At 35.8% G+C, this 72,089-nt stretch overlaps 1 protein-coding gene across 16 annotated transcripts; it reads left to right on the top strand.

Moving 5' to 3' along the window:
• Positions 1-22,440: 22,440 nt before the first annotated feature.
• Fmr1 (fragile X messenger ribonucleoprotein 1) lies at positions 22,441-60,944 on the top strand. Of its 16 annotated transcripts, none has more exons than XM_074063769.1 (17): positions 22,447-22,675; positions 33,469-33,521; positions 36,787-36,880; positions 39,363-39,434; positions 40,088-40,236; positions 41,489-41,582; positions 41,682-41,798; positions 43,946-44,116; positions 44,209-44,287; positions 47,500-47,609; positions 48,663-48,797; positions 49,318-49,380; positions 51,588-51,674; positions 54,066-54,261; positions 55,840-55,947; positions 56,433-56,515; positions 58,552-60,944. In XM_074063769.1, the coding sequence occupies exons 1-17, from the start codon at positions 22,625-22,627 to the stop codon at positions 58,660-58,662; spliced, it is 1,773 nt and encodes a 590-aa protein (XP_073919870.1). In that variant the 5' UTR covers positions 22,447-22,624; the 3' UTR covers positions 58,663-60,944. The 16 variants fall into 16 exon arrangements, with proteins under 16 accessions (XP_073919873.1, XP_073919876.1, XP_073919875.1 ...); XM_020185027.2 differs by having other exon boundaries at positions 55,801-55,947; XM_020185023.2 differs by having other exon boundaries at positions 22,449-22,675; positions 55,801-55,947; positions 58,501-60,944.
• Positions 60,945-72,089: the final 11,145 nt, after the last annotated feature.

The raw sequence follows: 72,089 nt of genomic DNA, 5'->3' as shown, positions 1-72,089 counted from the left end.
CTCTTGAAGAAGTAACATTCTGAAGGCCAGCTGCAGAGAAATAATTAGTTAATTGACTGTTGTAGATTTCTCTACTTCACTTTGATGTATAAGTACCTTTGAAGTGAACTGAAGTCTTAAAAAAAACAGGCATCATATACAAAAAATAATAACCAGAGTTTAGCAAACAAGAGATTAAACTCACAGGTCCCTTATAAGGCTAATCTCTTAATCTATACCAAAGAATCCATGAGGCTAAGTACCCAGCAATAGATTCAACAGAGAAAAAACAAATTAGAGTTAGAAAAATATTGCATTGTCATGGAATTATTTTCTCAAATTTAGTCTTGCAGTTTTGGGATAACTGGGAAACACCATGATGACACTGTTTTTTATGCTAGGGTGTGGAGATCTATTGATTATTCTTTAGGTCATTCTTGGAGTTTCTGTTTGGAGGAGTGTTTGAAGGAGAGAGAAGTAATTTGAGGAATTCATTCTAAATTTAAGTTTGTCATCTTTGAATATTAAAGACAGATGGAATTAGACGTAAACATATAGGGGGAATCTTTCTGAGTTGAAAATGACTTGTATATCTGTGTATTTTTTCATTATTATACAGGCCTAGGCTGTCATTTGGCTGTCACCTTAAAGTAATTTCATCTGGGACATACAGAGTATCCAGCCCCAAATTAATCCACCATACAAACAACATGGAATATGGAAAACAGCTTCACTAAACGGGCTGGATTTTGTCTACCCTTGGTAAAAACTGCTTTTGACCAATATACATAAGCCAGTTTCAGCTATACTTTTCTCATACCTCTCCCTCAATAATCTTTGAACTCTATATCAGGCTTGTAGGGTTTCTCATAACACAACAGCATAGAAAATTGGTCTCTGTGCTATCTTTCCATTTGTATGTCATACTTAACTCTTACTTTTTAATTGAACCAGTGTCTTTGTTTCATATTCTTTCCCACCAGCATTTGCAGTTTGTTTGCCAACCAAACATTTATGACCTGTAAACAGGTTCCCATGCCAGGCACAGTGGCTCATGCTTGCAATGCCAGCTACTCAGGAGGCAGAGATTGGGAGGATAGCAGTTCAAGGCTGACCTGGGCAAAAAGTCCGTAAGATCCCATCTCAACTAATAAGGCAGGCATAGTGATTCATGCCAGTCATCCCAGCTACAAAGGAAGCTGTAAGTAGGAGGATCACAATCTTAGGCTATCCCCAGGCAAAAATAGGAGAGATGCTATCTGAAAAAATAGAAAAGGCTAAAATAAAAAAGGGCTGTGGACATGGCTCAAGTGTTAGTGCAATTGCCTAGCAAGCAGGAAGCCCCAGGTTCAAGCCCCAGTATTGCCAAAAATATAAATAAATAAGTAAATAGGTCTTATGATTCTATGTAATATAGCTGCCACCATTACTTACAAATAAATATTTTAATATGAAATAATTTCTTGCATATTTGGCAGAGCTGGCTTGTTTTTAGTATGTTTGGTGGTAGTAGATTAAATGTGTTTCACCTATTCCTTTATGACCTCCTTCTGACTCATTCCCTCCTTGATTTTCAGGTAACACGTCAAACGGGGTTTCATTCCAGCTATTTTAAATTAAAGTGAAACAGTGAAAGAGCAAGAAGAGAATATGGAAGAATACCAATCTTTTCTCAGAATGCACTAGGCTTTCACAAACACAAGAAGAGAATTATTAAAAACCCATAAAATTAAAAATAGATGGACCTAACAAGTAAAAATATAAATGTTTTCTATGTTGAAACAAAATTAAATTGCAAACAAGAAGCTGGGGAAATATGTTTGCCAAACATATGTCACATACATACAAAGGTTAATAAAAAGACAGTGAGTTAGCCATCAGCAGTATGTGATCCCTTGCCTATTTGTCTATTAGAATGTTCAGTTTACTTTGCATTAATTTCCGAAAGTTCTTTTTAAAAGAACAATATTAACGTTTTTGTGTTACTGGAAAATGAAACAATGGGAAGGGTAACAACTATCTGCTAAATAAATTGGGCATTTTTTATTATTTTAATTGTACAAAGTATGAAATAATGTAATACAAGATAGCAACCTTGAAGAGATTATGGTGAATGAACGAAGTCAGTCACAAAAGAACAAATACTGTTTTATTTCACATACATGAACCCCCTAAATTATTCCAATTCATAGAGATAAAAAGAAAATGGCAGTAGCAGGGACTGAGTGGAGAGAGAGAAATGGGGAGACATTGCTTAATGGGTGCAGCATTTCTAACAAGGAAGATGAAAAAGTTCTGGAAATGGAAAATGGTGATGGTTGCACAACAATGTGAATGTACTTAATGCCAATGAACTATGCACTTAAAATGATGAAGATGGATAATTTTATGTTATACATATTTTATTACAATATAAATAAAATCAGAAAAATAGTGTTACAATACTATTTTCAAGTTTAAAACTGACTACATTCTCCTTTCTTTATTAATTTTGTTAATGATGGTTCACAATGTTTCTGGGTGAATCTAAATTAGCCAAGCAACTTTACAGGAAAATACGGTCAATTGTATTCAAAATGTTATAAATATATACATTTTAACACAGCAATTCTACTTCTAGGAATACAGCCAATCAAACAGAAAATGTATACACTGTTTTATGTCCAAAGATGTTTTAAAAAGCATTGTTTCTTTTTTAAAAATGCATAATTTCTTTATTAACAAATTATACCACACAAATCAGTTTACTTTTTCTGATTACAGAGTTAACAGAAATTGTATCTGTACTTACAGCAGCAACATAAAATCCAACTAGGAAAAAATTCTGTATCTAGACAAAGACTGTTGCCTATCGCATTGTTTCTAATATTGAACAGTTTGAAGTAATTTGAAGAAAAGAATTGATTTAAATGCATTGCAGTCCAACCTTTCCATTGAATACTATTGTGATGAACAATTAGTAGCTCTTAAACTTTTCTGCACATTTGAATTACCTAAAGAAATTTTACAATTGCCAGTGCTAGCTATATGTCAGATCTGTTAAATTAGGACTTCTGGAGGTGGGGCTTTGGCATCAGTACTTTTTAAAGCTGCCTCCACCCCCACCACCTACTAATTCCAATGTGCAGCCAAGTTTAAAAACTACTTGTGTATATTTCTATTTATTGACATGAAAAAAATATAAATATTCGCTAGAATCTGATGACAAAAGCAGATTATAGAACAGTTTGTATAGCATGATCTTATTCAAAACTAAGTGTGTGGAACTTTTGAGTAATGATGATGGATTGAACACCCACATTTGCTTTTACTTCCTCCTGAAATACCACTAAATCAACAATATAAAGATTTTTAAAGTGCCAAGGAAATATAACTTAAGGGAAACAGAGCAATGCAATTTTGGAAACTAAAAAGCATTTCAATGTTAACTTACTGGAATGAAGAAGGCTAAACCCTAAACTTATAGTAGAGAAAGCTTCCCAGTTTATGATATAGTACCCCCACCTTAGATGATAAACTGATTAGTGGAAGCAGGTGTCTCTGGAAGGGAGAAAAGATAGTTCACTTGAAGATTTGCTTAGGAAACAGTTAAAACTCAGGTCCCTTCTTTAAACACAGTGAGAGTTGGTGGTTTACATTCTGGGGAGGGTAAATGTAGGATCTCTAGATAGGGAGTCATCAGACACAATTGTGGGCTGAGAGTACTGTACTGAGGGCAGATGGACGCACAGCTAATGATGAAGCTCTCTTTCCTATCATCAGCTGCCTTCTGCTATTCAGTTCCAAGAGCTGCAGCAGCCAGATTTATACCTTGCAAGACGGGGTTTTTCAGGAATTTGTTCAGGCCAAGAAAAGCAAACTTGTTACAGGTTGTGTCCATCCCCTCACCACCCCCCAACACATACCCCACAAAATTCACCAAATTCATGCATTGAAGTCCTATCTCCAATAGTTCACAAAAGAATTTGTATTTGGATATTGGGTCTTTAAAGAAATACTTCAGATAAAATGAAATCATTAGGACAGGCCCTAATCCACTATGGCTAGTGTCTTTATAAAAAGGGTAAATTTGAACACAGACACATTACAGAAGGAAGACCATATGTGTTTATAGAAGTACTATTCACAATAGTCAAAATATGGAACCAGTCTGGAAGCCCATCAACTGATGAATGGATCAAGAAAATGTGGTATATATACATAACGGAGTATTATTCAGCCAAAAAGAAGAATGACATTATGTAATTTCCAAGAAAACTAATGGAACTGGAAATCATCATGTTAAAGCAAAAAAAGTCAGAGTAAGAAAGACAAATATCTCATGTTGTTTCTTACATGCAGAATCTAGTCCTTAACATTGAACGATATGAATGTAAAACAGTTCTGTTTGAGGATGGGTACTAGCTAGAGGGAGGAGGGTGAAGAGAGCATTAAAATAATATCATTTCAATTCTGCATTTCTCTTTCATTCTCTTGGCTCTATCTCTGGCAGCTTCAAGCTTAACTTGTCCCTGGTACTTACAGTCTCAGAAGATTTAACATCCCAGGCTTAACCCCCAAGACTTTGAGAGTGGGGTTCCAAAATTTAATTGGAAGCTCTGAGGGTGTGGGCAGATCTTGTCAACTTAGAATTTTATTGCAGGGTACAATGACTGGGTCATCTTAGGGAGGATTCTGATAAAACAATAAGTTTATGTGAGATTCAGTTTAGTCTGATTTTTTACTTCGGTGGTTTTCTTTTAGAAATTGAGTATATGTAAGCACTTTCCTTTATGGAAGGAAGGAAGGAAAAAATGGAAGGAAGAGAGAAAGGGAAGGAGGAAATCAATACAAACTGGACACAGTGTACCAGTTATTCCAGCTATGTCAGAAGCATACATAGGAAGATCCAAGTCCAGGCTGGCCCAGGAAAAAGTGAGAGACCCTATCTAAAAACAAACTAAAACCAAAAAGACTTGGGTTTGGCTCAAGTCATAGAACACCTACCTAGTAAGCATGAGGCCCTGAGCTTTATCCCTAGTACCACCAGGGAAAAAATAGGAAGGCATCTTAAAGCATATTTTCCCCTGTGCTCTATAGGAGCTACACAATTGTTTTGTCTCAGGTGCTGCCTAAGTGCTTTATGTATTTTACTACTGTCAATTATCACAAAATCTTGTGTGGTAAGCAGTATTATTATTTGTACTTCAAAAAGCAGAAAACAGAGACATAGAATTAAGCAACTTGTCAATGGCCTCATAGCTAATATGCAGAATTACCAGAATCTAACCCTGCAGCCATATGATTCCACAATCTTAACCAACTCTCTCTAGTGCCTACAACTCAGAAAACAGGTTTGAGAGTGCTCTTCTAAAAATAGATGATTATTCAGAAAAAATATTAGTTCATCCTGTCTGACAGCCACACTTATTTAATGTAAACCAACCACCTAACAAAATAACATCTCTTTCTAGTCAGTAAACATCTACTCAGATCAAATTGTTTTTAAGAATAAGAAAACCAAAAACTTGAATGTGCTTGATGTTCTCACTGTATAGGAATGAATACAGTAATCTTAAACTGGCAGGGGCCACTAGGGGACGGGGACTAGGAAATAGTGTAGAGGTCTTGTAGAGATGAACCAATTTGGGTTGTAATATATATATATTACATATGATATATGGAATCAACACAAGGAATCTCCCTGTATAGCTATCTTTATCTCAAACTAGCAAAAATGTCATGTTTCTCTTTTATGTTTTTTCTTCTAAAAAATCAGAGAACAAGAGGGCAAAACAGGTTCTGCCAGGAAGTGGAGTGGGTAGGGGGGAGGTGGCCCAAATAATGTATATACATGTAAGTAAATTTAAAAATGATCAAATAAAATTTTTTAAAAAGAACATAAACTATAATGAAATTTCACTCCTATAAATATCAAATTCATGAAAATAAGAAAAACATATGAGTCTATAAGCAAGTATCTATGAAAATAATTTGGTTTTTTTCATCTTCAAAAAGCAATCACATTTACTCTGTCCACAATCAGCTAAGAGTGAATTGTGGCAATTCAATATATTGGCTTTTCACAACACATAACAAAAAGCAGCTTTCCCTGTCTTTATTCTTATCTTATCAAAGAAATGAGTGTTGATGGTAACAAGCCAGAGGGTACAGAAAATCCTATGACAAAAGGCCACAGACTCTCTCTCATCTCAAATTTCCTCAGCTCTAAGCAAGCTCTTCCAAAGCAATCCATTTTTTGTTTCTCTTTTCAAGTTCTATGGAAATATGGATAATATGATTAGACCTGTATTTCTTGATTTGTATCTGTTAACACCCTCATAGCCCTCATATGAAAGATGAGCACTTAATTCATATGATCCCTCTGGTCCTCTCTCAACTTGCTGATTTTTGATATTCTGTTATTTTTAGTTCTCCTCTAGTTTCCTAGGTAACTTTAAATACTGTACTTAAAGCTATCTTTCTAGTTCTATGAAGTGTTGACAGTATTTCTTGGTCAGAATGTAAATATGAGCAATACTGACAACATAGAAGGGGAATATAAATAGGGATAGCATCTTAGGTGTGTGACCTGGGCAGTGTCAGAGCCCTGAATTTTGGTTGTCATTGTATTGACATCCTTAAGATATTAAAGAAACTTTTAAAAATGAAAAGAGATGCTCTGTAATCCCCAATTCAATGTAATTCCAACTAATTCAAACAGATTTTTAAAGGAAGTCAATAGATTGATTCTTAAATTTATATACTCAAGGATACCCACAGTTTGCCTTTGCTTTGTCAGATTTCAAAAGTTATCATAAAGCAACACTAATATAATATTGGTGTAATGATAAGGGACAGAAAAATGAAACAGAAGAGACTGTGCAAAAATTGACATATGAATATATAAAAATGAGGTATTCCAGGAATGGTAATGTAGAGATGGGATAGATAGTTCAATAAACGTCACAGGGACAGTGAGCAATCCTACCATATGTCTTACTCAAAAATTCGTTGCTGATGAATTAAAACTTTAACACAAAAAATCTTAAAATATTTAAAACACAGAAAGATATATCTTTATAAAATAAGGATGTAATTCTTAAGTAAGACACATAAAGCAATGGTAATAAAAGAGAATACTGGTAAATTCCATTCATTAAAATTAGTAATTTTGTTCATCAAAAAACGAGAAGAAACAACCCATTACTGGAGATAAAATACATGCAAGAAATATTCCTGACAAAATATTAATATCTACAATACATGAATAATTTCTATAATTCAATGAAATATAACTAAATAGACAACTGGGCAAAAGTAATCAACAAATGTCTCACGGAAGAGGAAACATGAATGGCATATACTATGCAGAAAGATGTTCACTTCATTGGTAATCACATAAATAAAAATTAAATCAAAGTTAGATATAATTTTATATCCACTAACTTGTCAAAAATTTATATGTTTGATAACACCAAATGTTTTTGTCAGGACAAAGATCATGGGAACAGGTCATGGAAAGTATGAACAGGTATAAACACTTTTGAAAACAATTTGGCACTAGCAATTCCAATCTAGAGTGCATATGCATATATGTTCTTACATATATACAGCATGCTCTTAGCCACATGGTTCACCGTGGCAAAAAATAAAAATGGAAAAAATCCAACAAGATATGAATGTAAACAAATGGTGACTTAATTCAGGCAATGAAATATTATACAGCAGAGAAAACTAATTCGCTATGGTTACCTGCAATGAACATGGATGAATCTTATAAATAAAATATTGAGTAAAAATGCAAGCCCCAAGACCATTTTGGTATTCCATTTTCATTCACATTGAAAACAAGCAAGCAGAACTGCATGTAACATAAACATTAAAAAGGCAATAATGATAGGTGGTACTTACAGAATATTTACCATTTTCTATGAAATCCTGTTTATTCAAGTCCTCTATGTAGCAGACAGGAATTGTGTTTAGCTGGAAGAAAGACAGCAAGAGAACAGTAGTTTCAACAAAATAGAGTTTTCTTTTCTCTCACACACTAAAGGCAAATCTGGCAATAAAAAAAAAATAGCCCAGGACTGATAAGACAGCTCTATTATATCACTAATACTTTGGGTTCTTTTTATCTTTTTGCTTTACGATTTTGTATTATACTTTCTATCTTCAAAATCACTTCATGGCCACAAGATTGTGGTTGCAATTTTAGCCTTCACCTGTAACATTCCAGGCAGAATAAGTAAGAAAAGTAAGGGACAAAAGGTATTTTCTAGTTGAGTCATTTTTCTTTAAAGAGCTCTCATAAAACCTCCACCCAGTAATTTCTATTTATAAATTACAACTCCAACTTTATGTATTTAGCTGCTATGTTGTTTACTGAATATGGCTTTATGTTTATGTTTATTATAGCCTTATTTTTTAAAATTATATATTTTTGTCTTTTTAGTGCTATTAACTTTAAACTCCTCTTGAATTTTAAATTTTCATTTATCTAATATTTTTGCTCATTATCGTAATGTCAATATTTGTCACTTTATGCACATTTTTAATCTGACTGCCTCTGTATTCTAATGGGAAATAGCACTACATTCAGATATCATGTTAGGTCTGGTGTTTTGCATTTTGCTCTATATCTCCTATTTATTTTGTATTGCTGGTTACTATTTTAGTTTCTTATAATACACATATGTCTTGACTATTTATTTAAAACAAGATATCAAATGTCACCTCCATCAAAATGTTCCATTTCTTCTCTCATTTTCTCCATGTCAGTAAGATGAAACTTTTAAGGTACTTTCATTTCACCCCACCCTTCTATTCCTAGACTTAAAGGCTTTTTTAAAAAGGCTTTATTTCCTTTTTCTCCCATCTTTCAGCTTAACCTCTACATTTGATACTACAACAACTGAATATCTTTTGAAAAAAATTTGAATCTCAACCCATACCTCCAACTATATATAAAAGTTAAATTGAAATATATGATACCCCTAAATTTACCAGCTAAAACTGTCGAACATTTTGAAGGTAACAGGAAAAATGCTTTGTCTCCTGAGGTAAGGAAGGATATACAAATCATAGTCTATAAAAAATAGACTGGACGTCTTCAAAATTAAAAACTATTGATCTTTGAAAGGCACATTTAAAAGTGAAATGGCAAAAAAAGGCTGAAAGAAAAATACTTGCAAAATACGTATCTAGTAAAAAGCAATGCATTCAGCATAATAAGAGAAACAAAAATTTTAAAATATGCAAAAGATTTGGAGGTACTTTATCAAAAAAGTATACAAATGAACAATAAACTCATAAACTCAACATTACTTATCAGGGAAATGCAAATTAAAACCCATATGGGATATCATTGCAGTTTTTTAAATGAAAATATCCAGTCCTGGCAAACATGTCAGGCAACATACATTGCTGGCGAAAATGCAAAATAGAACAGCCATTTTCAAAGATCAGCCAACAATTTCTTATAAAGTGAAACACACACTAACCACATGTCCTAGCAATTCCACTCCTGGATATTTACCCAAGAGAAATGAAAACTTGTATACACAATTATTCTGTGAAAATGTTTATGCTAGGCTTATTAATAATCTCTCCAAACAGGAAATAACCCAATGACCTTTGAATAAGGAAAAACTCTGTTTTATATATATATATATATATATATACACACACACATATATATATACCACTACTTAGCAATGCAAAATAACAAAAACATATGGATGAAGTTCGCATTCATTTTGCTGAAATTTAGCATTTTCTTCAAATACTAACTACATATGCAAAAATTCAGACTCAGTCTTCATATTGCATATTCCATTGATATGGCATTCCAAAAAATACAAAACTTTAGGAAAAGAAGACATTACTGGTTGCCAAGGCCTGGGTTTGAGAAAGAGGGGTTGTAATTGAACAATGTGACAATTTGTCAAAATTCAAAGAGCCATATCATTGTACTTTATGTGATTTTGTAAATTTATTGAGCTTTGCTCAATAAAAAAGACAAAAAGAACCAGTTTTGCTTGGTGGTTGCCTCATGATCACCAGTGATAAAGCATGAAATCCATTCCTTTCAAGTAATCTGGTAAATAGAGTCCATAAAACTCTCAAATACGGAGTATGGTTTTGCCATGATCATAAGAGACCAATCAAAAGTTAAAATTGCTAGTTAGACTTGGATGGGACCAAGGCCAGGAATGTATTCTTCAGGAATTTCACTGCTTCAGATGAACCCTTTTCCTGAGGATGGTAACACTAACAGTTCCATTCCTGTGTGTCCAATCAGCACCTTTTTCTAGATGTAATCTGACTTGTAGGCAAGGTTCAGGCAAGCCTGTCCCTCACAGTTCATTTTCTGCAAAGGTATTTTTTTTTCTAATTCTAACTCTTCCCTGTGCCTGCATTCAGACTCTTCTCCAAGCCCTGGAGCTGTGTGGTGCAGCTACCCTATCTCACATCTGTCAATGTGACTTGTTCTGGCTGTGCGTTGTGACCTGGCAGGGGAGGAAGACAGGGGTTCTTAGATGCCTTGCTGAGTTTCCCTATTTCTCTCCTCTGAGTCTAATGCCAGAACTACTGTTGTATTGATGATACAATAGATTTCTCTCCTGTTCCATACTGTCCTTTTAACACCCCGTCATCATTTTGCATTATGCATTTTCCCAATTTTTATTAAAGGGCAGTCTAAATTCTCCATTTGCCAGCTCAGATACCACAGCCTAAAGCCAAGATTTTAAAGAATTTAAAGAGTAAGAAAACTTAAGAAAAGTAAACTATTCTTTTCCCAAAACTGTGGCCTTGGAAAGGAACTATTCAGTAATGATAATATTGTCTTAACTGAAAACACTCCCCCCCCATCTCAGTTGAATCCTACTTCAATAAAATCATCTTTTCCTTTAAATAAAATTATGACTGAATTGAAATAAAGTATTTAATGTTATGAAATTACAAAATAAAGGATTATTTTAATTCTGTAGATAAATTGTGTCAAAGTCATTTCAGTTCATTACACTTGAGAAGCATACATCATTCTGGAAATGTTGAAACTTTAGAGATCTGTTGCTCAGCCCCATTAAAACCCCAATATTGCTCAGAACACATGCATACACTCATTAATCTTTTATGCACAATTACAAACAAATGATTTTGTACAATTAACTAATGGAAATTTCATATTCATTTACATATTCATTCATTTTGGGGGCATCCTATTCCATGTATAAAATCATTTGGAATTTTTGTTCTCTTATCATTAAAAATAAAAATAATTCACTTTTATGAATCACAGAGCTCAAAGAATCAAGCTGTCTTGAAGGGAGAGTGCTTTAAAACACATTTCAAAAGAGTTAACTATAGCCAGTTGAGACCCTAGCTCCAAAACAACTAGAGTAAAGTGGAATGGAGGTGTGGTAGAGTGCCTGATTTGCAAGCATGCAGCCTTGAGATCATACCCCAGTCCCACCAAAAAAAAAAGAGTTACTCTCAAAAACATCAATTTCCTTCTTAGCTACTTTTACAGGAAAAGTCAATAAAATAAGGACTTTAGCAATAATATTATTGGACATGGGTCACACACTAAGGAGAAAATGAACCTGGAAGAAATAGGAAAAGGGAAGGAAACCTAAAACTTGAATCTGGTTGATGTGCTCATGGTAGAGGAGTGAATAAATTAATCTTAAACTGGCAGAGGCCACCATGGGAATGTGATTGGGAAGTAGTGAAGAGGTCTGGTAGAGATGAATCAATTAGGGTTATAATACACATGTGCATGGAAGCAATGCTAGGAATCTCTCGGTATAGCTATCTTTAGGTCAAATTAGCAAAAACACTATGTCTTTCTTATTATCTCTTATGTTTTCTCTTCAACAAAATCTGAGAAGGGGGAAGGTGGCACAAACAATGTATACACATGTGAGTAAATGTAAAAGCAATAAAAGCAGAAGAGAAAAAAAGAATGAAATAAATTTTTTTAAAAAGCCAGATTCAGAAAAAACTATATTAGTAAAAATATTATTACCATTACTATTATACTTTCCTACTGCAAAACTATGGCTATTTAAATACCTGGTTTTGTAATCTCTGTTTCACACCATTCCTACAAGGAGTGTCAGCTCCATGAAATTTAAACCTTTTCCATCTCTGCTGTCACCACTTCCCATTTCTTAAAGCCCTAGCCACTACCAAATCCCTGCTTGAAAAGTTACCAACTGCTCATTTGTTGGAGTCCTGAGGTGGTACTCAAGACCCTCTAATTTCCTTTGTTACCATTTGTGGTATCAGGCTCTGAGGCACCTATTTGGGATATCTGTTTGTGTGTTTGCCTGAATAACATACCACCCCTCTTCAGGGGCTCAATTCTCTTTTTTAGTTAAAAATAGAAATAGAAATAATTTTTTTAAAAAAATAGACTAAACAACAAAAAAGAAAACCAGGAAGATGTTACTGCCACGTTTCTAGAACTGGGAAGAACTAAAATATTTGCTAAAAGTCAGTATTGGTCACCACAACATGGGAGCAGATATATCATCACTTGGCCTTGCTTCTAAGATTCATCTAGGAATACAGCTGCCTGTCCATGGCACACTCCATGCAAATAGGATAAGCTCAGATAAAAAAAAATAGCAGATTTCTTGCTGCATACAACACTGCCTTTCTATTCTCAGGCTCCGATCACTACCTGAACAATTTGAATAATATGAGTGCTTTCCTTTGAGGCAGTGTTTACAAAAATAGTGTTCTAAAAGTAGCATCACTCAGGAAAAGGAATAAAGTCAGTGCCCTGGGCAGTAGCTTATGCCCCAACTTTCTGATGTCCTGGAAAGCTCATGCCTCCTCAATGACTCATCTCACCAACCCAGTTAAGAACTTGGTGAAGTACTTCAATCTACAGACTCAGGTCTTTATTCCTCTGAGGGAGATTTTTTTCCATTATGTCTTCACTGTGACTCTCCTTCATGGGTTCCTTTTCTTCCTTCTGGAACTTATATCAATTTGAACATTGAATCCCCTGTGTCTATCTTCCAAATATCTGTTCTTTCCTGTCAGAATTCCATCTTTCTCTATATTTTGCATTTTCAGGCCAAAATTTGGATCTCCAAAGAAACAGTTCTGTCCTTTGGTTCAGCTACTATCTTGTTTAGTTGGAAAGTCAAGTTGTATATTTTCAGAATTCTCCTTTGTATTAATCTTGCATTTCCCCAAATGTTCTTGCTATTTTCTATTCAAGATATTGTGTATCTTTTAGCATGTCTGTTTACCTAGATTTATCTGATGAATGAATCTTCCTTTCTCTGCCTGTGGGGCCCCTTAGCTTGTGTTCCATTTATTTTGGTGGGGGGGACTCAGTTCTGGATTTTAGAAAGCCTTATGTTAAGACAAGTTTGATCACTGACAGTTAATTCTTCTAAGAAGACTATATGAACACTAAAAGTGACTCAAATCTTATAGCTTTTTACAATCAGAAGTTTCTTTACCATAACAAATTTCTGAAAATGCTTGTAGTAAAACCTGGAGAGAAATTGAGCAGAGTTTTTAAATTGAAATTCAATTTATGGGTTGAAATGAAAAATTCTTTAATGTTAGTGCATTACAACAGCTCCAAATCCAAATTTTAAAGAATTAATCTCTCCTGAATAATTAATTGGTCATTTTCCATGAATAATAACATTCAGATAAAAGTGTACATTGTTATTTTCTAATTTATAAACCAAGATCACCATTTACTTGGAGAAAGTGCTATCAAACATGCATCTTTCAAGCCAAACTGACTTTTTTTCAAACTGTATTGTACTTTAGTCAGCATAAACAAGTCAGATTTCAGTACTAAAAGAACCCATAAAATAGCAATCATTTGTACAGCAAGCTTTTGTAAAATATATTCTTGTATAACATGTGCTTCTATGAGCATACCAACCAAGATGTAAAAAGAGGTTCGTGACAGGAATCACACATTAGTGTTTCTCTGACCATACTCCTGTGGTGACAATAGACTCTTCAGTTTCCTAAAAATAATTATGATTATTCTCCTGGTTATGCTTTATGTGTTCTAGAACTAACCTTCTTGGTTCCCATGGAATTCTTTATTTCCCGCTTCCTTAATTGAGATCTCTTATCTCTGCAATTATGTTACCACTTCCACCCAGAAGCATCACTGCTAACCTTTGCCCTGTAATTAGATCACTGCTACTACTTGTGTCTACTATTGTCTGTATGGATGCACAGGCCCATTGCCGAAGGTACAGTCATGAGAAAACAGCTGGCACCATTACTGCATCTCTATTACTTGCAGAAGATCCTAGGAACAGTGCAAGTGATGTCTTACATACTTAGTATTCCAGCTTTATGAAGTCTTTTCCTGGTTCTCTTATATCTTATATCTTGAACTCCAGAATAAAACCATAAATTTTGGATTCAAAACACAATCTGAATGACTAATATTACACTATACTTAAATTAGTCCTTCTATTCTGGGATGACATATAACCTCAAACCACATTTGTTTGATCTCTCTACTCCATATATAAGTTCTTTTCTGATAGAATACTCATTCTTCATGAAAAATTGGCTTATGGTGGTCTTTTTTCCCATCAGTCTTCTGGGCATGCCTAAATTCTAACTGAAAATACTTTAGGATCATACTAGTACATTAAGATACAATTCATTCCAATTATAATTATTATTTAAATGCAAACACTTGTGCTATCATACAATATTTTTCCTCCAGCATTACTTTAAATTTTCATAAATTCTTTATTTTAGAATAATTTTTGATTGGCAAAAAGTACAAAAATAACATACAGTTCCCATTTAACCCTTACTTAGTTTCCCCTAATGTGAACATTTTACATTAGCATGTTAAATTGGTTACAACTAAGAAACAAACATTTGCATGTTATCATTAACTAAACTATAGACTTTATTCAGATTTTGCTAGTTTTCCCACTATTTTACTTTTTCTCTTCCGGGATCCAATCCAAGATACCACATTGCATTGTGTTATTTGGCCATTCTTGCTGCTGAGATGGCTGGAAACATCCAAATTTATGTTTTCTAGGCTCCAAAGTAAGAGAAAAATGAGGCTACGAGTACAAGTTGAGTTAGCTAAACCAGCATCTGTCACAAATTGCATGCTCATTTATTTTCAATGAATAAAGAGAAAATAATGTGATAATTTCATAATGAAATAGATTCTGAGGTGACCTTAAAAGTTAATAGTTTTATTGATGCAGACTTTTGTGTCATGTTTGGATTATAAATATCAGTCCTGACACTAAACTCCAAGCTACAAGGGAAATTCCAACCCAAATGTCTAATATTGAGTTCTGACATGTAGAGCTCACTTGTCACTCCCATTCTCACACAAAAATAACATTGAACAAATGGAAAAATAATGCCTTTTCTCAAACCCAGAGTTTTGAGTTTACAGAGAAAACTGTCATCTGCAAATCTGGAGAGACAAGAGACTATAGAAAATCAGAGCAGAGATTAGATTACCTAAAGCAGATGCTGCTGGAGCCAATTAATTGTAGGAAAATTTAGATGGTGTTTTCAATGAATTGCTTAAAACTGAGTGTGGACTAGTTTGAGAGTTGAAAATTCCTGCCTCCCCCACATCTTGGGTGTGGAGGGGAGCCACACTTTCATGGGCATTGCCTTCAGAAGTTCACCAGGTTCTTATGGTGAAGATCAAAGAAAACCCCCTTTTAAGTCCCAAAGGAAGAGTTGGAAAGCAATCTTTCTGAAATACATCTAGTATTCTAAATAGCAAAGTTTTATGCTAAAAAGGAAATAACCTTACCTGGTCTGTTCCTGATTGAGGGGCATATTAGCTATTGCTAGCCCTCTCTAACCTTCCTCTCTCACCAAGAGGAGAAAAAAAAGGCTAAAAATGCTTTTGAAGATCACATCCCAGGGACTCAGTCCCACTAAAAATCTGAGACTTGATCATAAAATTCTGGAACACTTGTCTAGCATGATAGCAGTGGATTAAGACTGAGAGAACTGAGAAACACAGACCACATAAGAAAAATTTATAGGGTAATTTAATGACAGAAAAGGAGACAAAAATAAGACATGGAAGGAAACTGAAGTATTTAGCACCTACTATTGCAACAAACATTAAATATAGCACAGCTCCCAGCCAGATTACATATAAATAACCTTGGTTCCTATTATCAAATACAGCATGCCTGACTTTCAACAACAAAAAAATTACATGATAAAAGGTAAGCGAAAACACAGTTTGAAGAGACAAAGCAAACATGAGAAATAGACTTAAATAAATATGACACTGATTTTGGAATTATCAGATAGGGAATTACACATAACTATGATTAACTTATTAAAGCTTCTAATCGAACAAGTAAACAACATGGCAGAAGGACATGGGTATGGTGGAGGAAAGATGCTTACCTTGTGATGAGCAAGAGTACAGAGAGTAACAGGAAAGGGCTCTGGCTATGATATTCCTTTCAAGACACTCCTCCAGGTACTCACTTCCTCCAAGTACACCCCACCTTACACAGTTTCAGCACTGCTCAACAGTCTATTAAAATTTTGAATCCATCAATGGGTTAAACCATTGATTAGGTCAGAGCCCTCATGATCCAATCACCAATTCACCAGATACTCTTGAGTTCAATTACAACTCATGGCCATTGGCAAACCTGGGTTTTTTATTCTAGTCTTAATTACTGATATTAACTCTCACATCATACATTACATTTCACACAATGATATAGAGATTACAGAATGGTTAAGAAATGATTAAAGTGACTGCAGGATTCAAAGGGACTTTACTGCAGGCAAGGACAGAAAACTGATGGAGAGGGAGGGAGGGAGAGAAAGAGAAAGAGACAGAGAGAGACAGAGAGAGAGACAGAGAGAGAGAATGGAGAATGAATCACTGCAGATGTTTAGACAAGTTGTTAATACAAGGAACATAGTCACAGAGCTGATCAAGTGCATGGGTGGAAGAAGACTCAATATTGTTAAGATGACACTTTATCCCAACTTGATCTATAGATTAAATTCAATCCCATTCAACATTCCAACACATTATTTAGTGAATATTGACAAAGGTGACTGAAAAGTTTATATGGAAAGTTGAAAGTCCCATAATAGACAACACAATACTCAAGGAGAACAGTTGGATGATACACACTACTGACCTTTAAAATTTACTATAAAGCTACAATAATCAAGACAATGTAGTATTGGTAAAAGAATAGACAAATAGATTAATGGAACAAAACAGTGATCATAGACAAAAGAACAAAGTCAATTTAATGAAGAAACCATGGTCTTTCCAACAAATGATGCAGTATATTTAGATGTTTATATGCAAACAGAAAATGAATCTAGACACAGACTAAATATACGTCTCACAAAATTTACCCAAAATGAATCATAGGCCTAAATGTAGAACACAAAACTATAAAACTTCTAGAAGAGAATATCCAGGTTAACTTGGGTTTGGCAATGACTTTTTAGGTAAAATGCTAAAAGCATGAACTATGAAATAATGGACTAGTTTAACTTTATTTTTCCTAATGAGAAACTTGCTCTGTGAAAGACAAGATTAAACAGATGAAAAAATGAGCACTTATGGGAAGAAAATATTTGTACAACACATACCTGATAAAAAGCTGGCATCCCAAATATGTGGAGAATGGTTAAAAATCATCAAAATGAACATAATCTAATTTAAAAATGACAAAAGTTCTGAGCACACATAATATCAAAGAAGATACAAACATGGCAAATGAACATATGTCATTAGTGAATGATAAAGAAATGAGTTTCCAGTACCAACCTCTTAGAATGGGCAAAATTTAAAACACAGACATCAAATGCTGGCAACAATGGGGAGTAATAGGAACTCATATTCTTCACTGGTGAGAATGCAAGGTAATACAACCACTTTGGAAGAGCATTTGGCAGTTTCTTCCAAATCTAAACATAGTTTTGCCACATGATACAGTAGTCATGATCCATGGTATTTACCCAAATGAATTGAAAAAAACTGTCAAGACAGTTTATAGCAGCTTTATTCATAATCAAAGTGGTAGCAACTAAAATGCCCTTTAATGGGTGAATAAATAAACAAACTGTAGAACGGGCATACAATAGAACATTATTTCACAATAAGAAAGAAATAGTTGTTGGTCAATGAAAAGGCATAGATGAATTTTAGATGCATATTCCTAATTTTAAAAACCACTATGAAAAAACTGAATACTATATAATTCTAACTGCATGATAGTCTGGAAAATGAAAAACTACATAGTAAAAATTTAATTGGCAGCAAATGGTTAGGAGGTAGTACAGATGAATAGGTGAAGCACAGAGAACTTTTGATAGTATAACTCTTCTATATGACATTGCAATGATGGATACATTATGGACTTGTCAAAACTCACAAAACTGTATAACACAAAGAGTGAACCTTAATGTAAACTGTAGCTTCAGTTAATAGTGATATGTCAACCATAATAAATGTATCACACTAATGCAAACTCTTAACAATAGGGGAGATTGTGCAAGAGCAAGGTGTGAGAAGTATCTGGGAACTCTATGCTATCTGCTCCAATTTTTGCATAATTCTAAAACTGTTCATTATGGTTTTTTCTAATCTTTACTTCAAAGTAGAAGTCAAGTTGAAGTAAAATTTTCAGTGAAAGTATCATGAAAGATGTCCTGAAGTATAAGATTTCCAGAGTTGGTAAGGGGAGATGGCATTTCAGCTGAGGTTGAGGCATAAAAAAGACTCAGGGGCTCAGGTTGTAAAGGAGAAGGAAATAACACAGAAAACGTCAATGTAAAGACAACAGGCAGTAATTTAATGGAAGATCAGAGCCAAGGCAGGGCTAAAAGTGCTGAACCATCATGTTGATATCAAATAAATATAGGCATAGAAGCAGAGTTGTCCTAGACTTAGTGCTTAATATGTATGCATATATTCATTCAGTACATTTTTAGTAATCACCTACTATGTTCCAGACGCTGTGGTAGGCCCCAGGAATAAACACAGAAGGAAAGACATTAAAGTCTCTGTTCTCTCTGAGCTTACATTCTGGTGAGGGGACACAGAACTTGACAGGTATTTTCAAAAGCAGCAAAGAAACCATTGTAGCTGGAATGGAATAGGTGGGGGGAGGGGAGGGAATAGAAGAGGAGATAACAGAAGCCACAGTGTGTATGGCACTGAGGCTTTTTGCTGGGAAATTCAAGGAGCCATTGGAGCTGTTTGAATGGCAAACTGACTTAAGTGACACCTGAACAGGATCATTTTGTCTTTCTGACAGTTGATAGAAAGGACCCGATCTGCTTCAGGGAAACCCATGAAGAAGCTATTTTCATAATCCAGATAAGAAAGGATGGAGACATGGATCATGGACTTAGCAGTAGAAGTAGTAAGAGAAGTTGATTCTGGGCTCTGAGATGTGTGGAAGAAAGAAAGTCATATGACTACATTTTAAATCGCCTGAGCAGCTAACTTAAAGGCAGGCATTGTCAGTAACTGAGAGAAGAATATGGGAAAAGAAGGTCATAAGCAGGGTGGAGCCAACTGTCTAAATGCACTGAGCTGTCTTAGAAGGGGGAATTTCAAAAGGTAGACATCAGAGTGAGACTGAGACACTGAGTCAAGAAGAAAAGACCAAATCACAGTTTGTACAAGTAGTGAGAATAAGCACCTATTCATTCATTGAACATGTCAAGTACTTTTAATGTGCCTTGGGCACAGAGATAAGTAAGACATCTTTCTGCCTGGAAGGAACTAATTGTACAATGAGGGAACTAAAACTAAAAGTAAATAACTCTAGTAAATCATATATCATATTAGAGTTATTCAGCATTTCAAGTCCCTGCTATATAAGTAGCACAATGAGGAAACAGGAAGTATTCACAAAGTTCTATAAAAGTACAAAAGAAATTCTTGCAAAAGTTGATAAAGATATTCGCAAGTGTTTTTGCCACCACATGACATTAGGGAGTTAGTAATAACCTAGATGCCCCAACACTAGGGACATGCATCAATAAAATCTGTAGAATACTTAGCAGTGGTAAGAAGCAACAAATTAAGTATGCACACAGCAATGTGGACACACCTCAAAAACATACTGTTGAGTGGAACAAGAGGAAACGGATTTACAGTCTAATAGCATCTCCAAAGATGAAAAAAGAGCACACTCAAAATACTATTTGTCTTAAAACATCAAGGATCTATATCAAATATATTATAGTTTCTGTCTAGAAGAATGAGAGTGGGGATTGAGAAAGATGAGGAAAAATACTATAAACAAAATAATATAAGCAAGAGAGGGGCCATATAGGGACTAATGATGACAATGTACTGAGAATTGAGAAGAAAAGTTAACTCAACTCTTGCACCTGAGGTAAAATAACTATGGGCTAAGAATTCCAGGAATAACTTTAAGGGGGAGGCCATTTATGGGGCCCAGAAAGCATGTGCAGGGACACGACAGTGTTATAGTGGATCTTAGAACAGTAACAGTTGTGGGGAACTGACGTATTTGAAAACCCTAGGCAAGTTACATGTGGGAGGTGTAATCTTTCTAATCAAATGTCTCCTTTTAATACATTGGAGTTAAAAATAATACTCTGCTTCCATTCAGTCTATGGTGAGATTCTCTTGTATCTCTGATGGCATCTCCACATATTATGGCTACTCTGAAGATCATTGTCCAATGAATCATTTCTATTCACTATGGCCTCAAGGATTGTGGCCTTCGATCCACTGCTTTAAACCTGAAGTTTCACCCACAGCAATATTGTTGGTCTGGCTGGAGAGGAGGGGAAGGGAACTAGAGGCCAAACATGCCTCTCATTCTAGGACGCCTGCCTGAGGCAGTTCACCCTGCCTCCACCAACCACATGCTGCTACTTAACTCTTATCTGTCACATTCTAGCTGAAATCATTTCCCTTCTCTTTCTTCCCCTATCCTACACTGTTAACTTGTTCCACTATTATAGCTGTATTACTGTTTATAGCCCTTCTTCAAGTTGGAACTCTATTACTTTTTTCCTTTTTTCTTTTTGTTAACATATATTAATTGTATAAAGGGGCTCCATCATGACATTTCCACACATACATGTACTTTGATCAAATTCACCCCCTCTATTACTTTTTCTGATAATTTGATTCATGTCTATCTATTCCTCCAGGTTCCAAGTTCAATATTGGCAGTACATTTTTTTCTTATACTGAGGATTGAAGCCAAGGCCACAGGCACATACTGAATCACTTGGGCCAAGTTCCCCTAGACTTTTGCTTTTCGTGTTTTATGTGTCTTGTGTGTGTGTGTGTGTGTGTGTGTGTGTGTGTTGATAGGATCTTAATACCTTTTCCCTAGGCTGGTCTTGAACTTGCGCTGACCCTGAATTTAAGGTCCTCCTTCCTACACACCCAAGAGTAGCTAGGATTATAGACGTGTGCTACCACACCCAGGCTGGCAGTCTTTTTTGGCTTTCTAATGCTAATGTCTCACTAATAGTTACCAGTGTTTGGCATCTGGTAGGCACTCAAAGAACTTCTTGGATATAAGCCTTCCAGACAAAAGGAATATGGGTCAAGACAGACACAATTTCAGTGGAGGGGCAGGGATAAGAAAGTTAGGGTTTGTTACACTGTGGAGGGTAAAGGAGGAAAGCTGAAAGGAAAAATTCAATGTTGCTTGTAAAGAAATTAACAAGCACTTGACACATTGTTTTTTTCACTAATGTCAAGTGAAAGTATGAAACCGAATTGAGGAAGGGAAGTATGTGGACCGGTGTTGGATTTGAGCAAAGGCTAACATTTGCAGAAGCCCTGACACAATGCATTGTCCCTGAGGAGACACAAGACAGCCCAAAATTCCTTGGTAGAGTAGAACTTTACTGTTCTCAACTTTTAAGGCTCTCACAGGTCTGGGTAACAGTGGTTGCCACTGTTAAGTAGTTCAGTTTCCTACAATGTAATATATTACCTTTCTTGACCCCTTACTCCAGCTCGAGCTAAACCAGGCACTGCACTAGTTTGGAGAAAACCAAACCAAAGACCCCTCCAGTCCTAGTCAGACCACCTTCTGACAACTGGATGCAGCTGATCACTACAGAAGGCCCTTTCCCAAGGCCTGCTTGCGCCTATATGGAAATGGTATCTTACCCTAGCCAGAACACTTGGGCCATGCGACCTGTCACGGCCCTTCGCGCCTTCCCGCCTTCTGCCAGGCCCGCGCACGCCCAGCCCGCGCGCCCTAAGTAGGAGCCCGTACTCTGCCCGGTTCTCAGCAGCGCGCTTGCGCGCGCTCCCAGGCCTGAGGGAAAGAGGGCGGGGCCAAGAGGGCCGAGCCCGCGGGAGGAGGGGCGGCGCCTGTCACGTGACCCGGTTTCTCTGTTTACACGAGGAGTAGGCCCAGCCTTCGGCCTCAGTCAGGCGCTCGGCTCCGTTTCGGTTTCACTTCCGGTGAGGGGCCGCCTTAGAGCGGGCGGAGAGCCGACGGCGAGCGCGGGCGGCGGCGGTGACGGCGGCGCTGCTGCCAGGGGGCGTGCAGCAGCGCGGCGGCGGCAGAGGCGGCGGCTCGGCCTAGAGCGCCCGCAGCCCACCTCTCGGGGGCGGGCTCCCGGCTTGAGCAGGGTTGACGAGAAGATGGAGGAGCTGGTGGTGGAAGTGCGGGGCTCCAATGGCGCTTTCTACAAGGTACTTGGCTCCAGGGCAGGCCCCGTCTTCACCCTCCCTTCCCTCCCTTTTCTTCTTGGTGTCGGCGGGAGGCAGGCCTGGGGCCCCACTTCCAAGCGCCGCGCCCGCGAGCCAGGGCACGCTTGGCGGGATGTTATTTGGGAGGAAAGGACCGGACTCAGGGCCTGTAGGAAGCCCCTGGAGCTCTGCTCAGTCTCCCACTAGAGGCCCCGGCGCCTGTCGGAATGAAAAAGGAGCAAGGAGAAGAGGGGGCCCCTTTTGGGGCCAAGCCCCGCCAGGGAGAGCTGAGATGGTCGAGGGCCGGCGGCAGGTACAAGAACCCTGGCAGAAAGGGCTGGAATTGGCGCTAAGTGACGGCGGCGGTTTATTCCTCCTTTCTCAAATAATCCTCTTCCAGCGGGTTTCGGGCCTGACGTGTGGGTAGTTGTGCTGGAGCGGGGGACGCTCCAGCCTGGCCGCCTCCTGCCTCGCCTAGAGAGCTTAAGATTTCCTTTGAATCCCGTTTTCCGGTCCACAATTGGGACTTCGGAGAGCTCCCCTGTTTGGGGCGAGGGTTATGAAGAAAGAGTAGTAAGAAGCGGTAGTCAGCACCAATCACAATGGCAACTGAATTTTAGTGGCCTCTCTTTGTGAATTTCAGTGGAGATTTTAGACCCAAAAGTTTCAGGAAGACCCTAACAGCTGAACTATACATTAAAGAAGTTGGCCTTCGGTGATACGGCCCCCTTCCCTTTTTATAAATGGGGGTAAATTCAGGGATACACATGTTTTCAGCGTCTTAAAAACATTAGCAACTATGCTACTTAAGATAGTTTTTTTTGTTTAAGTTCTTAAAGACCTGAATATATACCACGGAACTCCACGAAATTCACTGGGAGTATATGATTACTAGCAAATTTTACATGGTAGTGTTTGAAAATATTTGTTTTGTGCTGTTAAGAACTTGACTGTATACTCTGATCTCTTTTCTAGTGTTCCAGTCGACTGTATTGTTGAGATTTTAAATAGACATCTATGGGTGTAAAATGGTTTAGGTTGTATTACTGAATATCATTTCAAATCTTCAAAGGAAGATTGAAATACTTGGATGTAGCCGTGGTTTATTTGTTGGTACTGGATACTGTAGATCCAGCAATCTATAAATTTTCTTTTCCTCTTGAGTGTCTATAACCTCTATAATAATCTCTTACCCCAGTACAATATTTTAGCAACAGAAGGTGCACGTGGGAAGGAAGCATGCAAAATAGTTATTACTATTATCCAACATAATTTTTACATTTATTGTAGAATAATTTGAACCATTACAAATGGGACACATTTCAGTACAGGAAAGTGACTTTCATATACTATGTTTGACAATTTTGTGGAAACATTTACAGGTAAATGTATTTCCTAAATGAATAAGTTATGTAAATGCTTCAGTACTTTCAGCAAAAGTTAAAACCTTCTGTTGGAGGCATAAAATAATAACCCAGCAACATAAATCTGTTTCCGTTGAGTATTTACTCAAATTTTTTACTTGAAATTTGTTTTAATAAGTATCCATAGAACCATTGCTGTAGCCCTGGATTGGTAATGTGGTTTTGGTCACTAAAGTTATGGCATGTGTGTGTGTGTGTGTGTATAAAATATATACATACATAGTATTTTAATTGATCTGTGGCATCAGCTTAGGTTGGAGGCCACGGGTACTGCCTTTTAATGAAGTCAGCTTGTCATAGACGGCAAGTAGCATACTCTAGTCTTGAAGTATTGGCTCCAGTAATTTTGTTTGCCAACTGCCTGAAATATAAGAAATACCCTTCCTTTGCTAATAGTCCCCCCCTTTTTTTTTTGTTTTTTAACCAAGTTAGTTAATTTGAAGGTAACTAAAAAGGAATGGATTATCCTTTGGTTCCATGAGTAGACATGTAATAATACTTGAACAAGTGTATGTAAGGAATTAAGATTAGTTTTAAGAAAAATTTCAAAAGGTCTATATTGATGGAAAAATAGTTTCTATATCAAAAATGTCTTCATTTTTATAGGACTTATGAGTATTGCTGTGAGTTATAAAAGAAGAAGTAAACTAACTTGCCTCTCCCATGGGATGGTTGGGAAAGATGGGAAATAAAGACCAATAAAAATGAACAACTGGGGAGAAGTGTTACAGTTATGGAAAAATGGAACCTTATTCATCAAATCGATAGAAATACCTTTAAAAACTAAAGAAGCCAAACAACCTTAGTATAATTGAATTCAGACTGATTTGTCTAATAAAACCACCATAATGCAAAGATAATTCTCCATCTTTTGAGCACATTGTTCAAGTTTGCTGTATAAACTACATAGGATATATTCTAGGAATGGTTTGATTTTTTTCTCTTAAAAAATAGCTAATGCAATGGAAATATAATGGAGAGGGATGAACATGCTCAAAGTACAATGTATGCATGTATCTAATTATCTCACAGAAAACCCATAATGTTGTTAATGTATGCCAATTCAAAAATAAAATTAAATTTAAAAGTAGCTGAATCTTAAGGTTCAAAATTAACAAAACCATGGCACTTAAGGCCTAAATTTGAAACAGTTCTTTCCTATTTTTTACCTTTGGTGTTTATTCTTAAAAAAAACTTGAGCTTTATTAATCACTAGAGCCACTACTTTCAATGCTTAGGTATTTGTTTAACTTAAGTTATGCTTAGGTGTTTCTTTAACTTTGAAAAAGTTCGTCACATGTACCACTTACAGATCCCTGTGAGTATATTATTTAAGATATGAAGATACTACTTCTGCCATCTTCCCCAAATAGTTTTGTTTCAAATAGGAGTTTTGATGTGTTGAGAATAGTAATGAATTAACTCCACTTTTTTTTTTTTTGGTTTTGACAGGTTCGAACTCAGGGCTTTGTGCTTGCAAGGCAAGCACTCTATCACTTGAGCCACACCTTCAGCCCATTTTGTTCTGGTTATTTTGGAGAAGTTTGGAATATGAAAACAGACTTTCACTTCATTCCATTGCTAAATATTAAGCATAGTTACTAGCTAATTTATATAAAATGTACAATCAAGAGAATTTTTAATGAAGACATAGTGGCCAAGCATTTCATTTTTAGCTACAGTTACGGCTAGAAATTAATGTTTTAATACAGATAAACTTGGGTATGGTTTGTAGATTTGTAATTTTATAGACTTCCATAGAATGCATGTAAACTTCCATTAATGTTTTCTCTGAAGTCTCTCCAGCAAATTTTGCATACAGGTATTCTGTACTTCAAAGAAGTGAATTATTTAAGTCAACCACAGAATCTATAAAATTATCCTCTAAAATCTATATATTCTTTTTTTATATTTAATCTCTGTGGATACATATTTTTTCCCCTTCTGGACTGCATATTTTCCAATTCTGTACTCAAGTATGCTGATACTCTACAAATTATTAATTAAATGCAAAATTCAGTGGGATAGTTCTTGGAATTCTGATTCCTGCCTGGTATGGGAATGTGCATCCTGAGATGATTAAGATCATGATTATAATAGTTAACAGATGTTTGAGTACTTTCACGGCACCTGGCACTGTTGTAGGTGCTTTTCCTCTGTTAACCTTATTTAATTCTCCCCCCACTACCCTAAAATAGTACTGTTCCCATTTTTTTGGTAAGGATGTAGATGTATGGGAAAGTTAGATAAATAAATTACTAATAACTATTAGAGCTCTGAAGGTTCAGATCTGGGATTTGAAGTTACACATTTGACTTTCCAAAACAATGAAACCTGTCTTGAAGAAACAGTGTGAGTTCTGCCCAATTTTCAGTTTCATTGCAATCTTGGCTCTTATTGCTACTACAACACTGACTTAGCATCCTATAACTAGATATACAATTGTGTTACCATTTTTTATTATTGATACAAAGAGGTCATGAAATACTCAGTTTAAGTGTCAGCTCCTTTATGAAACATTTTTTTGGCAACATTGGGATCCAAACTCAGGGCTTCACCCTTACTAGGCAGATGCCATAACTCTTGAGCCACACCTCCAGTCCTTTTTGCTCTGGTTAATTTTGAGATAGGGTTTTGTTTTTTTGCCAGGACCAAGATCTTTCTATTTTATGCTTCCCATTTTTATGCTGGAATGACAGGCATGTTCTACCACACCCAGCCTTTTCTTTGAGATGGGATCTTGCAAACTTTTACCTGAGCTGGCCTGGAACTTCAGTCCTCCCAATATCAGCCTCCTGCATAGCTGAGATGACTGGCACATGTCAGAACACTTGGCTCTTCGTTGAAATGGAGGTCTCATTAACTTGCTGGGACTGGTATCAAACCGAGATCCTCTTGATCACAGCCTCATAACTAGGATTACAGGCATGAGCCACTGCACTGAGTGTCAGCTTCCTTTTTTTTAAAATTAACCCTTGCATCTTAACATACTGTAATTCTTCATATGAATGCTTATTAGAGAAAGATAAAGTTCGAAATCTTTGCCTGAACTAGGACATTTGCACTGTTGAATGACTATGGCATCCTGTGGTATAGCCTTAAGACCTCTTGGTCTTAAGTCTTTCACAACCCAATTAAAGTCCCTTTTTTTAAAAGTGTGTTTTATTGGAGTTTAACTTTCCTAAATGCAAAAGGACTTATGGCTCTGCATCTTTTATGAAATAAGCCCTTTTCCAGTTTATCTTTATTCAGTATCTCCTATATTTCATTATAATAACTTTAGGAGATTGGTTCAGTACCTTAATTGTAAATGAGGAATTTGAAGTCCCAAGATCACTTCAACCCTAACTTTCATCCAATACACTGACAGTCCCTTGATGCATTCATTCAATCTGTCTTCTTTGGAACCTCATAGGAATCTTCTTAGTCTGTCTTCAGAAACACCAACTTTGCTTGATAGGTTGCAGAAATATGTAGTTTTCCAAGCCAGTAGGTGGGATGATAGCACTTAAGGAGGCAGCTAGAGAACACCAGTATAAGTGTCAGAGGGTAAGGGAAGGGCTGGGGCAAGAAGAAGATGGTTGGAGAAACTATGATAAGATGCAACACTCCTTGGGGAGTGATGAAAGGCCATAAATTCACAGGATGCATTTGTCCTTGGAGTGTGTGTGTGTGCAGGCCAGTGGCCTTTTATTCTACTTCTTAATGCATCACCCAAAAAGTATTGCATGCCTTCTGTATTCACTTAATATTTAAACAGTGGATAAAATGACTGATTTTGAAACAAGCATGCAAATATCTATATGCATATAGGCCTCATTAACTCAAAAGCAGAAATATCTATATGCATATAGGCCTCATTAACTCAAAAGCAGTGGCCCTGTTGGGCTGTGATGGTCATTCTAAATATTTTTGACACTGTATCCAGAATTGCATTCAAAGCCTGTGAAAGCATTTTTTAAATAGTCACAACATTTGTAAATCTTCCTCTTGTGAAGGAATGTTTAACTTTAAGGAGATGGGCAAATGTGAATAAATATGGTTAAACTGAGCAATAACTTTTAGGCAAACAGGGAAAATAAGAATGCAGCAATGTACTCATAAGGTTAATGCTGAATTTTAGAGTGCTTTTATGGTGAATCTGAAAAATCTCCAACATTTGCAAGTATTTTAAGTCAGTACTATTTATTAAAGTGGGCCCTGAGCCATATGTGGCTATTGAGCATTCAAAATGTGGCAATAGTGAATGAGGGACTGATTTTAATTTTAATGTAAATAGCCATGCATGACTTGTAGCTACCATAGCAGACAGCACAGATTTAGACAAGGGTAACAGTATTTGAAGACATTTGATTTACTGAGAACAGTTCTTCACCCAATTGTAACAAGGTTCTGTTAGCTGACTAAAGAGTTTAACATTTTCAGTAAATAATACACAGTAAATAACTAATGTTACTGCCAAGATAGGCAAACATTATACAACTTTAGACAAGGATATAAACAGAAAGCAGTAACCTTTATTGGTAAATAAGGGATCAGTCACCAAGTAGGGGTTTTGATTTTAGTCAGTAGTCTAATTATCACCCAAATGTACATTGTTAATTTGGTATTAGCTATCTTGTCTTTTCACTGGAGTAGTAGAAATGAAGGGATGCCCTTGCCTTTCCCCATAATTTTATGTCTTCATGTATAAAACTAAGAGCCCTAGTGACCAATTCCTACAACTCTTAGTTTAAAATCAGGCACCTTTGTTGTTGAAATAATAGAGAGGGAACAACCCCTTAGAGCACTGGAGGCATGTGCCTTTATGAAATCTAGTATGTTCTAAAATATCATGGCCAGTATTAAACTAGAGTTCTTAAAACATGTTGTAGAAAATGTAAATATAACTGAGTAGAAATAAGCAAAATAAGAATGATAGGAAGAGAATGTGGATTTCTCCCCCCTTTAAACTACTGACTATAAGGATATATACATATATTTAAAAATAATAATTTAGCTACCTTAGGTACACCAGAGCACATGGGTACCTTTATAGTCCACCTTAATCTTTTCTGTTAGTCAGTTTTTTCTGTGTCTGTGATAAATACCCAAGAGAAGAACTTAAGAGGATAAGAGATTTATTTTTGATCACAGTTTCAGTCCATGGTCAGCATACTCCAATGCTGTGGGCCTGTGGTGAGGCAGAACATCATGGTGGCAAGAGCATGTGGCTGAGCAAAGTTGCTCATCTCATGGCAGCCAGGAAGCAGAGAGAGAGGGAGAAATGGGTCAAAGGTAAGGTAAGGTATAGCCCCCAGTAACCTAATTCTTCCAGCTGGTCCCACCAACTGGGAACCAAGTGTTCAATACATGAGCCCAAACCACAGTGTTCATCCACTGTTACCCAAAGGCTAATGCCCATCTCATAATCAAAATGCATTTTGTTCAACTACCAAAGTTTTAACAGAACATTGTTCATAAGTTTCCCCTAACACCCAAGGCATATTCCTAATGTGAGCCCCTGTAAAATAAAAAGGGAAATTACATGCTTCTAAAATACAGTGGCAGAGAGTAAACATTTTCATTCCAAAAGGGAGAAATGGAGGCATAGAAAGGGATGGGACAAAGCAAGACAGAAATCCAGCAAGAAAATTATTAAAATCATATATTCCCATGTCCAGCATCTGGGGAATGTAGTATGTTGTTAGAGCCAAAGAACTTGGCTGGCTTTGCTTGCTGCCTGTAACTTTCCTCAGTAGCCCATCAGCATTTCTGGAATCTCCAACTTCCTGAGGTCTCCATTATATCATCAGCTTTAGTTTCACAGCTTCATGTATCACCATCTCAGGGGCTCCCCTTAGGGATTGCAACCCTGCTACACATTGCTTCCTTGGCTTTTCAGCTTTCCTTTAAAGTCTGCGTAGAAGCCTCCATGACCCCACAACTCTTGCATTCTCCATGTCCAAGGTCTGCTGCCAGCTACAGTAGTCGCTGGCCCTACTCAGAACAAACTGTAGCAGCCTTGTGTGCTCTTCTCAAGGAAGAGTCTTGGTCAGATTGCCCTAGTTTAAAAGAATCTACACTTTTATAATCTATAGCCTGGGATGGGTGGAGTCTGGCCAATTCATGACATGGCCAATTCCTAAGATATCCTTAACTCATTTTTCCAATTTTATCCTTGTTATTTTGGAGATGGAGTCTCACAAACTATTTGCCCCTACTGGCTTTGAACTGCTGTGCTCCCAATTTCAGCCTCCCAAGTAGCTAGGATTACAGGTGTAAGCTTCAACTTGTTTTTAATGCCACTAATCTCTTCAGGAACCATGCCTTCCTTAGCCTCAATTTTTTTTATTTTTTATTTTTTTTGTGTGGCACTGGGGATTACACTCAGGGTCTCATGCTTGCTAAGCAATGCTCTACTACTTGAGCCATGCTCCAGTCCTTTTTGCTTTTATCTTTTCATTTATGGTCTCATGATCTTCCTACCTCTCCCAAGTAGCTTGATTTTACAGGTGTGCACCACCACATCCAGCTTGTTTGAGATATGGTCTAGCTAACTTTCATCTGGGCTGACCTCAAACCAGTCCTCCTCTATCTATCTCACAAGTAGCTGGGATCACAGATATGTACCACAGCTGATCCCTAGCCTCAACTTTAAATGTGCTCCTTTTTCTGCAAAACTGCACATATTCCAGATCTTTCTGCTCTGTCTTTTGCTCCCAATTCTCACTATAAACCTAGCTAAAAACAGTCTGCAATATCCATGCCACAGCCCGAATGCTGGGGTACCTTGAAATTTCCTCCACTAGGTTATTTAGGCTGTAACTTTTAAGTTTAGTCCTTCACAAGGTCTCAGGACAGGGACAAAATGTAAATAAATTCTTTGCCAGAATGTAGAATGAATGGCCTCTAGTCCAATTCCAAACAGAATCCTCATTTCCATATGAAACCTTGTGAGACTAGCCTTCATTGTCTGTATTTCTGTTGGTATTGTGGTTTTCTGAGCTCCACCAGAATCACCCATACACTCGTTTACAGCAGTATAGGAGTTTTTTAGTCCACATCTCCAAATGTTTCCAATTTCTTAATCACAAACCACGTCAGAAGGTCTCTGAACCATATAGTTTGGTAGTTATATACCAATTAGGCAGTTTTTTGACAAATACCTGAGAGTATAACTTAAAAGGAGGAAGGATTTGTTTTGATTCCTGGTTTCAGAGGCTTCAGTCCATGACTGGCTTACACCATTGCTATGGGCATGTGATAAGGCATTGTGGTGGCAAGAGTGAGTGGCTGAGCAAAGTTGCTCACCTCATGGCAGCCAGGAAGAAGAAAGAGACGGGAAGGGACTTCAGACAAGGTATAGCCTCCCCCAGTGACTGACTCTCTCCAGCTAGTCCCTACCAACTAAAATTTCCAGCACCTTTCTAAATAGCTGGGTACCAAGAGTTGAACATATGAGCCTATGGGGAACCTTTCATATTTAAAGAATAACATCTTTTTTTTCAAGGAAACTTTTTTTTTCTTTTTGCTGTGCTGGGGTTTGAATTCAGGGTCTCAAACCTTGTACTTTCTAGGCACTGTACCACTTAAGCTACTCTGCCAGCTCAAGGAAACGTTCTTTTTAGGATAGCTTTTTTTATTTGAGCATTTTTGAAGTTTGGTGTCTCTATTTTATGTTGCTTCTATAGCAGTGTTTTTCCCGGGCCCTGCCTTAGCTACTATAGTTTGTTTCTAGGAGAAAGTAATTAATGCTTGACTCATTTGCTTCAACTAGGTATTTGGGGAAATTTTACTTTTTAAAAGAATCCTGTGGGACCAGGTGTGATGGCTCTCAGTTGTAATCCCAGGTACTCAGGAGAAAGAGATCTAGAAGATCACATGGTTCGAGTCCAGGCTGGGCAAAACCTTAGCAAGACCATATCACAACAAAACAAGCCCGGCCTGTTGGCACATGCCTGTCATTCTAGCTATGTGGGACATCTTACTTATGTAAGATGATCAGGTCCAAGGCCAGCCCTGGGCAAAAATCAAGACCTGATCTGAAAAATAACCTAAAGCAAAAAGGGTTGGAACTATCACTTAAGTGGTAGATTGCTTGGAGCCCTGAGTTCAAACTCTTCTGTCCCCCACCCCCAAAAAGAATCCTTTTTAAATGAGGCTTTTGAGGACATATTTATCAAAATGTTTGCCTTAAATCATTTGTTTATGTAAAACATTTATTTGGCATTAACTGTACTAAAAATTGTGCCAATTGCCAAGAATGCAAAAGCCAAAGATTTGTCTTAATCCTAAGTCATTTTCTTTCCAATAACCAATGTGTATATCCAGTATACAAAGTCATAAGAACTTCTATGTTTTCTCTTAATAATTTTACAGTTTAGCCCTTATGTAGGTTTTGGATGCATTTGGGTATAAGTTTATTGATTTGCCTGTAAATATGCAGTTATTCTAGCACTATTTGTTGAAAAAACTATTCTTTCCCCTATTGAATTGTTTTGGCTTCCATGTTGACAGAGTTTTATTTCTATCACATCCCAAGCTGTTTCTCACTGTCTAAGCCTTTGTTCTTGCTGCCTTGGGTCTAGTAGAATGCCCCTCCATCCTCCCCTGACTAGTTTTATCCTTATCTCTAAGGGTAAGTTTTATCTATATTACTCTTCAGTATATCTTTCTTTATCAACTTACCACCACCACCCACATGTAGACCTTTTCCCGGGGCTGAGATAGGAACCTCTTAGGAAATGATCTACTTAATTATTCATTGAGTTCATACTAAGTACTTTGGAAGGTAACTGTGAGTAAAAAAGAATAAGAGGTAAAACCACCCTTAGGAATCTTCACTATCAGTTAGAAAACGGGCAATAATAATAATAATAGTGGGGCAGGTTTATACTAGGGTAAGCACAGAATGCTATGAGAATGCAGAGTACAGGAATTTAGTCCTCTGAGATTTCCCATAAAAGATGATATCTGAACTGAAACCTAAAAAAATAGGAAATAAGTAAAAAGAGGGGAAGGACAATAGAAAAAAAGGAACTTAAAGGAAGTTAAATTACAACAGGTCTAGAGTGATTGACATATGGCTGTGGAAGAAGATTCTTCTGAAAGTTTAATAATTGTAGCCCTTTATACTCACCACTGTATTGTAATTTTCAACATACTTGTCTGTATGACATGTTAAATTTAGTGAAGCATTTTTTTTTCTTGTTTATTGTTTTAAATATTCCTACAGCTTAGCATATGGTATGGGACAATATAGATGTGACAAAGGAATATACCTCAGGTACTGAGTCAAGCTGTATTTTATTCTTAAACAGACTGATCTCTAAAAGTTAACTAAAATTGGTCTTAAAGCTTCCAAGTTAATTTTTTGTACTTTTCTTATAGGCATTTGTAAAGGATGTTCATGAAGATTCAATAACAGTAGCATTTGAAAATAAGTAAGTATCTTAACACATAAATTTAATGTTCAGGATCTTTAATATTTTATACTACTTCCTCTTATTGCTCCTCAGTTTTTTAAAAAAACTTCAAATCTGGTTTGAGTGTTTTTCCTATTAACTTACCAAAAGTTCCTGAACAACTCAATAAATCAATGGAATGGAGTCTGCTAATGATTTCAGAGGTCCCTACTGTGCAATCTTCATCTTTTAGTCCCCGTACCTGTGAAGAGAGAAACCATATTCTTCCTTATTAGTAACTGAGAGTTTAAGTGGGAATAGTTGTAATTTTTTAAAAGTTAAAAATTAAGGGATTCATGGATATTTTCAATAAAATCTATGGTCTTTATAACATTAAAACTGATGGTTTTAGTTGTCTTGTATATTTTATCAGAAATAACTGTGTTTTTATCCAATAACTTAATTTTTATCCTTCATATATTTATAATCAGTAATAACAGCTGATCTTTTCTGCTTTCTTTTGTTAGATCATAAACTAAAAATACTTATAGATCTAGGAGCATTACCTATGTAAAAGTGTCAATAATAGAGATATTATCATTTCATTGGGTGAGATAAGTAGGTTGACTAAATTCGTTGAGTATTAATAAAAAACATTTTCCTAGTAGCCATTCAGGACACTAAAGTACATATAAACTCTTTAGCCATAGTGTAAGTGTGGCCATGATCTTAGGATTTTGTTGTACTCTGATGAATGAGTTACAAAGTTTTGAGGTTTCTGTATCAAGAGAATTAATAGTATATAAAAAGCAGGGTGAAAATCTGTAGGGACAAAAAGTAAATTAGTGGTTACTTAGTACTTGTTAAAGGGTGGGAGAGAGGCCTTAAGTGAAGGATACAAGACTTCTTTTTGAGGTGATGTAATGTCCTAAATTTCACTAGTAATAATAGCTGATACCTGTGCAAACTACTGAAATGTACACTTGAGTGAATTATAAGGTTTATGAAATACATTTCAATAAATCTGCTAAAAGGTGTGTGTCCTAGATCTACTGAGCAATAAATAAAAATATCTTGCCTCTAAAAAAAATTAAGAGCAGACCTGCATTTCAATTTCTAGAAAATTTTGTAGTTAGACTGCAAGTAGATTCTTTTAGCTAGCTGCTGAACAAAGTAGTGTCCCTTAGATACCTGAAACACATTTAAAGAGACACAGGTAAGATGATTGAGAAGATTTACCCCTGTTCTCAACTTGAGACTAATATTATCAGTTTAAAATACAAGCTTAAATAACAAAATACTTTTCTCTTAATACAGAAAGCCAGAAGTCCAGAATTTGCCTTTTTTGTTGTTTGAAGTATCCGTGGTTATATATCATAGGCAACAACAGCATTATATCTTTACCGGAAGAATCTTTGTTATCAAAGATTGGAGAGTAATTTTTTTGTCCACTCACACTCTTATCTGCTTACCTTCTTCACTAAGCAAATAGTTTCCCATAATAGGAGAGTTATCTTCATTTGCCACTCTTAGTTTCTCCTATAAACTGTAAATCTAAAGTATTATTAAGCAAACACTGTTTTCCTCTATACATATATCTGGTTTATACACTGATTAATCAGATTAGTTCATTTTGGTTTTCAATCATAAAATTTGGTTTGTATCATAAAATTACTCCATCTATTTACCTCCTAATTTTTAATCTCCCATGCCATATCTACATAAAAATTTCTCTGAAGCTATCGTGGGAATTTGAAATCCTTCAGCTGTTTTTCCTTGTGTTCATGGAATATGTATGATTGACTGAGCACACCAGCAGGATTTGATAGGTCTCTACCAAAGTAGTCTCTTTACCCTTCCTTGTGTGTCTCCATTTTGGTTGGGAGGGAGGGAGGACTTCAGATGATATTACTCTTTCAGTCATAGAGGAACTTCTGTTATTGTGATACCAGATTATTTTGGGTGCTTTGTTTATACCTTCCATATTTCACATTTTTGAGTAATAAATTTGAATTTTTACCTCTTTAAAGAATTAGTTTTCCTTCTTTGGAACCAAGAAAATTTTATTTTGCATTAGTGTGTGCCTTACGAATCAAAGATACTGATGAATTTGTAAGCATATTAAAAATTAATAATTGTCAATATGTATAAAAAGGTTTTTCTGAAGTAAAGATTTTTTTAAAAAACTTACATAGTTTTCAAGTATGTATAAGTCAGAGGAAAGGTTCAGTCTAATTTCAGCTCTCATCAGATGTCTATAAATTGTGATGTAATTATTTATCCTCTTATATAATAGGTCTTTAAAAACAAAGACAAATGGCGGTGGCAAACCTAACCAAGGTACAATGTAAGCATAAACAGTAATGATACAATGAATCCCCTCATATAACTAATAAAGAATAATAATAAAGCAGAAAAGGGAAAATTAGCATTCCTCGATAGAGTTTTACTAAGAAAGCCCTTTAACAAAACATAGACATTATAATTAGAGTAGATGTCAGTATTTGCTGATGAAACTCACCATAAAGAACCTAGAAGTCACTGCTCCAGAAGTTGAATTCGCCAGTGTTTTAAAGTTTCTTTTAATATTTCATACGATTTTGGGTATAAAAGAATAATTCGGTGTTTTTAAAGCTGTTCCCTATCATTTTAAATTTTAAAAAATAGCTTAATCAAACTCCTATAGGATGTCTCAATCGGGTTTCTGGGGTTTAGGAGACCCCCACCAGCCCAGTGTATGCTGATAATGTGATACTGATCAGCATCCAGCTGCCATGGCAAGAATTGACCACCTCGTCGGATCTAAAATTTAACAGGGGAAAAGTGAGTTGTGAATTAATTGCTCATGTGCTGACTGCCCCATTCTGCTTGGGAATTAGAGGGCAGATTCTGTGGTTGATGGAATGTGATCTAAAAGTTTTTGCAAATAGAAGTATGTTGATGATATTACTAACAATTACTGATACTAGCATTTAATTTATACATTAATGAAATTTTTGTTGTGAATTAATGTTTAAACTCTTAGAAGTTGAAATTATTGACTGAAAAACATTTTAAAAATCAACTTGATCTATTGTGTTTAGAGAAATAGTTCATATGGGAGTACAAGGCTGCTATGCTGCATGCAGACTTGTTAAAATGTCTATATATTGTCATTATGCTCCACTCAGCAAAAACTGGCCATTTAAAACATTTGCTTCTTTAAACCAGAAAAAAGAGTCACACTTAAGCAAAGCTGATTGCAGAGTGATCACTGTTTCAGTTAAACACCAAAACCATGTTAAATATGTTTGCTTATTTGTAGCTGGCAGCCAGAAAGGCAGATTCCATTCCATGATGTGAGATTCCCACCACCTGTAGGTTACAATAAAGATATCAATGAAAGTGATGAAGTTGAGGTGAGTTCCCACTGCCATAAAGTTATAAAATACTGAAGGAGTGGGGGTATTTAATTTTTCTGGATTTTTTTAAATATACCTTTCCTTTAGCAGTGTTTAAACTACCTTTGAGTATTACAGCTGAGATGGACATGTGCTTTTGACTAGCCCATAAAAAACTGATTTGAAATGATAACATGATGCTTTAATTTGGCTACTTGAGCAGCACTCAGGGAATATCTTTGAAATTCAGTGTCCCAAGTTCCTTTTTCCATTAGTATATGTTTTACCATTTCCCTCAATCTCTGAATATTGTTGGATAGATAATACATTGTTCATTTATAAATGGGCTCTTATTTTTAAGCAAAATGGATTAGGAAAATTAATTGTACAGAGAAAAGAAACCATCATATTTAATAAAGCAGTAACCTAGAATTTCTTTTAGTAGCAGTGGATCTTCCTGATATATTTTTTTATCTACAACTTTTAGTGTATACACACAGGTAAAACTACTTTTTCACAGGATATACTGTGAACCACCTGCTTATCTCTCATTTAGCCCTGACCAAAAGGTGCTATGGAGATTTAGCACATGATCATAATCATTATGCTTGTGATTCTCTATTCATTGGGGGTTGGTTTTGTATTTAAGCTGTATTTATAATGTTTTTTGTGTTATTTTATATAGTTTTCTTTCTTCTTTCTTTCCTTTCCCTTTTCCCTTTCGTTTCGTTTCCCTTCCCCTTCCTCTTGCCCTTCCTTTCCTTTCCCACATTCCATTTTGAGATACTTCTCTTTTTTTCTCCACAGTACTTAGCATAATGACTTGTTATAGTTGAAACCATGTATATTTGTAGTATGAAGAAAGCACCTAAATAGACATTTGTATAGAGGTAAGGCAAAATGGTACTAGGTCCTTAAATTCTTATTTTCTGTTCTGGGTAACAAAAATGCGACAAAACAGGACAGAGTCTCTTCCCTCTTTTGAAGTCACATTCTAGTGAGGCTAGCTAATTTCATGGCAAGTGAAAGTTATATGAAGAAAAAAAAATGAAACGTAATATAGGAACAGGAGTTTTGCTTTAGAGAATAGTCAGGGAAGGTCTGTGAATGTCTATGTCTGTGTCTTCTCTCCATACTTATAAAAGGAGAAATAGTAAATTATTATTGATTTTCCAAATTTGTAATAAGTGCAAGCAGCTGGGCTTGTTTTCCAAAAGATAGTAATAGGGAACAGAAATGTTGCCTATACATCAAGACCATTAGCTGTCTTAATTCCCCAGGAGGCTACAGCTCTGTGATGATAAGGTCCAGTTCTTTTGGTATATCTGTATCACTGCTAGTCCTAATAGTGTTTGATGGAGGGATAAAGGGGACCTTTTTGTTTTTCACCTTAGTCACAAAGGCCTAATGAGATGCCATTGCTAGGATAACCTGACTGTGATATATAACAATTAGATGAGGTTATTTCTTTGGTGAGAGGAAAGTTGAAGGGCTGGAGGTATGGTTCAAGCAGTAAAGCACCCGCCAAGCAAGCATGAAGCCCTGAATTCAAACTCCAGTACTACCAAAAGAAAAACAATAGAGCAGAGTTGAGAGGGATGGAGGCAAGAGGAAAAGGTAGGTTAAGTTGGATTTAAAAGTCACTGAATTGTGTAACCATTAACTGTCTGTAAACGGGAGATGAGTTTGAGCCTTGACTTACTTGTTAGCCTTAGACTCTACCTTTCTGTCTTCTCTGGGCCTCCTCGCCCCACTCCTGTTTCTCACTTTTCCTTTCTACTTCTGAGTACTTTATTTTTTTTTCCATTTATACAATATTGTCTCCTGTCAACCTTAATTTGCTAGTGTCTTCACAAAAAGGTTTCATGCTACACATCGTAAGTGAACTTTGATGTGGTCACCAGACAGATTAGTTAGAAGAATTGACCCACAATGTGTGAAAAGATCAGGAAGGTGATATCCAGATTACCAGTGTGGACTTGTCCTTTTTAAGGGAAAGGAAGCAGGAGTCCAATGAGTAACTCCCCAGAAGACATGAAGGCCAGGGTGGTGTCCCTAGTGGGCTTGCACTCCGCAGTCACCCATTTCATGCCCAGGCAGTAGGCCAGAGTCAGTAAATTCCAATTCATTTGTATTTGTTAGAATAAAATAAAAACGAATTTGAACATTTTAGGTATGTTTTTGTAGTTCACTAAGTACATAAGGAAAATAAACCCATGTTTTTGTGTATCAGTTTTCCTTAAGCATCCATGTTCAGAGTACTAATTCTTACTGAAGTAGAACAGAAAAGTAGGAAAAGTGCTTTTAGCCAGGAGCTCCCAGGCAATCTTGTGTAGTTTCTGATTATGTATCTTTATCTCAGGGAACATACAACAGCGCAATTTGGTAGAAGGCATGTGGTATACTATTTAAAAGAAACCTAGTGAAATTTTTTTTAATTTCCTGCACATTTGTAAATTATATTAATCACAGAATATTTTGTGTTGTAATTTTCATGTAGGTTTATTCCAGAGCAAATGAAAAAGAGCCTTGTTGTTGGTGGTTAGCTAAAGTGAGGATGATAAAGGGTGAGGTAAGAAAATACTTGTTTTTCTCATACTGTTTCCCTTTTCTTAATCTAGCATTACATTTTAATTTAGATATTTTGAATTGATAACTGATATTGTCATTTTATTAATAATATGTTTTCACTGTATGTTTCATGTGTTTCAGTTAAATTTTTATATCCTCTAGATAATTTATTTTTAAAATAACAATAGATACTGCTCTTGCTTTAAAAACTATGACTAAACCAGGCACCAGTGGCTCACACCTGTAATCCTACCTGATCAGGAGGATCGTGGTTCAAAGCCAGCCTGGGCAAATAGTTTGTGAGACTCTATCTCAAAAAACCCCTTCACAATAGAGGACTGGTGGAGTGGCTCAATATGTAGACTCTAAGTTCGAGCCTCAGAATTACAAAAAAAAAAAATGCTATGACTAAGTCAGGTGCTAGTAGCTCAAGCCTGTAATCCTAGCTACTTGGGAGGTTGAGATTGGAAGGATCACAGTTTGAGGCTAGCCTGGGCAGACCCCCATCTCCAAAATAACCAGAGCAAAATGGACTGGAGGTGTGGCTCAAATGGTAGAGCTCCTGCTTTGCGAGAACCCTGAGTTCAAACTCCAGTTCCAGAAAAAAAAAAGTAAAAGCTATGACTAAGAATGACTTTTATTTATTTCTCTTAGTTTTATGTAATAGAATATGCAGCATGTGATGCTACATACAATGAAATTGTCACAATTGAGCGACTGCGATCAGTTAATCCCAACAAACCTGCAACAAAAGATACTTTCCATAAGATCAAATTGGAGGTGCCAGAAGACTTAAGACAAATGTAAGTTGTTATAGAAGAAATTCTAAGAACATACAAGTGATAAGCACTTAATTTAAAAGAATATAAATTTTAAATAGTGCAAGTGGGTTTTTTCATTCAATGAACTTGGGCACAAATATTTTATTTGCAAAAGTACTTGGGAGAAATTATTTAGATTTTCCTAATTATATGAGCAAACCAGGCTTGTACTTGTTTAAACTTAGTTGACTAGATATACGTAGCTAATGTATGTAACATGTATTTACTTTTCTAAAATAAACTTTTTTCATTAATTTTAAGATTTCAAAGCACAAAACAGATGTGATAATTCTATCAATAAGTCACAAGTCAAATTCTAGAGTACAAAGATTTCTCCAGGCTTTTTCTCTTCTACCTAAAACATTTTCAGATAAATATGTACTAAGTAAAAGTAGAGGTAATCTCTAACTTCTAATCCTTGGTCTACAATGATGATTGAAGACTTTAGAGAAGATATTCTTTTTTTTTAAGTCTTCACCAGGGGAATATAATAAGTCTAATATGAACATCTTGCAGTTCAGACAAGCATTATAGTTCAGAATGCACATAAACTCTCCTTTTTCAACTCTATAGATTGTGTATGCACGTTTTTGTAGCTTCTTGTTCATATATATTTCCTTCTCTTCTTTAAGATGGTCAACTGTTTTTTTTTAAAGAAACAAGGCTGAGCATAGTGGCTCATGCCTGTAATCCCAGCTGCTCAAGAGACATAGGTAGGAGAATCACTGTCTGAGGCCAGCCCCTAGCAGAAGTGAGTGACCCTATCTGAAAAATAACTGAAGCAAAAAGATCTGGATGTACTTCAAGAAAAAGCCCTGAGTTCAAACTCTAGTACTGGCATAAACACACACACAAAATCCCCATAGGAGAAAAAACAAAAGAAAATAAAATACCCCGAAGCTATCCCTGTAAGTTTTCAAAAGTTGAATCCAGAAAACAACTGACTTCTATATGTAACCAAAATCAGGAAGTCTGCAGAGAGTGGTTTCCTTTAGTTATCTAAGCCTGTCAGTATTCCTTTAAAAGCATAACTTTTTTTCTTTGTAATATTAAATGCTGAATTTAGCTATTTCCAAGATATACAGCAAAGGAACTATATTGAAAATTGATACACTATTTTATATAAATGGAGTTTAATATGAATCCATGATTCTTCTAAGATAAATCTATCTGCATTTATTTATGCCAGTAATTGGTAATCATTCATCTTAACAGTGGATATTTTTATTTCTAGGTGTGCCAAAGAATCGGCACATAAGGACTTTAAAAAGGCAGTTGGTGCCTTTTCTGTGACTTATGATGCAGAAAATTATCAGCTTGTCATTTTGGTGAGTATTTTTGAATTGCCTAGGTTTAGTTTATTTCATTTGGCGCATTTTCTTTGATTTTTAATCAAAATTTTAATTTGGTTAACTTAAATCACTTAGTCCATCAATGAAGTCACTTCAAAGCGAGCACATATGTTGATTGACATGCACTTTCGGAGTCTGCGAACTAAGTTGTCTCTGATGCTGAGAAATGAAGAAGCCAGTAAGCAATTGGAGGTATGTTACTTTTTCGAGCACTGCTTATAAGGTTACCTAGAAATGAGAACTACACCTTTCCAAAACTTAAATATGGGAAGCTGGTTATTGATTTACTATTTCTTAGTAATTCCTTAGAGTTTGGAAAATTAAATTACACAAAGCATAATCATATTATTCTTTCCATGCCTGACATTTCAAATTTAAACATCAGTTCATGTATTTTAACAAACTTGTTTCCTATTCATTTTTAGTACAAGTTGGTCAAAGCTGCTATAAAATAAAGCAATGCTTCTTCCATATGACATATTATCATTAAAGTTCTAAGCAGTATTTAAATAGCTAATCATATTCCTTTCATTATGTATGTTTATCTCTGTTTAAAAGGGTATAGAACTTCTTCATTCTAACTGATTGTTACTCTTTAAAACTCCTGTCTTCAGATTCCTGCCAGAGGCTGTTTCCCTAACTTACTATTTTGTCTCTTAAGGTGCATTTTATCTACTTTTATTAATCCTCCAATAATTTTCATCACCATGCATTTATTTTCATTGATAACTATCTAGTACTCCCATTCATTATCATAGAAACTAAGTGGACCTTATTTTATCGTGCCAGCTCAGGTAGATTACTGTCAAATTCAGTTCATCATTATTCATTTCATTATGGGAAAAACATCAGTTGAAATAGTAAAGAAAAAAAAAGGGGAGTTCCAAAATGCATTTTAAGAGAGATGGTGTCGAGTCTGTATTTCTGTACAGTCCTATGAAACTTGCTACCTTCCAACTTCATATATAATTGCTGAAATCTTAGTAAGAAAGGAAACATTTACTTTGTTTTCCTTATGAACATGGAGCTCTGAGATGTTTTTGATTATATTAGTGTGGAGCTCTGTTTGACTTGTTTTTTGTTCTGTTTTTTGATGTCCCTATGTTCACAACTGTCTGGTTTCTTGAGTGATTTTCTCATAACTTTTAGGCCAGAGTAGCCTCCTTAATTTCATTGTGAGTATTGTGGAAATATACTCACATGCCTCTTTATCTAATTCTTCTTAAGTTCTCTGTTACCATATCTTTGACTTTCCATTTATCAGTGCATTATCAATGAAAAGAATGAACCAAGCTAAGGAAACAAGACTCAAAAACATGATTTCTTGGAAAGTCTTAGGAAGATTTTGTATATTTTATTACTCTAAAAAATGCATATTGTACTTTTAAAGCTGTTTACACTAGGTATATTGATTCATTCATTTAAATTATCAGTATGTTGAATAATGAGAAACTAGTGTACATGTCCGTTTTCTTCACTGCTAATATTAAAGAAATTCATGTATTCCTATAAGAAATACTCATTTTTCAACATGAGCCACTAATACATTTGGTGTTCATTAATGGCATGCTAGAATTAAACATTAAATTCTAATATACTGTTTAAAGACAGTAATTATCCACAAGTTTGGGGTATCAGCAGAACTATTTTAAAGAGCTTATACTTGTGATATGATCCAGATCACAAGGTTGGACTTTGATCTCATTTTAGTTTTCATACTCATACATAAGTTTAAATCCTTAACATGTTGTAATCATTCATTTAACTACTGTACAAGCAAGCTTTATAATTCCTTTCCTTGGGGAGGGAGAATATGTCATTTTAATGTCATAATTTCAACAGAGGGATGCATAGACCATAGTACCTACTGACAAATTATAAAAATGCCACTATTTTAAAAAAATACTGATACCATTTAATAAAAGTGAGGTGAATAAACTTTTCTGTAAAGATTGTGTTTTTCCTTTTTTAAAGTAAGATTGAGTCCGTTGGACCCACTGAGCTGGTTTTTATTTGGGAACATTTGATCTGCTTCTTAATTATTATATTGTTGATGCCATTGGCTAACTAAGGCAACCTTGCAAATGGGTTTTCAAAAGTTACCTTGGAGAACTATCAACAAGCTGTTTCGTATTAACAAAAATGTATCAAATAGCATAGACTTCCAGTAACCTAAAAAGTAATTATGCTGTGGTAGATCTTTTCTAAAATTAGTTTTTAACTGAAACCAATTTATAAACCCCTCATATATAGGGTCAAGGTTTTTTACATGGCTGACCTAAATACAGTTGTCTTAATAGTTGATAAAGCATATTCATCAGATGTGCATTTCTCTTCAGAGTTCAAGGCAGCTTGCCTCGAGGTTTCATGAACAGTTTATCGTACGAGAAGATCTGATGGGTCTAGCTATTGGTACTCATGGTGCTAATATTCAGCAAGCTAGAAAAGTACCTGGGGTCACTGCTATTGATCTAGATGAAGATACCTGCACATTTCATATTTATGGAGAGGTAAATATTTTACTAGGTAGTCCCCCTCCCCCAAGAAAATCAGTATTTCATCTGGTTAATCTTTTTGTATTGAATCTTCTCCTTTGTGTTAGGATCAGGATGCAGTGAAGAAGGCTAGAAGCTTTCTTGAGTTTGCTGAAGATGTCATACAAGTTCCAAGGAACTTAGTAGGTGAGTTAGAAATAACCATTGGCATAACACTACAAAAGCAAAATTCAGGTAAACAATTTTTTATACCAATGAAGTCTCATTTTCCCTCACTCAAGAGTTCATTTAATTGAAGCATAATCTTTGAAATATAGTCTGTTGCTACAATATCCAGGAAATACTTGCGAAGTATTTCAAAGATTACACTTTTACAAGGTAAGCAAAGAGATTCTAATCTCTTTTTAATGTACCTACAATATGATAACATTCATTTTAATTATCTCTGGGTTTAAATCTGAATGTAGGTTACTTAAATCTAGTAAGTTTCAAAGATAAAAATAACTACAACTGTCTTTGAGACTATAAAGTCACTGGTAACAGTGAATACTGTTGTTTCATAACCATCACCATTATAGTGTGAACACATACAGAGGAACACTTCATAGTAGTCACAAATGCTGCAGGTATCTTTAGTAGAAGGTGTCAAAATCAGGTATGGTTTTATCAAGAACACTAAATTGTTTTTAATTTACAAATAAGATTGGCACATACTGCCTGTGTATCCTCTTGGGAAAGATTAAAGGAGGAAAAAAGAACTTTTTATGTATTTATGTACATAGTTTCAAACCTACTTAGCCTGCTTCTTTGTCAGCAGAAAATCATAAATATCTTCTAATGTCATTAAAAAACTTTATCAATAGCTGTGAATGGTGGTGCATGCCTGTTTGTAATCCCAGCACTCAGGAGACCAAGACAGAAGGATGGTGAGTTTGAGGCCAGCCTGGGCTACATAGGTAGACCCCACTGAAAAAAGCCACTAGTCATATTTTCCGCCCACAGAAAATTTCCTTGAAGATAACCTACAAATACAAGTGAAATCCTAAAATGAATAGCTAGCTCACTTGTATACTACAGACAACTAAAGAACATGACTTTAATGTTATTGAGGTAACTCAGATACCGCTGGTGTAAAAGATGAACACACAAGGTGAAGGGATTATCTCAAGACTGTGAGGTTGTAAAGGAGATTTATTTTCTTTACAAGTTGTCAAGCAAGCAGCTACATTCTATAGTAAGGAATTCTCTAAGAAGGAATTTTGTAGTAATGAATTATAAGTTTAGGAATTCTAAGAGAAATATAGCCCATACTGATTTTTATATATTATAAAATTGATGGAAACTTACATGTCAGTGCCATTAACATTTATTGATGATGTTAGGGTAGGTAAAAGTACTGGGGCATGGGAGTTGAATCTAGATTTTAGTCCTACTTCATTCTTCTGTATCTGTGTGACTTTGGACAACTGATTTAGTCCCCCTCTGCCCCAGAGTGGAGTCTTCCTTTCTCACCTGTCAAGCATATGAGATAATAGCATCTGTCTCACTAAGAGGTGTGTTTTTGTGTGTATGAAGTACATAGCATAGTTCTGGGCCTAGTAAGGGACTCTGTGTTATTTGTCTTTCCTTTACCTTATTTAAAACAACTCCATTTCAATAGGGCAGAATTGTTATAAATCGACCTTTGGGATTCAAAACTAATTGTAATGTAGAATTAAATTGTTAGAAAGTAGTAAAAGTAGACCTGTGGTCTTATCTAGGAGGAAGAGAATCCCAGAAGTGATTTTTCACCAGAAAGCCTACTGAAGTAAATCAGGCTATTTTTTTTCTTTCATTGTGTTTTTAGTTAGTAAAATAAGAAAATTCTTTTCAAGTGCTCTACTGCAATACTGGGAATGTTGGGGATTTTCAGAAAGCATTTTTGTGTAAGGTAAAGGCAGTTCTTCAGAGAAACATAATAATTGGTATTATAGAAGTTTTCTTAGAGACTTACAATATTATCTTTATTTTTCACAAACTCTTTAGTATGTACATGGATTTATCTTTTCTTAAAATATGCTTGTTCCTTACCTATTTTGACAGTGAATTTTTTTCTGTCAGCTATAATTAACATCATATTTAGAAAAGACAAATATGCTAAAATCTCACTTTTCTTTTTGTTAACTCATTTAGATAATTGTTAAAAATCAGCATTCATGAGTCTGTAAGTATTATAGCTTACAAACAAACCATATGAAGACTGTTAAGTAGCAACCTTTTCCCCAACACCATAGCATCAGTTCTGTACCCTGACCACCAACCAGACAAAAGAGCTCATGGGAGTGAGTAAGGGAGCTGTACCCAGCAAGAGTGTAAAAGGTGTGTTCTGCTTACAAGAGACATGGATCCTTCCATGAAAAAGTCTTTCACTGGGCTATTTATCTAAAATTGGCTCACAGCAGGTTTTGACTTCCATTTTCCCCCAATTCTGCCTCACATGATGTGGTAGAGCAAGCACATGATGAATATGGCCAGTGTAAGAATGGTTTTTAGGTACCTTAGCTGAGACCTTGAAATCAAATACGGCTCACACATAAATTTCTGGAATTAGTTCTTACATTTGTCACGTCTTGTCTTATAGTAATGTATGATGGTGGGTATGAAAGCAGATAAATTTTATAAATTAGGAAGAAAATCAAGTGCTATTTATTATTCCTCCTTGAAATCTTTGGAGTTTTTAGTAGGTGCTGTTGAAGAATACCTTTAAGCTTTTTCATTGAAGTTTTGCGTTATCTTCAAAGATGCTTTCTCAATCTTATAGTCTATGACTACTGTCTTCACCCGTTAATACTGGTTTAGCTTGTGACTAATGACCAGGAATAATATTTTGTTAACACATTGCCCCAAAGAATTTATATTCCTTTTAGATAGGTGTATAGTTGCTTAAGCTTCTTTTAAACTGAGAGTATCTTTTACAAATATGCCATATAGAATTGTAAAAATATTTACCAAAGAGAAACAAATATAGATAAGAGCTGGAATTGTCAAAAGAGCAAATATATTTACTACTATCTTCCTTTTCTTAATTACTTTTGTAGAACTTTGCAGGCAGAATGATTAACACCACAGTACCCTCAAGTTTTAAGTGTGCTCTCTTTATGCAATATAAGAGGCTCTCTTTGAACTGCCTTAAAAATTCAACATTACCCAATCAGTTCACATGTATTAATCAAGGGTCTTGGTTTTGAATCTTAAAATTTAACACACACGTGTGTGTGTGTGTGTATATATATATATGTATATTAGTATGTATATATGTATGTATGTATATTTAGTATGTTAAGAGTTTAAAGTGTAGTGTGCTTGTGGGGTTTGAGAGAGGTGTTTTTAAACCTCAACATGAATTATTCATTTCATAGGTAAAGTAATAGGAAAAAATGGAAAACTGATTCAGGAGATTGTAGACAAGTCAGGAGTTGTGAGGGTGAGGATCGAGGCCGAAAATGAGAAAAATGTCCCACAAGAAGAGGTAGGTTATGGTACATATGTCTCTGGTTTGTCTAATCACAGTAAAAATTTTCTGTTGTTTGATTTGACATATTTAGAGGCCTACATATATGCAATGTAAATACTCGGGTTTTTTTCTTTTTATGGTGCTGAGAATCAAGGCCAGGGCTTTGTGCATGCTAAACAAGTGCTTTACCACTGAGCTACAACCCTAGCCCATGAATGTAAATATTCTGATTATCTGACATGCCTAATATAAATAGTTGTATAACTATAAATAATAGCCTCAATCTGTTTTCTAATGCTTTGACTTTGGATTAGTCAGTGTAACCTATTTAAGTCTTACTTTGTGATCTTTAAAATAGGTAGTCATAAGTTTCTAATATAAAACGTGCATCACTGGATCAGGTATTAATGACAACTTAATGAAATATTGTGTATGAAATATTTTGACAGCATAATGAAGTAATATGTGAAAATGTAAAGTGCTTTTCAAATATTAATGTTGATGACAAAGACAAAATTGGAACATGGCTGAGCTTTCTGGCTTCCAACCTTTGACTTTTTTTAGTTTATTGTGTGTACTTTAAATTTTTTTCTTCACATAACATCACTTCCGCTAATATTCTCATCTTTAAATTTTATAACCGTCACTTTTTACCTTCCTGTATGTGCTTTTTGATAGCAAAATTTATCGTATTTACATGGTTTAGGGAAAAACCTCCCTTTTGTATACTACTACTCAAGATACTGTTCCCTCAGAGTGTCATAATTTTCGCATATTATCTTGCCTTCTTTTGATAAAGGTTCTTTTAGCTAAAGTTAAATCTTTTCTTTTTTATTACATAATTTTTGATTCTGTAATTTTATATCCCAAAACTGTATATGTCTTGTGTTCTTAAATCATTGATAAGAAGAGGTAAGTTTTGGATATTTATTATATTTGTTTCTAATATGCTTATTCAGATATTAAATGGCTACATTTAACAAAAATATGATCATTGATTCAGTAATGTGGTTAAATAAAGTCTTAAAATTGGCCCTTTTATAATTTTTTGTTTTGTTTTTTATCCAGGAAATTATGCCACCAAATTCCCTACCTGCCAGTAATTCAAGAGTTGGATCTAATTCCTCTGAAGAAAAAAAGCATTTAGATATAAAGGAAAACAGTGCCCATTTTTCTCAACCTAACAGTACAAAAGTCCAGAGGGTAAGAATTATTGTCACTTTGAATTACACTATAATTTTTTTCAACTTGGATTTCACAATTAGTCTTTTGGGTGTTTTTTTTTCTGGTTAGACTTATAGGCTATTTTTTTCATGTCTGTTTTTCAAATCTGAATGCCACCGTATGAGATATTAGAAACCAATGTGATACATAATTGCCAATTTTTTTCACAGTGACAAATGTTAGGCTATAAGCATAATGGGATTGCATTATTCTGTTGAGGGTAGACTTTCTTTTTTCCATTTTATATCAAATTTTGCAGGTATAGTAGGTCAAAATGTATCCATGCATTAATTACTACTTAAAATCCCATTATTTGATATAATAAATATACGCTAAGAAAGAAAAAAAACATATTTTAGAAACTAGATTTCATTATTTGAACTAACCTAATTATCTAAAAATGGGTATAGAAGTCCTGCAGTGAAAGTCCTGCGTTCAGGCTTCTGTGTATCATTTATTATAGTTAATGACATCACTTGCATTCCTTATACTGCTTTAGGTGTTAGTGGTTTCATCAATTGTAGCAGGGGAATCCCAGAAACCTGAACTCAAGGCTTGGCAGGTAGGAAACTATTCCTTGAAAAATACATATTAAGCTTATATTTTAATGTTTATTCCCCTTGTTAAGAAAGACTACAAGTGGACATCATGATTGGGGGCTGGTGGAGGAGTGTTTGGGGCAATTTGGATCTGTTGCCCTTGGGATAAATCTCAAAAGCCTTCATACTGCTTATAAAACCTTTCCTTATTTGGCCAGTGTTACCTCTCACCAGTCTACTCTTTGTAATTCAGAGAAGTTTGAGCTATACTGAAATATTTGATATTCTCTGAACATTGTCATACCATCTGACGCTTCTAGATGTGTGCACTAGAAAGTGGATTTACTCTACTCTGAAGCACTCTTTTTCCTCCATTTGCCACCTCATTTTGACCTTTCTCCTTGTGAATCTTTCCTTGTGTATTTTCCTGAGCATGCCTGAAACTGTGATCCTCCAGATCTCAGCCTCCTGCAAAGGTTGGGGTGACAGGCACATGCCACTGCCCCCAGCTATTGGTTGAGTTGGGATCTTGTGAACTATTTGACGGGGCTGGCCTTGTACTGCTATCTTGCCCACCTCAGCCTCCAAAGTAGCTGGGAGTATGGGCATAAACCATTATTGCTTGACTAGAGAAAATATTTTTAAAACGATTTTCTCTGAAGTCAATCTGTAACACAGGATTTTAAAGCTTATTTTGGCAGTTATTTGGGAAGAATGTAACATTCCATTACATTATATTTTGGGAAATAATGTAGTTAATAGCTTCACAACAAAGTTGGTTGGAGAAGAAACACAACTGCCAAAAATGATATTCTTGAGAAAAAAGATTTGATTTATAGCCTTGACTGTTTTAATACTTTATATGCTTGGTGCAAAAAAAAAATCCACATGAAGCCCATGGGCTTTCAGTGGTGATTGTTCAAGTGGTTGTTACTGCTAAGAGGTCTTGCTTATTGGATGAAGGTCAGTATACAAACAATATTTTCTAATTGTTCAGTTTTGTTCTCCATCAGCAGCTACATTCATGTACAAGGAAAAAGAAAAACCTGTGCCAGCCCTTCATACATTTAAAATGCTGTGTACTGAATGCAAACAGACAAAAGCAACCAAATGGTACCCACACCTACCAAGTGAATGCTCTGTATAAAAGAGTGATACTTTACTCAAGGAACAGCTTTTTGGCTTCTTATACTTTTCTTTTTTGGCAATAGTGGGATTTGAATGCAGGGCATCCTGCAAATGGTGTGCTGCTTAAGCCATGCCTACAGCCCCTTTTTGCTTTATTTTTATGATTGGGTCTCTAGTTTTTGCCCAGGCTGGCCTTGGACAGTGATCCTCCCTACCTATGCCTCCTATACAGCTGTGATTATGCCTCTCATACCTTTTAACTTTGCTTAACAATTTAAATATATCAACATCAAAGCTCTTGTAATACTTTCTTTGGTCACTTTCAAATGTCGGTAATCATGTATATTTCTTCAATAGCAAAATATTTAACTATTTTCAATTTTGAATGTCTTTCATAATTGCCCACTTTTTGCACAGCTGTTGCTGGGGTTTCCTATTGCTTGTGATAAGAAAGAGGTAGAAGTACATCTACATTATGCCTTTTGAAACTATCCATATATTAAAAGTAGAATCCATAGATAGAAGATCAAACTTTCCTTAGGCATCAGCCTTTAAATTTTTCAGAATGTTATTATAATATATTCGGTGTTACTAAACTACACTTGTGAATGTACTTAAATTTTTTTGTTGTACAGATTGGCCAGTAGATTTTTATTTATCTTAATTCTTTTTTCTTAGTGTTCTATTTATATTGTATTAACTTAGCAAAAAAACTTTTAAATTCCCAGTTTCTAGTTTTGAATTATTTTTCTAAAGAATTTGATTTACGTAAACCTTACAAGTGAATTCGTTAGAGCATTTTAAAATACTGATTTTTGTTTATGCATCTCATGGTAAAGCTTGTATGATTTTGAGTGGTATCTTTGTGATTTTGACAATATTTAATAGTATGTAAAACATAATTTTGTGCATTTAAGGAGTGGCTATATTGATCTGTCCTTGTTCTCAGTAGAATATACCAACTACTTTTGTTTTCATTTATTGAAACATTGGTCTGCCTGTTTTTCAACAGACCCTATGCTAGGAATTTAATTATTAGTTGTGTTTTTCAAATTTATCATCAAGCTACTTTTTAGGATCATTGTTGCAATTTATTTTTCAGGGTATGGTACCATTTGTTTTTGTGGGAACAAAAGACAGCATTGCTAATGCCACTGTTCTTTTGGATTATCACCTGAACTACTTAAAGGTAAGAACAGAAAAGCTTGTAACTTTTAATTCTTTTGCACTAAATATAAAAAAACTCTATAATCTTTCAACCAGATTCATTCTAGCCTGTGTATAACAATGTATGAGCTTGTAAAAGGTAATAGGAAAATACTGACTTTAGGTAGCTTATATTCCTTCTAAGAACACAATGTAGTTTTTCATTATAAATTTAAAAACTAATATTCCATTCTCAATTCCTGTATTTATGCTTATTTTTCTGTTAAACACTTACACTCAATTTACACAATCCTGTATGTAGCATCTTAATCTGTTGGTTCTTTCTAGCTTCTGTAGATTTTTATTCTAGGTGAAATTTTGTGTCTATAATAGTTGTCTCTTTTATGTCATTTATCACAGAAATCCCAGCATTTCATGAAGTCCTCTGTTTAAATGTTTTCTTCATATTTTTTCTCTATACTCTTGTTATTAAAAATATAAACTGTGTCTTGTAATTGCTTATTTTAGTTAGTGTTAGTACAGTTGTGCCTCTAGCTTACAAACTGGGATATAAAACCAGGAGTCTATCAATTGTGGAAAGAACACCTGTGGACTATGTGACTTTAGGCAAGTCACTTCCCTACACTAGATGCTTTTTGAAATTTCCTTTGGCCAAAATGTCCTATAATTTAATGAAATGGAAAATTATCTGTTTCACTTTTATAATTTCTTTTTTGCATCTGTGTCTATCCAAATTATAATGCAGCTGTTATTACACAGTCTAAAACCAGTCTATTTTATTTATCGCGTTATCCTAATATTTTTTTCACTGACTCAAATAAGAAGTAATCTACTTGTATGTGAATAAGAGTGAAAGCAAGAAAAAGTGCAGTAGTTGAGCATTTCATTCATTGTTAATGATGATCACTTAATTAAAACTGGTAAGGTTTCATCCAGCAAGGTTTGCATGGGTAGGACACCAACTTGATTTGCTTACTTGTTTTTATTTGACAGTGTGTTATATCTTTAATCTGTTGCATGTGTTCTTCATTAATACTCTTAGTTTAAATAAAGTAATTATGAAAACTGGGATAGTTAGGGTTGCATTGTTCTTTTGACTAATTTTCTTAAATCTTTTATTTTTCATTTTTGAATGTCTTGTTTGATTATCAGCAGCTGTCCTGTTGCCATTTTTTCTATCACTAGATCTTCCCTTGCTTAGGCCTGGCGTCTCTCACCAAAAGGTGACTGCTTTGCCCCAGTAGTCTAACCCTGGAATAGCATTCTGTTTTGCAAGATCTGTGTATCCATTCCATAAGCTGTTATTATGCCATTGGAGGAAGCCACTCACTCGCCTCCCGTCTTTCCTTTGTTCCCATCCAGTGTAGTACAGATTCTGGTTCAGAGCACAGATGAAACTCACCTTAGATCCTTAACCTGACCTTTCTTTTCCAGATGCCACAAAGTGTTCCAGTATTTTAGGAACTTAGCTTTTCAGGGGCTTCTGCAGTGACCGTTCATATAGATAGTCTTTATGATGACCTCTTGTTTGACTGCAACACCCACTACTTAACATAATTACAGATCTATTTCCCTGAAGATAGTAAATGAGATAGATGTTCTTGGGTAGATTGGAAAGGCAAGGGTTAAAATGAGGTTTCATCTGGATTTGACAGAACCCAACTTACTATAAGTACTATGTATCAGTGGACCCAGCTATATATTTTCTTCAACTGAATTTATACCAATTGTTATACTTTGTTTTAGCAGAGTTGTAGTCTTGAAGAGGTTATCAAGACATATTGTGAGACATAGCTATTTTGGTCAGCTATTAAATAGTTTTTCCCCCTTTATAAGAGGAATATCAGCATTTTCAGTTCATGGAAAATATTTGTTCCTTACTTAATTATATAATTACAATCAAAGATAGTATACGTTCTTTAAAAAATACGCCCAAACTCAGTACTTTGCAAATTAAGATATTAACCTATTTTTATTAAGATCATTTACAATGTTTGATTTTTTAAGTTTAGCTAATTAAACCTTAAATGTCATTTATCTGTATTCATACATTTTAGTATTGTTCTATTCACTATACTACCATCAATAAGTCCCCAAACTAGCATACCTGTGCCTTAGCTTTAGAATAATTGGTAATTAATGCCAAATCATTCAACCTTAAATTTATTCAGTATAATTTTAGCACTGAATATTGAAATTTTTGTTATAGCTCTAATTCTAGACAGCAGTGTTATCTTTAGTAACTTTTTTTGAGGAGACCAATTTCCTGATAATTCTGTGTTAACAGTGTTTACTGTAAATTTAGAACTGAAATTGAAATATTTCCAGTATACTTTTTTATCTGATGAAAAGGAGAAAGGTATTAAGTAAAATGTCAAATTATTTTTACTGTTATCTTGTATATTTTAAATAGGAAGTAGACCAGTTGCGTTTGGAGAGATTACAAATTGATGAGCAGTTGCGACAGATTGGAGCTAGTTCTAGACCACCACCAAATCGTACAGATAAGGAAAAAGGCTATGTGACTGATGATGGTCAAGGAATGGGTCGAGGTAGTAGACCTTACAGAAATAGGGGGCACGGCAGACGCGGTCCTGGATATACTTCAGGTACAAACTAAGCATTTTACTCAGTAACTTTATCTGTTCCTAGACTTAATAGCTGCTAATCTCTAATATTCATTAGAATCCCATTATAACAATTTCTCACTACATGGTTTCCAACTCACAGTGGATAAATTGTGTTTCAAGAGACATACAGAGTAAAAACCTGATAATGACACACATAGTTCACAGAGCAGTTGTGAGTTCTGTCCATGTTCTGATTGGGAATAAATTTGCTTAAGCCCTTGTGTGTTGATGACTTACGAACTCTTCTGATTTTATTACTGTATAGCCAAAACTTTTCATTTGTGTACTGTGGCTCATTTTTTGTCAGGCATGTGCTGGTCATACTTGCTGGATGGACTGTGTAAATCAGGGGTCTGCATCCTTATGGCTCGCTCATGAGGTTATTTTGAGTGGCATGGCCAAAGTCAGCCCTAGGCACAGTCAAGAAGTAGGCGAAGTTTCTCTTTGCCTTCCCAGCTCTTCTGTCCGTACTTCTTTCTTCTTTCCCAGTACCTTTCAGTGAACCCAGTCCCCACCTACCAGTGCCTACTGTCTTTCTTGCTCAACTGTGTATCTACTATGTAACTTGCTAATGACGGTGTAAGGTATAATCCATCTCACAAATATTTGCATTTCAAAAAGGAACTTTAAGATGGAAAAGCCTTCAAGATCCACAGGAATGAAGCTATAATGGTGAAGCTATAATTGGTCATTAGCTCCAACAGAGGAAGAGAGAGAGGTAGTAGAGTTGATATTCTGGAGTGGGAAGAGACACTTACTCCAAAGGCCAACCTTGAACCTAACCCCTAACCCCTCTCCCAGCAGTCTGTTCTTTTTTCCAATGAATTTCCACTTCACTGTGGAGCTCTTTTCCCCCACTCCCATCCCTTATGTCATTAACACCTTCAGGCATGAGTTTTTGTAGTAATCCTGTATTAATCATTAATTATTCCAGTAGGAGTGGGAGGGAAAATTGTGGGCTATGCATCAGGCATGCATTTCCCCTTCACTGGGGATATTCCCACAAAAGACCCTTCTCTGAGACAGGTGCCATGGTGGCCTTCATTGCCACCCATTGAGGTGAACAAAATGTATACATTCTTCTCTGTCCCTGGGCCAAATCTTGTTAAAAGCTCTCTTTATAGAAGTTTTGTTTGTCAAAGTATTACATTTAATTCTTGTAGGCACTTTTCCTCCAGAGAGCACAGATGTTTAAAGAAGCACAGCTGTTAAAAGATGTGGCATATTCAAGTTTGAATTTAGGTAGCTAATAAAATACCTTTATTAAACTGTTAATCACAATTACCTCAAGCATTTACAAAGCCCTTCAGTTTGAATTTAAAATTATTTATTTTACAAAATGTAACATGATAATGCTCATTGGTGGGTTTCTAAATTGGGAAGAATATTGGATTACCCCCTGAAACTTCGTCTGTGGAAGCTTCTGTTAACCTTTTTTTTTTTTAAGTCAGACAATGGTACATAACTTTTAACTCTCGATAGGAACTAATTCTGAAGCATCAAATGCTTCTGAAACAGAATCTGACCACAGAGATGAACTCAGTGATTGGTCATTAGCTCCAACAGAGGAAGAGAGAGAGAGCTTCCTGCGCAGAGGAGACGGACGGCGGCGTGGAGGGGGAGGAAGAGGACAGGGAGGAAGAGGACGAGGAGGAGGCTTCAAAGGTTCAGTGGTTTTCATTATATAGAAATAAAGGTGAATTTTAACAACTGTGTGAAGTTTCATGAAAAACCCTGGTGATGCAATGGTACATTACCAGCATTTTATCTCTCCTATTTTGTGTTGTCATCATAGAAAAGAGTCAGCCTTCATTGGTGTAATGGCAAGAATATTAGAACAAATTTTATAGTTTGTGTAGAAAATATGCATAAATCCTGATGAGTAATTCATTTTATTTGGGGATTCTAATCAGCATCTAACTGTTAACCTACATTGACCTGTTGATACAGAAGTATAATACTTTCAGAATTTTTTTTCTTCTTTTTTGGTAGCAGGACAGATTATTAATCATGATGTAACTGGAGTTGCTAGGCTGTTGATTACATTTTAGTTTCTGTGATTGGTCTATATGGAGGATGTGGGAATACAGAACTTCTGATAAGCATCTTGGAATCAGTAACTGTTGAACCTTTTAAAAATATTCCTATAGGAAACGACGATCACTCCCGAACCGATAATCGTCCACGTAATCCAAGAGAGACTAAAGGAAGAACAACTGATGGGTCACTTCAGGTAAAACTTAATGTGCTCTCTTTCATCTAAGTTATTTTGAAATGGTAGTTTGAGATTTATGACTTTATTTTTAAACATATCCAAAGATTGCAAATTTGTTGTATGTGAAATATTTTCCCTTCAGATTACAATTGTGGGCAATCTTGGTCCTTTGTAACAAGTATTCATGTAAGAGGATTTCTCTAGAGGCTATTCAGTATGAGTGTTTGTGAAGACTTTGGCAGCCTCAACATTAGTGGACCCTCAATTTCGCAGGAAAAGAAATATTCTGAAATGTAGTAACAGACTCGAGTAACTCCTGTAGGTCTCTTCTTTTAATTGTTTGGATAGGGTATTGTCTTTGAGTAGAAAGTAAGGAACAGAAGATATATCTCTCACAACTAATAGTTCAGCTAGTCTCCTTGCTGAAGCAGTCAGCGTTTATTTATACCCAGGGCCTATTGTGAGGATCCCTTCTCAAGTGGCCATTGCCAGTGCTAAACCCACTGTTAAGCAATTTTAAAATTACCCTGTGAGCACCTCCTGGCACTTTTGCTAAGTGCTTCATGTATGTTTTGTCTGACCTAATCTTACAGCAGTCCACTGAGGTAAGTGGTTTCATTATCTATTTTATATGTGAGTAAACTGAAGCTACAGTCCTTTGCCCACACACACATAGCATGTGGTAGAGTCATAGTCAAACCTTTGTGTCTGATTGTTAGAACCCATGTCCTCTTCTACCTGATGTAATTTAAATCTTAATTCTTAAACCAAATAGTTATAGTTCCTTTTTATGGCTTGGTTTGGAAACAGTGCCCATGATTAGTGAGAGATTATTGTAAGACAAAAATTTTGTAATAGAATATTTCTTAGAATTCATAGCACAGCTAAGTAAATGTTAACTATTGGCAGTTTCTTAAGGACAGGCATAGAAAAGGCCTTTTACCTAGATACAAATATTGGCAAAATATTGTACAGGGTATGTCCTTTACAAAGATATAAAGTATTTCTCTACCAGTTGTATAATTTCCTCACTTTTTTAAATTGACATGTTTCATGAACTTGGCTGTACATATTGGTGAAAAGGATGCATATTTATAATTCATAATAAGAATAGAGTATTAAATAAAAAGATTGTGTTTTCTATGAAAATATGAACACAAATACAAATCAACACTGAACCCTTAACAAGCAAAAAATTTAAAACACATATCTGAATCTTGGACCTAACACTAACACACTGAAAATACAGTCAAACATTTGGGATGTTTTTAACATTTGTACTTGAAGCATATACACATTTGTAGCTGTTTTACGTTCATTAGTCAATATCTTCATTCTGGAATTCTATTAGTATTGTAGATCACTGGCACATAAAAATATTTTTTGATGTTTACAATATTGTTTAAATTATGTTGGTCTTTCTATCCTTAGGATTCTAGTTCTTCCACAAAGTATTATCTTCAGATTTCTCCCTACCTTTCTGTTCTTCAGAGTTTAAGTTGCAAAAGCATCTGAATTGCCTTACTGAAGTACAAGCCTAGAAAGCAACCCTCAAATTTTTCTCTTGCAAGACAATGGGGGCTGTCAATATAGAGAAATTTATTCTTTTCAAGGTGCAGTGTTAGCTTGAGGTACACTATGCTACATATGCGTATACTATATAATCTAGATATACCATGTATATTTTCTAGTAACCAATATAATAGTAATTTATTTTAACTGTTTTTCACTGTTTTATTGCATAGAATAAAAGCAGTAGGATTGTGGATTTTTCTCTAATTTTGGATGCAGTGAGGTGACCAGTGTGTTCCAGTTAAGAAGAGTTTTAAAATTGTAAACCAAACAAAGAGCCTACCTTACCTTAATTTCTTGCAATTCTCCTATTCTCATCTCCATTTCCCCTTTTAACATGTGAAATTACTCATCAGGATATCTCTTCTCAGGCCATTTATAGATTATAGTAGGACCTGGTCTGTATATATAACAACTGTAACTTGTTTTAGATCAGAGTTGACTGCAATAATGAAAGGAGTGTCCACACTAAAACATTACAGAATGCCTCCAGTGAAGGTAATCGGCTGCGTACGGGTAAAGATCGAAACCAGAAGAAAGAAAAGCCAGACAGCATGGATGGTCAACAACCACTCGTGAACGGAGTACCCTAAACTGCATAATTCCGAAGTTGTATTTCCTATACCATTTCTGTAATTCTTATTCCATATTAGAAAACTTTGTTAGGCCAAAGACAAATAGTAGGCAAGATGGCACAGGGCATGAAATGAACACAAATTCTGCTAAGAATTTTTTTTTGTTGTTATTGGCCATAAGCAACAAATTTTCAGACTTAAACAAAACGATCTTGAAATTTGAAACATTGTTTTTAAGTATTCTTAGCACTTCAGGGCAGGTTTTTGTTTTATTTTATAAAGTACTGAGCAGTGATACTCTTTATTAATTTGGACCATTTTCCTGCATTGAGTGATAACTCACTAGTACATTTCAGTTTCTTCTGAATAAGTATCATTTATGATAATCACAGCAGACTTCTGTTTTCAATCTCATATAGGAGTCTTCATGAAATGGTGTGTCATTTCATGTCCTGTGTCAGTTTATGTTTTGGTCCACTTCTCCAGTATTTTAGTGGACCCTGAAATGTGTGTAATGTGACATTTGTCATTTTCATTAGCAAAAAAAAAAAGTTGTATGATCTGTGCCTTTTTTATATCTTGGCAGGTAGGAATATTATATTTGGATGCAGAGTTCAGGGACGATAAGTCGGAAACACTAAATGTTAAAGATGTAGCAAACCCTGTTGAACATTAGTACTTTATAGAATGCATGCTTTTCATATTTTTTTCCTTACATAAACATCAGGTTAGGCAGTATAAAGAATAGGACTTGTTTTTTTGTTTTTCTTTTGTTGCACTGAAGTTTGACAATGTTACTGAAAGGGATGTGTAATTTTTCTGTATAGACAGAAGAAATAACTATCTTTTCATTTGAGAGAGGCTAAAATGTCTTCAGCTAGGAGTAAATCTTCCCAGTTGAATGTTAGTAGGATATGCCTGATCTTTGGCCTGATGACTAATTTTAACTGAGAACCTTTTTTTAAATTTTGTCCTCCCCAGATTTTGTGATGTTTTTCATATTTTAAGTTCAACCTTATTTTAAGGAGATAGGAAAGTTGTTTTCATGTACATGTAATTACCCTGTGAAGTACAGGTACTTTCTCTAAGAAACATTGGAAGCAGATTAAATGTTTTGTAAACTTTGAAATATAAAGTCTAATGTATAAGAAGAATTGAAAAGCATACTAGGATTAGGTAACAAATAATACTGTTTTTCCTTTTTTGTTTTAATGTGTTGGGTTTTGGTTTTGGTTCTGAGTCTTTCTTTTTTTAATGAATGAAATTTACTGAGGAAAAATATGTGAAGGACCTTCACTCCTAAGATGTTATATTTTTCTTAAAAAAAAATAACTCCCAAGTAGGGGTACCACTGAATCTGTACAGAGCCGTACAAACCGAAGTTCTGCCTCTGATGTATTTTGTGAGTTTGTTTCTTTGAATTTTCCTTTTACAGTTACTTTTCCTTGCATACAAATAAGCATATAAAATGGCAACAAACTGCACATGATTTCACAAATATTAAAGTCTTTTAAAAAGTATTGCCAAACATTAATGTTGATTTCTAGTTATTTATTCTGGGAATGTATAGTATTTGAAAACAGAAATTGGTACCTTGCACACATCATCTGTAAACTGTTTGGTTTAAAATACTGTAGATAATTAACCAAGGTAGAATGACCTTGTAATGTAACTGCTCTTGGGCAATATTCTCTGTACATAATAGCGACAACAGATTGGATTTTATGTTGACATTTGTTTGGTTATAGTGCAATATATTTTGTATGCAAGCAGTTTTAATAAAAGTTGATCTTCCTCTGCTAAATTGATGTTGATGCAATCCTTACAATGATTGCTTTTAAAATTTTAAGATAGGAGAAGGAATCTATAGAAAGTGTTCTGTTACAAAATGTAACTGTTACCATTGGAAATTTCACATGTCATAGGAAGTTAGCCGTTATCTACCAACTTTCAAGAACTTACTCTTGTTTATTAAAGTGAAAAAATCAACTAAATGAACTAAATGGTACCACAGTGTACTGTTACAATATGCACTAAGTCTCTTTTTTACAAAGGCTGCATTCAGCAAGGCGCTAACTTGCTTAAATGTGAATTACTAACCTCTAAAACTGTAATTTGATTCACATGTTTTCAAATGGAGTTGGAGTTGATTCATATTACAATATTTGTGTGCAAAATGTGTATGTTTTTCAGTTCAAAGTCATGATGTTTTTAAAATCTTATTAAAGTTTCAAAAATCTGAAGATTGTTTATCTAGATGTAAATTTTTATTAAAAAGTTGCACTTATGAAAAAGCAAAATATTAGTCTGACAGATATTTACTCCTGGTTTTACGTTCCTATAAGAATGACAAAAATTGTTATGTAGGAGTGGTGGAATTTATTATGCAAATCAAACGTGGGGTTGCAAATTATCTTTTATCTGCCCTTAAAAGGCAAAAATTAAGATACTTGAAAATTCTCCGTGTTCTCAGTCATAAAATTTCAGCACATTGATTACATAGGATGCCACTAAACCACCTAGCTGGGCATGGTAGTGTGCATTTGTGTTCCTAGCTGCTTGGGAGGCATGTTTGGGGACATGACCCAAGTGGTAGAGCTCTTGCCTACCTGTGTGAGGCCTTGGGTTCAATAGCCAGTACCACAAAGACGAAACATACTGTGTCTGCAGTTAAAAAAAAACTTTTCATGTCAACTTCTCAGTAATAGAATTTAAGTAGATTGTGGGAACTGGTTGTTGTCACTTCAGGAAATTAGCCCAGTTTACAGCATTAAAAAGGGTAAAAATGGAGATGTGACAGTGTCATAGTTAATCCATTGTTAGAATCTGGAGTAATGCATGGTAATCTACATTGATTTTTTTTTATTCTGTTTTTCAGAAAAAATATGCCTCTTTTCTAATTTTCTAGTTTTTTACTCTAGCACTTTTCTGGTTCTCTGCTGTTGGTCTTGCCTTGTTGGGCACAGTCCAAAAGTGTTGAGTAGGTAGAAACTGTCCTCAAATAACTTGGTTACATTTTTGCTGTCAGCAGTGCATAGGAACAGCCTGTTGGCAGCCAACTTGACACTCAAATTAGGTCGCTCAAAGGCATTTCTGTCATCTGATCATGATCTTAGAAGTTCTGGTGGTTTGGAATCTAGTGACTTTATTTAGAGTCAATACAGGTCTGATCCCTACTGAACCAGTTTCTATTAACACAGCAGTAAATGGTATCATTCCTTTATGAAACTCAGATGGCTATGACAGCCAGTTATTCTGACAGTCATTACCAGGTACTAGTTTGGTTGCTCAGAAGGTTTAACAGATACTGAGATCTCAGTCTTCAGCAACTTTTCCTCAGTGTGTTTTCCTGGGGTTATTAAAGGTTTTCTTTCATTTCTTTTTCTCTCAGAACTTTTCACAAAACCTAGAAAATCCTTATTTTTTAAATGTTAAGGAGTTTTAGTTTTATGGTACTGGGAACGCATAGAAAGCCTTTGAAAAAATTGCACTTGCTAAATGATTAAAGACTAAGCTTCAAAATTGAGTGTTTAAAGGTCTTCCCTCAAATTTTTGTATAACCTACACTTGATTACAAGGGTAGATTGAAAAATTGGAAGGAAAGGAAGATTGTCAACAGAAGATGGTTGCATTGGGATACTAAGAATTAAGGTTTATTATCATTCAGTATCGTACAGAACTTGAATGGCTTGTGCTGAGAAGGGAAATAAAACGCATTTGTGCAAGTGTTAAGTTCTTCTGGTAAATTCCAGGACATCCTTGTAAGATTTCCCTGGAGATAAGAGTATAGAAGATGCTGTATCAAAGAACGGAGTACTAGTGCTCAAGCAATCCATATCTTTGAAATTTACCTGTGCAACATGGATGCCACATAATAGAGAGGAAGGGAAATATTTATGCTATGAAAAGGGGAAATACAGAAGTGCATTCCACATTTGCCCAGAGCATAGGATAACTCCGTGATATTAGATAAGTCATTCCATCTCCAAGTTTGTTTCTTCATGGATTAAGGTAAACACTAAGGGTCCTAACTCCCAAGTTCTGTACACATTAATAAAGTATTCATGTTCTATATGGAGAAGTCTACAGAAAATAAGTAATGGCAAGGAACCACCTACCTGATTTCATCTGGTTTTCTCATTAAATATACCAAGCATGCAGTATATATCAGGTGCTTCACAAGCTTCTTGGACACTCAGAGATAATAACAGGTTAGAGAGTTTGTGGAACCAATGGGCAGTTTCAATGTGAAGTGTCAAGATGTACAGGGTGAGGTGAGACCACATAGGAGGGACACAACCCAAGTTGGGCTCTCACATAGACAGTAAAGGGCTTCTCAGATTAATTGAAATTCATTGAGTTTTTGTCCACTTAACTCCTTTATTGAGGAATTGTTGATTTTTGGAGGAGATAATAGTGCCTCATTTTTTAATACTGTTTTTCTACATTGGGACATAAGCACATCTAAGGCCAAGTCTTTGCTTGGGGATTTTCGTCTCCAGTGTCCTTTCAGTTGGATTACTCACAGGGATTAGACAAGATTGGTTAGTGACTAGGTTTTGGTGTATTTTCTTACCACTGTACATAAGACATTTGGTCTGGCCCCCTATTACACTCAGGAAAAAGACTAACTGCTAAGGCAATTACAGTCAAAATATATACCCACTATGAAAATATAGTCATTAAGAAAGATGACCTCCATTGCTCCAGTATCTTTAGAGGAGTAAAAGAGCAAAGATAATACTTTATGAACTAGGAAGCCATTAGTTAAAAAGGATAGTATTGGTAAGAAGATAGGCTTAATGTTAATGAATTCATTAGGTAGTAAGAATGGAAGGGGATGTGGCTAAAGTAGATAAGGTAATGAGAAGCAACAAGTAAAGAAAATCCAACTGAAGGTGACAAAGGGGGGAAAAGCAATCTGGCAATCCTAACCTGTCAAAAATGATGACAATAAAGGATAGTGGAAGGGGAGATCAAGGGAGAAAAAAATGAGAACTGATCTATTTGTAGACATAAAGAATAGAAATGAGAGAGGGCAATAGGAAGGGAGGGAGAAGAGATGGTTAAAAATTGATTGTGTGGTGCACATATAGTAACTGTCAAAAAAGGAAAGGAGCAAGAGAACAAAAAAAAAGTGGTCAATATTCTCTTTGTTGGGGAGGAGGGTGGTTCAGTGGCTTCCTCTCTCCAGACAGTTCTTAAATCTGAAACAGATAGGCCTCTAAATCTGTGGCACAGTGACTCTCAGGACCTATAAGGCTCTGAGCTGAGTCAAGCACATGGAAGTAGACTTACTCTGTTTCCAAGTTCTGTCGCTGGCTCCAAGGGGCTGAACTCTTACCCTTCCACACTCTCATTTCACTCCCCCACTTGATCTACGGTGACATCCAAGTTTCCCAGGCTCTCTCAGGCTGTTCTCTGGACTCTGTGGTTCTCAAGTCTGTGTTAGAGTACCAAATTCTGGGTTTGTTGACTGTGCAATCATTCCACTTAGGTACATGCTAAAATTTGCCAGATGCAACTGGGGCTAATGGCAGGGCTGTGCTGATTGTCAGGGCTCTATCTTTTGACTCAAGTAGGTTTCCATAAAGTGGTTCTTATGGTCCCATAGTGTGGGATGTCCCCATGTCAGAGCCAAGCCAATCTGACCTGGAAATCCCCGTCTATTAGCTGTTATCATGTTTTCTCCCAACTGCCTGTGTACTCCATGGCCATTCTGCACCCACAAATGTGTTTGTGATGGTAATGATGTAAACAAATCTGTGCTGCCATCCCTTATTTCCTTAGCTTTTCTGGAGGTAGTTTACTGTGAGAATAGCTATTCAATTGGTGTGTCTATGTGGAGAGATCACTCGGGGTGTTACTTAGCCTCCATCTTGCTCCACCTATCATTACATACCTTTTGAAGGTCAATTATTGGCCCATTATAAAGCCCTCATGGGGACTTTATAATGAAGGAAAACTTGTGTGACTCATCCAGCATTCCCAGCCTGTAATGAGTCAAATTCCATGTGCCTAGAGAACATGGATTGCAGTGGATTTGATTCAGTGAGTCAAGACAGTAATCACATGAGTAATTTTTAAATTTTATTTTCATTTTTTTCAAGTTGACAGATGACATTGTATCTTTATCATAAATAACATGATGTTATGAAGTACATACGGAAATGCAAATCAAAACCATACACTGTACAGTGGTTAAATCTAGGTAATTAACAAATGCATCATTACCACTCATAGTTGACTTTTTTTTTTTGGTGAGTGCACATTAACACCCACTCTACATCCTTCAAGAGTATTAAGTGTAGCCACCTTGCTGTACAAAAGATCTATTGAAATTTATTCCTAACTCGAGTAATGTATCCTTTGACCAACCTTTTCCCCCATGACTGCTCTTTTGGCTCTCTGCAGCCTCTGGTAACCACCAGTGTACTCTGTTTCCACATATTCAGCCATTTTGGATTCTACATGTGGGTGAGATCATGCAGTACTTGTCTTTCTGTATCTGGCTTATTTCGCCTGACATAATGTCCTCTTGATTCACCCATTCTGTCACAAATAAAAAAATTTATAACTTTTTGTGGCTTGGTAGTATTCCGTTGTGTGTATATATGTATACCACATTTTCTTTATCCATTCATCACTTATACACTTATGTTTATATGGAACCACAAAAGACCCCAAATCGCCAAATCAGTCTTGAGCCAAAAGAACAAAGCTGGAGGCATCGCATTACCTAATTTCAAAATATATTACAAAGATGTAGTAAGTAAACAAACATGCCGGTAGCATAGAAACAGAAACATAAACCAAATGCAATGAATAGAAAGACCAGAAATCCAGTTATTTATAGCCAGCTGATCTTTGAAAAAGGCACAAAAAACATCCATTTGGGAAAGGACAGTCTTTTAAATAATGATATTCTGCCTCATTACGCACAGACTGAAACGATTCAAACCTGAAACTGAGCCAAAATATATCCTTCCTCCCCTAAGTTGTTTTCTCAGGTATTTTGTCACAGTGAGGAAAAGTGACTAACACAACCACTGAAAAATTCTAGCTTCAACAAGCATGCACATCTGAATAATGAACAGGAGACCATTTCCTACATTTTTCTAACACTTTGCCTTGTAAATTGCCCCAATTAATTCTTATGCCTATTCTACATGAGGTAGTGGTGTTTTCTTTTGCTCACCTTCCTAAGAAGAGATTAAAGGGGACAAGACTAGAGGCAGGAAGAACAGGATGCTGGACCTATGAGCCAATATGAAGGTAGTGAGAATGGAAAAGGGAGAAATTCATTTGATATTTTAGAAATAGGATTAGTGGAACTTGGTGATTATGTGAAAGGGAGAGGGAAGAAACTATCATTCTGATTACAGGTTTTTGTTTTGAGTATATTCTTTTGGAAGAATGGGATGTATTTATTCAAATAATGTTCATTGAACATGAATCATGAATCCAGCAGTCGTTTGATGTAGACACAGAAGAAAAAGACACTGGCTCACAAAAATTAACAAAACTAAAGATTATTACAAGGGCAAATAGATATAATATACCCTTTTACATGATTAAAAAGGGCACAGCATCACTTCTGTAGTATCCCTGTTAAGAGAATAAACTGAATCTAATCATGTGGAAATATTAGACAAGCCCAAATTGATGAACGTTTTTACAAAATGTTTGTTTGTTGTTTACACTCTTCACAATTATCACAGGCATAAAATTCAAAGCATACTGAGGAATTGTTTCAGATCGATGGATACTAAAAATACCAGACAATTAAATACAATATGATCCTGCATTGGATCTTGAGGGAGAAAATAATGTCTTTTGTTATGAAAGAAATTGTTAGAGCAATTAGCTAAATATGAAGATCTGTAACTTAAATAATCAGACAATAATAATTTCCTAATCTGCATAATTGCACTGTGGTGATATAAAAATGTTTTTAGGAAATGCAAACTGAAATGCAGTCGCTGACTTAAAATTAAGGTCTGTTTTATGATTTTTCCATTCTATGATGGCACAAAAGTGATATACATTCAGTAGAAACTGCATTTCCAATTTTGAATTTTATTCCCAGGCTAGTGATATGTAGTATAATCCTCTCTCACAATGCTGAGTAGAGCACTGAGCTGCAACTCCCAGCCAGCCATGCAATCTCTACACTAAAATCACCTGTACTCTACAATGTACTATGTTGCTAAGCTAGGATGTTTCAAAGGTTAGGTGTATTGAATGCATTTTTGACTTATGTTATTTTCAACATATGATGTATTTATTGGGACATGACCCAACATAAGTCAAGGAGCATCTATATTTAGAAGTGAAGGGCTGAGATATGCACTCAAAGTAGGTGCAAGCAATAGCATAGCATCTAACCATTCTTAGGCTCTGGAGTTAAAGTGCCTGGGTTCAAATCTGAGCATTGCTATTGGACTTTTGGCAAGTTATTTAAACATTTTATAAATTAATTATGTTCATCAGAAAAGTAGATGTTCATAATAGCACCTATGCCATAGACATGATATGAAGGTGAAATTAATGTTTTTATGTGAAGCATTTAGTACTGTGCCTGGAATGTATGTACAATCAAGGTTGGCTATATTTAACTAGTCTATGTCTGCCTGGGGAGTACACAGAAATGGGACATTGTCTCTTTCTTCAAGGAGCCAGTCTAGTGTAAGAAACAAAGTGACAGAAAATAAACCATGTGATGAGTTGAGCCAAGTACAAGTTGAGGCTGTAGCAGTAAATTCTGCAGGGTGATATCAAAAGAGATTTCAGGAAGGTAGTATGGTTGGAATTAGATCACAAGAGGTAAACAGAACTTTGCCAGAAATGCGTTTTCCCACATCTGCCAGGCCAGGGACATGATAGGTACAAAATCACAGAGTCTGGAAGGGCACTAAGTACTGTAGAGCACATAAGCAATACACTAGGGTCAGACTCGGTGTCATGTGTATGAATTGGGAGGAGCATTGACTTCCAGTTGGCACAGGTTCAGATTCCAGTTTAAAGACTAGTCCTAGTCTTGTACAAGATATGCAACTTCTCTGAACCACAGCTTCCCCCTAAAGTAGAGACACTGACAATTACTGTAGGGCTGCTTGGAAGATAAATGTAAAATATTTAGCATGATGCCCACAACCCAGCCTATGCTCAATAAAAGGCAGGTATAATAATGCTGGTGTTAGATATTTCAAGGGATGACCACATTTGCCTGTTCTTTCCAAGAAAAAGCCACCTTTGAGAGAAGCATGGCCCCATATTTTTCCTTTGGTTAATGAAGTGGAAGAATAAAGGATGCATGCCTTTTCTGAACTACAGCATTGAAGAGTGAGTATGCTTTGATTCTCCACTCTCTTCCCCTAATAAAGAATTTGGACGCTCAATTGGGATGGCAGAATCACAATATGGTAGTACCTTTGTCAGCCTAAATATCAGGGCTGATTATGAACAGAGCACCCCTGTCAACAAGTTTTGGTCATGTAGTTTGAAGAAGCACTAATCCTTTACTGTTTTAAGGCAAAAGATTTGGCATTTTACCAAGATGTTGGCATTTTTTTCATCTTTAGCCACTCTCATAAACTCTGAAATATTAGGCACTTTTCTAGACACTTTGGTGTCCAATGCTAATCTCCAAATAGGAAAAAATGGGTATCTTGTTGATGAGGTGATAAAACTGGATGCAAGTTGAGAATGCATTTGTTTAACAGGAATTTCAATTTAATGTACACAAATGCCAACAGGCAGATGTTTGGCTACTTCATGACATCCTGCCTTGAAAAAGCTACTGAACAGTGAGAAGAGGTGGTAAATATTGAACATATAGATCTGACTTTCTCCACATTAACTGCATATTCTATTTTTCATATTCAGGCACCATAGTGTTAATGATACTATAATCAAACTGTATAGGAAAGTATAAGAGATTAAAGCTGGGGCCAGGGATGGTTTCCTGAAGACATGATATTTGAGTCTTGAAGGAAAAGGATGAGTTAGCTAGGTACCAAGGTGGAGAAAGTACATATAAACACATAGGCAGGATCATGAGTGTGGGGACCTTTGGTATGACCCTAACATCTGAATGAGCAGCAGGGTGGCAAAGGCTGAGGTACAGAGCAGGTGAGGTCTCATAAACCAGGGAAAGAAATGTAGATCATCAGAACAATTGCCACCTATGGAAGAACATTAAGCAAGGGAGTGATATGATCAGATTTACATCTCTACAAATACACAATAGTCACAGTGTAGTGAATGGATTGGAGTGGGGAAGATCACAGGCAAGAGATCAGTAAGAGTTTGTTTCAGGGGAGCCAGAGATAATGAATGGGGAGGCAGTACAAACTGCACAGTGCATGGACATAATTTATCATAAGGATTCTCCAGAGGAACAAACCCAGTATTCAATGGATAGTGATTTATATTCATGAACAGCATATTTGATTGTGGGAGCTACTAACCTCACAATTCATAAGGCAGGCTGGACATTTAGGCAGGAGTGGATGCTGTAGTCTTGAATTTCTTCTTCAGGGATACCTCAGTTTTGCTCCTACAGTTTTGTAACTAATTAGTTAAGGCTGATTCTGGATGGTAGATCTTTACTTAAAGTCACTGATTATAGACAATAATCTCATCTACAATGTACTTTTTTTACAAAGTATTTTCAAGCAACACCCAGCCTAGTGTTTGATTTAAGGAACTAGGCTGTATGTCTTGGCCAAGTTGATACATAAAACTAACCATTACAGAGTCTGAGAGGGCTAGCAAAGTGGCTCAAGTGGTAGAGTGCCTGCCTAGCACGTGTGAGGCCCTGAGTTTAAACTCTATCATGGTCAAAAAAAAAAAAAAAAGAAACCCTCGGTACCACAGAGAGTTTGAGAGGCAGAATCAAGTGTTTTGGTGATTGATTAATGGAGACTAAAGAACATAGAAAAACAAGGAAGACTCAGATTTCTCACTTGAGCAAGCTGGACTAAAGGTAGCACCAATGATTGAGATGTAGAACAGTGGAGAGAGTGCAAGTTTCTAGTGAAACTTATGGATATGAGAAATTTTAAGTGTTTGGGATTATTCAAGTGGAGATGCTTAAGTCAGGGTCAGAAAATAAATTTAAGCAGTTATTTCTAAATCACCAGTATATAATGGCAAGTTAGCTATCTAGGGAGAAGGTGCAGAGCAAGGAAGCAATGAGAACAAGGCCTAGAAGAGGGTCCTGAAGAACTCCAACACTTAGATACTGCATAGAAGTGAAGGATTCAGCAAAGTCTATGAAAAAGCAGCAGGCATACGTACAGAAAAACCTGGAGGCAAAAATCTCAAAACACCAAAGAGAGGTAGTACTTCACAAAGGATGGAACAGATTTCTTATCATTATTTATCCTAGATGTCCTGGAGCCAACAGAGATATTTGGGTAAGAAGAATCATTTTGATTGTGATGAGCAGGGATGATAAGAACTGTGAGAACTATTGGTTGGGAGATCATTTAGGAAAGTTTTTTTTTAGCCAAAGAAAGAGCTAACAAGGTCTGATCTAGGACTGTTGATGTAAAAATAGAAGACATGAATGGGCTCAAGAAAAATTTTGAAGCAAAGTCAATAGGCTTCTAATTGAATCTGAGTCAGTGGATCATGCCTATAATCCTAGCTGTTCAGGAGGATCTCGGTTCAAAGCCAGCCCAGGCAAATAGTTTGAAAGACCCTATCTCAAAAATACCCAACACAAAAACAGGGCTGGCAGAGTGGCTCAAGTGGTAGAGCACCTGCCTTGGAAGCTTGAGGTCCTGAGTTCAAACCTCAATACCACCAAAAAAAAGAGTCCAAGATGACCTAGAGATCTCGAGTTGAAGAGATCAGGAGAAGGATGAAACTATCCACAAGCAAAGGGAAATCAGGAGAAATAATGTTTTAAGGGAAAGATTAAACTTCCAGCTTGGTATTTGTCCCTGTTTCCCAAATGTGCCATACCTATCACATGCTTTCACTCTTCCTGGTCTCTCTTCAGAATCCTCCATGAAAACCATCTTTCCCACCTTGCTTACCTGAACATTTTCAATCTTCAAAGCCCAAATTAAATTTCACTTCTCAGTTCCTTTTACTAATAACCCCTAGCTAAAGTAATTGTCCCTCCTCTGTGTTCCTGTAGCACTGTGTTTATACCTTTGTTTTTAGAGCATTAATCACATTGCATTATAGTTTTATTTTACTTGCCTGCCTCCTGCACTAGATTGGAGCCAGGGTGTCTGGCTAATTCCATCTGATTCTTTTAGAAGGAATAACATTAAATTTGCTTAGTTAGTATCCAGCCTGGAGCTCAGGAAAATGTCAAAGCTAGATAAATGAGGATGAAATTGTCATTGACATAGAGGTACTCTCTGAAGAAAGGGAAATAAACGTATCACCTGGTGGTAGTGGTGGGAGGAATCTAAAGAGCAAAGAATAGGTGGCAGTAGGATAAATCTTAGGGAATGTGTGAATTTACCAAATTGAGCAGGGATTAAAAAGACACAGAAATTGTGGTTTGTCTGGCAATTGTCCATTAAACTATATTCTGAGAGTGAATAATATGTGCCATTCAATATTTAAGCATTAAAAATTCAGCAATAAATGAGGTAGACAAGATCTCTTTTCTTGGACTGGAAGTGTGGCTCAAAGGAAGCATGTACCAAGCAAGTGCAAGGCTCTGAGTTCAATTCCCAGTAGCATTGAAAAAAGAAAAAACTAACTCTTTTCTTGCAGAGATATAGGCCAACTTCCCTCAGTTACAGGGGAAAATTGAACATTTCAAATATTACAAAGAGTTTGAGAAGTATGAATACATTAGTGGCTTTTGGATTTGAAAATCAAAAGGCAATTGAAAGGCATGTAGCCAGTTTGATTCTAAGGATAATGGCCAAGAACTGTGATGGAAAAGAAGTCAGATCCAGGTGCTACCATATGGAAGTAGGAAATACAGATTTTTGAAATGTAATAGGCCCTTGAAATACAAAAAAAAAAAAAAAGGAGCAGGTGACATAGCCAGCGAATGTAAGCTCCAAAAGAGAGGAGATTGACCACAACACTGAAACCATGATCTGGAGTAGCAAGGAGTCTAAGAAATTTACTGGTCCCTTCTCTTCCTCTAGAAGTGAAAAAAGAGGAGCAGTATCAAGAAGTTTCCCTCTTGTATTAATCAGTATGAAGCTAAACTTCAGATTATTCAAGGGAAAAAGAAGCATGAGAAGTGGAAAAGTATGAGGATTTAGATTAGTTTTGCCAAGTTAGGAAGGTGATTTTAGGCAAGTGAGGTAGCTCACACCTGTAATCCAAGCTGTTTTGGAGACAGAGATTGGGAAGATTACAGTTCCAAGCCAACCCCAGGGAAAAAGTTTCTGAAACCCAAGTTCAACCAATAAAAGGTGAGCATGGAAGCACACCTCTGTTATCCCAGCACGAGA

Source organism: Castor canadensis, chromosome X (genome assembly GCF_047511655.1).
Source record: "Castor canadensis chromosome X, mCasCan1.hap1v2, whole genome shotgun sequence".
Classification (NCBI taxonomy): domain Eukaryota; kingdom Metazoa; phylum Chordata; class Mammalia; order Rodentia; family Castoridae; genus Castor; species Castor canadensis.
The sequence above is the reverse complement of the archived record's forward strand: the minus strand, read 5'-3'. Positions and strand labels throughout refer to the sequence as shown.

Excerpts from the sequence above, each read along its gene's own strand:
- Fmr1 (XM_020185022.2), top strand. The coding sequence starts at position 22,625 with ATGGAGGAGCTGGTGGTGGAAGTGCGGGGCTCCAATGGCGCTTTCTAC. Across the intron at positions 33,522-36,786 it reads ACAGTAGCATTTGAAAATAA|CTGGCAGCCAGAAAGGCAGA; the intron begins GTAAGTATCTTA and ends GCTTATTTGTAG. Across the intron at positions 44,288-47,499 it reads AGTTCCAAGGAACTTAGTAG|GTAAAGTAATAGGAAAAAAT; the intron begins GTGAGTTAGAAA and ends TTCATTTCATAG.